Consider the following 72,089-nt stretch of genomic DNA (forward strand, 5'->3'; position numbering starts at 1 on the left):
ATAATGGAAGGTTTTTGTGATGTATTAAACTTGTGGGGTTTTTTTTATTGATAAATGAGTAGAGTTAGATTACTGTTATGGTAATACCTGTTTTCATCTGTAAATAGTTAAGTTTGTACACAAGGCACTACTTCTGATTTATTGCAGCATTCTGTCCTAGTTTTTCTTTATTAAAACATTCCATTTTGCTTAGATTTTATGTGCCTTAGTTCTAAGTTAGATTTGCAGATGCGTAGAGATATTTATGTATTGCACATTACACCTAATCATGCTATTCAGCATTAATGCCATATTATATTATATTATGTAAATAATAAAAAGCAGTGTACGGAGGGAAAAATAAAAAGGAATGAACCCATACAAAAAAAATTCTCTCAAAAAAAATTTTTTAAAACATATAAAAGAAAGAAAAGATGAGAGACAGAAAACGAAGAAAATGAAAAAACTGGACACAGTAAAAACATACTTGTGTTCCAGTTCTTGGGAGAAAGAAAAAAGTGGTCCCTGGGGCTCACTTGACAGCCAGCCTAGCATGCTTTGAGCGGTGAGAGAACATGTCTAAAGTAGTATACACTTCATTCTAGACTGTTCTCTGACCTCCACATGCATACACATCTGTAAACACCTGAGCACACATATGTACATGTCTACTCCCCTCCCCACCCCACACACACAGAGAGGAAGAGAGAACATTCTATTTTCTCTCATCTAAGAAAATGAGGGGTAAAGAGTACTCCAAATGAAGTCTGGCTGCTGCTCCTTTCTGTGTGCACACCTTGTGTCCGTCAGTGTTTATATAGCTTAGCCCTCAAGTTCCAGGCATCTTGAGAGTAGCAGGTTTTGTTTTCTGCTTCATTATCACAGTCTCGACATGTAGAAGGTGGGTATTGGTACCGTGAGAATAGAGGTTCTCTGCAGACAGTTACTGATGAAACCCTCTAATTATGCCTTTAAAATATCTATGCGAAGTTAAGTGCTATCTTCACTAAGGATGAGGACTGCAAGACTGCAGTGGCTTGTTCAAATACTTAATGATAGCAAATGGTCTAGCAGACTTAAGATACAGCTCTCTCTAGTTCCAACATCTGTGCTGTTCTTGTACGTAAGCATCCTAGCTATATACAAAAGAGACGGGTTTTCTCCAAAACTTAGCATCTCACAAATACTTTAAAATAAGCCATCATCTTGTAACTTGTTTTGAAGTAGCTAAAAAGAGATAATAGAAATAATGATAAGAACAATAGAATAGATAAACATAAAAGAAAGGTCATATATCCCCAAGCACATGCAAGCACACATGCCCACACATATTTTCAGAAGCTTACTCTGCATGAAAGATTTATGTGAACAGATAACTTGGTTAATATTCAACAGTTTCAAGTTTTTCCCAGTCCTCTACCTGCAAATGATTGCTTTGATTTGGGTCACTGAACTGTTTCCCAGGACCAATATTTGGAGAAGAATTCTTCAATCACCAGAAGAGTCAAGCAACAGAGATTAGAATCAAGAGAGATGAGAGTAAAGCAGACAAGCTAGCACTAGTGGAATCAATTTTAGGAGAGACAGGAGGGCTTTACAAGTTCAAAATCAGCTGCTACAATTGTGAGGGGGTGGATAGAAGACCAAAGCACTCTTCAAGTTGCTGTGGATGTTGACCCTTTGAGAGTGAAGTGTCAGAAACACTACTTGAAAACTTTTTGTGGCACTGAGGATACCGGGTGCTAGCTGTGCAAGAGCTGAGCTTGAATCTTAATCACCAACATAAAAAAAAACCAAGACATGGCTGCAAGCCCCTGTAACTTTAGTACTGGGATGGGGGAAGATGGTAGAGACAGAAAGATTCTGAGATCATGGAACAGCCATCCTAGCTGAAGTGGCAGCGTCTTATTCAGTGAGAGACTATCTAGAGGTAATAAGACAGAAAGTAGTTGAAGATACTGCATACACTACTCAGATCCCTACTCACATACAGACACACTAACACACACACACACACACACACACACACACACACACACACCTGAATTATTTCTAATTCACCTCTGAGGTTCTGGATAGAATTCTTTGATAATATACTGAACCTGGACCATACAGAGCATAGTTTGGAGAATTACATAGGAAAACTCCATAGGAAGAGTGTCATAGAGGATAATGCAAACACTGTACTAAAAAGAAACATTGGAGTTCACTTTGTGTGGTCCAGAGAAAGATTTACAAAAGACTTTCTTTCAGTCACCAATGAGCGCATTTATTAAGCATTCGATAGGCAAAGAGGAAAGAACAAATGACAAGAGAGATAAGAAAGCATCATCACAGTGGGCTCTTACCACACTCAGCAGAGACTATGGAGCAGTCTGATTGAAAGAGCAAACCAAAGCAATCCCATCACACTGGTGCCTACAACACTCAACACAGATCAACAGGGAACCTTACTGCCTTGGGCATCTGGCCCGCCAATGGAGATTCCCTTTGCAGGAATGTTTGTACCCTGCTACAATTAACTGAAATGACTACTGGAAATAATTTGGCTTCTAGATCTTCGTGAAAGCACAATGTTTTCACTTTTTAACTATTCTTCTGTTCTCCTTTCTCCTTGCCAGGAGATTGGTCAGACACAGGACAGACAGTATTGGAGGACATTTGATATAAACACACATGAGTCTGACACAGGGAGACTCATCACACATGGCAATTTACCAACACAATGTACATTGTGCGGGTAAGAAGAAACAGAACATGAGTAAGGCGAGCATATCCTGAAAACAGGAAATGCTTAATAATCTCTGTAGTTACTAATTATTATCAGAGTCGCGGGGTACTTGGGGGTGTATTTTGGCTTGTGTGGCAATCGGGATAGCTCATGTCCTTAGATCACTCACATCTCTGGTGTGAAAAACTGGGACAAGGTGCAGATTATAGGAAGGAGCCTGATGGTTATGAGCTTGAAAACTAGTGTTGTAAGTTGCTCATACTATCCAAAACCATCCCAGGCTTGTTGAAATCCCTGGGAAAATTTCAACAAGACTTTATAGAAATTACAGGAAAGGCTTTGTGTCAAATCCATGTGGTATCACAAAGGAATCTAACTAGACAACCATAAGCAAAATGAACAAATCCAGGGACATTAAACTACAGAACTTCAAAGTACATTGCAAAATGAATTAATCAAAACAACATTGCCATGACATTAAAAATAAATGCATGGAAAGAGGAACATAAAGAAAACTGAGAGAGAATTCACTGGAGTTCAACAAAGACACCAAGAACACACAGGAGTCTGTTCGATAAATAGTACTGGGGAAAATGAGATATCCACCCCACACGAGTCTGGTTGGGCTCCCACCACGTGCAAAATCAGCTCAAGATCGATCACAGATGGAAACATAAGGGCTGAACTATGAAACTACTCAGAAGAAAGGGGGTTCTCTGTAACACTGATCTGAGAAATGATTTCTAAAAGAAACTCAAAGCACAGGTAGCAAAAGCAAAACTATTTACAAATCGAATTACTTCACACAGAAAAGCTCTACGCAGCAAAGAAAGTTACCAGAATGAAAAGACAATGTCTGGAATGAGACTATTTGAAGATGATGTACCAGGGTTACTATCCAGCATATGTAAGGAACTCAAACAGCTCAACTGAAAAGCAATTACTTTTTTACAGCGAGCTGTAAAAGGAACTGGACAGTTTGTTTTTTTTTTTTTCAAGAGGAGACATACAAAGACTTTCACATATATGATGAATGCTCGAGCCCAGTGATAATCAGGGAAACACAGACTAAAACAGAGACTTCACTGCACCCCTGTTGGAATGGCTAATATCCGAAGAATGGGTGGTAGCAAGGTCATAAAGAATAAAAAACCCTTGTAGATAAGAATACAAATTAATAGCACTGTCATGGAACACAGTATAGAGGCTGCCCCCAGAAAACTAAACATAAAATTTGATGTGATCCAGTAATTCAGGCACAGAATGTACATCTGAACGATATGAAATCAGAGCATCAAAAAAAAAAAAAGCAAAAAACTATTACTACCTCTGTATGTGCTGAAGTTTTATTAACAAGAATCAAGATTTAGTGCTCATGTATGAGTGAGCAAATATTTTACATGTGATGTATTTTATATATAGTGGAATAGTATTCCCACCCCTTACAAAATGTCTGTGGCATTTTTAGTAAATGGGCTTTATAGTAAGTAAAGTGAGTCAGACACAAAAAGACAAGTCCACATCATCACATTCAATTATGAAATTTAAAGAATTGAACTCTTGAATAAAGAGAGGTTATCAGAAGCTGGGGAGAGGCATAGAGCTTAACTTTCTTAGTATATTTTAAGAAGAAGAAATATGGAGGAAATGTGATAGCATTTTTAAAAACAATAATAATTCATAACTTTGTTTTTTGGTTTCTTTCAGATGAGTTGATTTCTAAAAAATAATCTGGATAATAAGACACTATTAAATGAGCTATCTAGACAATACTCTCATTCCAAGGACAGGGGAATCACTGTGGAAGAGGGAGCAGAAATATTGCAAGAGTCAGAGGTAGTAGGTGACCGTAATAAAACACTGTGATCCAGACACAACAAGATGGCTGCACACATAAATTTATATCTACTGGGACAATATGCATGCACAAGACCTGCACAAGATCAAGCCTGACAAAACCCCAGCAAAGAGGAGAGACACAACCAGAAAGCTATTGACTATGATGATTGCTGAGAAAGGTAGAATCTAATTTTTTAAGGAATGTGGCCCCTGAAAAGCTGCTTGTGTTGTGCACATATAGGCAGCACTATGTAGATTCAGTAGGTTTAGAGAAAGACCATATAAAATGTCCATAACTCAATGTACAGACAGAAGAAACAGAGAAGGTGAGATTCACGTAGTCCTGGGGGCTAAAAAAGAAAGTTTTCAAGTCTAATTTTAGCTTAGACCATAAAGCAAGTTCAAGATTAACAGGCCTATGCAGTGAGACTCTTCAGGAAGAAGTTGAAGATAGAACAACAGAAGAATGGGAGGTAAGGAAAGAGGGAGGGAAAGATGGGAGGAAAAAGAAGAGGGAGGGCATCCCACAAAAGCATCCAACAACCCCCAATGTAAAGGAAATCTATAGAATGTCCGAAGAAGAATTCAAAATAATGGTCCTAAAGAAACTCAATGATGTATAAAAGAATTTAGACATAAAATCCAATGAAATGTATGTAGTGGGAGAGACCCAAATGAGAAATTTTAAAGAATACACAGGAGTCATGTGAAAAATGCAGACACTGGGGCTAAATACCTCAAAACCTAAATAAATACTGTAATTGAGAGCTCCAGTAAGCTAAGTATAACAAGAAAAAAATTTCAGAACTTGAACAAAGATCTTTTGACATAATCCAGTAAGAGAAGTAAAGTAAAATAATAAAAAGAAAAAAGACAGTCTTCATGCCTCCTGGAACACCATTAAATAAACAAAGATTTGCAAGTTAGGAATTCAAGAAGAGATGAGGAAAGTCATTGAAAAGCTATACGACAAAGTAATAGCTGAATCTCGACTCTTAAAGGAGATATGGGCTTATATATTCATAAAACCCGAAGGACCCACAGACTCAACCACATTGTCAAATGCCAGACTTTTTTTAAAAAAAGAATTGTTAAAACAGCAAGACGAAAGCATCAGATTCCATGAAAGGAAATCTCCACTAGACAGCAGAAGATGCATTTGCAGACATCGCACAGCAAGAGGAGGCAAAAGTGATCTAAAATCTTGAAAGAAAAATTACTGTCAGCTAAGGCTGAAGCAAAAGAGAAATCAAAATTTTCCCAAATCAGCAAGAACTGAAGAAACACATCACCTGAAGAGAGGTCTTACAATAAATATTTAAAGAGGTTCATATTTAATTTAAAAAAATGACATCTACCCTAATGAAAACACACAAAAAGGTAAAACAGACCTATACGTGAAAAAAAAAAAATAGGAAGGCTTACCACTCCGAAACACTACCAAACGAGGAAGACAAAGACACAAAGGAAGGAATACATTGAAAAGCATGTGCTTGTTAAAGAATGACAGTAGTTAGGTTCTTATCTACCAATAATAATACTGAGTGTAAATGGACTAAATTCTTTAGTCAAACGTACAGATACTCTAATGAATTTTTTAATAACATTATTTAGAACCTTGGCACATTTACCAAAGTGCCATCAAAAGTTACTAGAGTCAAGAGACCAAAGCAATGAGAAAGAAGCAGAAATACAGAAACACTCTTGAAAGATTCTGGCAAGGACTTTAGAATAGTTTCGAAAAGGCATAGAAAAAAAGGGAAGAAAATAGATGAAAAGATAATGTCACAAAGGTGGATTCTAAAGGTAACACCGAAAATGTCTTTACGCCTTTTGGCAGTTTGTGTCTTTTAAGAGATATCTGTTCAAATTATGTTGAGTTTTTTTGTTGTTTGCTTTTGGTTTTGTTATTGAACTGACATATTTTACTGTTAAGTTTGGTAGTTCCTAATGCATCCTGCATGTCATTACTTCCTTATCAGATGAAAACTTTTCCCAGCCTTCATTGTCTCTTTTGTGATGATACATGAGCATCCAAATTCGAACCAATCCCATCTGTCTGTTTTTGCACCTACTGCCCTTGCTTTTTGGGTCTTTCCCAATTCTTTCCTCACCCATGACAATCCCTGGACCTATTAACCCTGTGCTGCAATGGGGTGACTTTATTTCAGATCTTACATTTAGAATTTGGACCCATTTTGAGTTCTTTTCTGTATGTGGTGACTACTAGGGTCTAGTTTCAGGTGCCTGCAGACGTAGGACAGCACTTTTGAAAGAAGCTTCCCTTCTGTAATGCGTGCTCTTGGTGGCTTTCTCAAAACTCCACTGGCTAACACTCGGGCTGCTTCACTCTTAATTACCACACAGGGAAGCCCCAGAAGCACCACACAACACCAACTCTCGCCATTGCTCTTGATTGCCAACTGTCTCTAGATGGCAAGACCCTATTGCCGAAGACACTTTGGTGACAGAACATTGAGAAATCAAGCTAGAACTGGCCTAAGATTTTCTTTTCTACTAGCTAGACATCATAGCAGCAGAAAGAGCTTTAAGGGTTCTTTTGAAGAAACAACATTGATGATCTTACTCGGTGGGGACCCCTGAATGCTGCCAAACTCAACTACAGGCAAGATGTGCAATAATGGCCATGATGGTTATGAGGCAACCAACCATTTCCTTTGCTTTTGAGGCCGGTTCCATAGTAGACAACTCATATCTGATGCTAAAAACCTGGTCGAATGTTCATGGCTGGTGGAGTGTGGGGGTTGGGCAGGTGGCCATGGGTCCTAGATTCTAAGGTCTGGAGGGAGCTTATTACGATTGTTCAGATAAAATGACAGGTTGCCAGTGTGCTTTCTAAGTACTTATAACTGTACTGACAGCTTAGTGCTGCTCTCAGCCTTATCCAGCTTTTTTGTATGCACTGGGCAGCAGTTAGCATAGCAATTCACAATGGCAAATGTGCCAAGAACAAATGACCATTGAGTGCTCAGCACTAAGTGGGACAGCTGTACCAACACCGGCTACCAGGGCTCAGGGACAGTCAAAGAAGAGGAGATGGAAACAGTGTAAGAACCAGAAGATGGCAAAGAACGTTGATGAAATTCTGTCCTCTAGATGTGGCATGGCCATCGAGCTCAGGAGCTCACTGCACTTCTGCTGACCTGCATGACATCAAACCAAGACCAGCAGCATTCCAGCAGGCACACTAACCGGACCCGGTGGTTTTCCAAAGACAAACAAACAAACAAGATGGTGGCATGAAGATGAGAAAAGGATGTTTGGGGGAGGGGGGCAGAACCCAAAGTGAATAGGAGGGAAGGGGAGGCGAGGGTGGGACGGAGACACATGGTGGAGACACATGGTACACATGTATGTGAGTGTCAAAGTGTAAACCCAGTTTTAAAGAACTGAAAATAAATGGATTTGTTGCTGGGTTGTGTATTCTGGTCCATCAGGGTTCGTGTTGATGTTTATGGCAGCACCCTGCTGCTGTTGTGACGTCAGGCTCGAAGATGCTGTTGAAATCATGGTAAATGGGATGCTCCCTGCTCTGCTCTTCCTGCTCAGTATCAGTTCCGTTATTTGGGCCCCTCTGTAGTTCCCTATGAATCTCAGAATTCTTTTTCTTTGCAAACTACTACCAAAAAAAAAAAAATTGGAAAGGAAAGAAATCTGTCAAACTCATTCTTATCCTACTACTGAAACTGACGTCATAACTTTAACAACAACAACAAAAGAAAAGTAAAGATTAGTTTTCCTCACATACATAGATGAGAAACTTAACAACGTACAAGAAGCTGGTCATGGTGGCTCATAACTTTAATCTCAGTACTTGGGAGGCAGAGGCAGGTGGATCTCAGTGAGGTCAAGGCCAGCCTGGTCTACATAGCAAGTTCCAGAATGGCGGGGGGGGGGGGGGGCTGTGTAGAGATACTCTGTCTCAAAAAAAAAAAATCTAAGTAAATAAATACCAAAAAGCAGTTATAACCCAACAACACATCAAAAATTTACACAACCTTATCAAGTGAGATTTATTTTAAGTATTCAAGAATGGTTCAACATATTGTTACATAGGTCAAAAGAGATGTTAATATCATAGTTAAGCCAAAATTCAAACACAGGCAATCTGGCCCTAGAGCCTAGTGTTTAAATACTGCAATATGCTTTGTCTGACTCTGAGAATCAGGAGAAGTTGATGAAATTCCCCAAGTCAAACATATCCCAAGAGATAACTAGACAGCATCTCCACAGCACAGCCTGTGATCCTTTCAGTAAACCTGACCCTGCTCCTGTATGTCCAGTTGTCACCGGACCCATAGGTCCTATCTAATCAGAGTCGGCACATCTGAACGCTGGACTCCCAGGAAGCTGTAGGAGAGCTAGATTTGTCTCACAGACAGACAACTGCAGCCGAAAGTCTGGAGAAGCCGTCAGTCATCTTTATCAATTAGAGTTCAGGTTTCCCTTACCCAGGATTCTGTCTGTTTGTCCTAGGATTACACAGTAGCCAGTTTCTTAAACCATCTTACAGAGAATCAGACAGGTTCCATCCATCTGCCAGGACAATCCCTTTCCCTCACTCTCCACTCTCCCCATTGGACTTTCCAGTTCTTTTGTAGACTCTTAACTGCCAGCAAATGCTTCCAGTGATAGCCCAGGACAAACTAGTCACTATCTCAACATTCTGTGCCTCTTCTACATTGGGAAAAACTATACTCTCAAAGATCGAGCCACAGGCTTTCAGCTTCTGGCCTCTGAAGTCTTGTTCCTATCATGTCCTTTAGAGACCATAAGTCTCTCTTGTCATCTAATGATAGTGTTAACTAGTGCTATCCAGTTTGCAATCAGAATAGATCATCTAAAGTAGAATTCAATAAATTTTAACTAATGAGTTTCAGCTCTGAAGATAAAAAGCCGAGTGTCTGGGATACTAGTGCAGCTTTCAGATCCACCAACTCTGATCAGACAGAACCCAGGAGCCAGGTGATACTGGACACATAAAAGCAGGTCACAGTGGGTCCAGTCTAAGTCAGGCATTGCTGAGGTCATAAGGCCTGAAGTCCCATTTCTTACATTGATGCTTTGGGGACCCAAGAGTCTCAAGGAAAGGCAATGTTTTTCAATAATTTTGAACTTCAGGTTATTAGGTATGCTTTTTTTAAAAAAAAACGCCTTTATTCTATGTGGTTGAGTGTTTTCTGGGTGTCTTACATATATACATATAAATACACATAAACATACACATACATATACAGCATATGTGCCTGGTGCCTGTGGAGATCAGAAGAGGGTTCCAGGTCCCTGGAACTGGAGTTGTCGATGATTATGAACCTCCATGTGGGTGGTGCCTGGACTCAACCCAGGTCCTCTGTGTAAACAACAAGTGCTCTAACCACTGAGAAATCTCTCCATCCCCTATTTGTGTTTTTGACAAAACTCTACATTCAATTTTCAGATCTGAAAGAGCAGCCTCCCCTGGACAGGTTATGCACATGCAGGGATCCGGTGTTGGCTGTATTTGCCTACATTCTTCTCCTGCCTCTCCAACGCGACACTGCCACCAGAGGTGACTCGGTGGTCACTTAAGCTTCATAATGCATTTCAGGACAATTTTTTAAAAAGCCATTTCTAGGCTGTTTGGCAGAATCATACACACTTAAATAAAAATTGGGCTAAATTCAAGTGTATCTTCACAAGTTCTAGCACTTTTTTTTTTTTACTTGAAGCAACTTCTTGCTCTAGTCCAACCTGTCAATTTTCAAACTGGTAAGCTACAATCAGAGAATTTGACGAACTTCCTAACATCAGTAGCAGACCCAGAACTAGAACCCAGGTCTGCCCTGTCTCTCCACAGTTACCTGCCACTGATCCTAGTTTGGCTGGTTCCCCCAACACAGTACTCACTCCAGCTAAGAACTCCCTGATTGTCCATGAGAACACAAAGCTAGAATGATTACAACTCAGAGAGGTCTGTGTGGGATGTGCTGAAAACCTGCTTTCCAGCCTGGTCCTTGGAGACCCTTCTTTGTAAAGAAAGACCGCCCATCAATGGAGGCAGGGTGGTAGAGGAACACTGGCTGTCAGGTGACCTCTGACACTGACCCATCGGATGAGGTTGGAGCAGACACTTGACCTTTTTCTTGGGGTGTGGCACCCTGTGGCAGCTTCCAGCTGTTCGTGTCACCGGGCTGTCATTAGTACCTAATTGGAATTAGCTGAATACATGACATGCTTTTTTTATTCCTCTTGTACCATGAAGCTATGTTGTTCAGTTCCTCCTGCTTTCCCTGCAGGAGAAATCTCAGTGGAGAGAGTCCAGAGTCCTGTAAATGTCGGCTCAGGTGAGATGTGTCCTCAGACCCAACTTGAGAGATCACCTGTTCTTGCAGCTCCGGCAGGGATCACTGCTTCTATCTAGTGCGAATGCACTGTTTGTTTTCCTTCTTCTCTTTCTGTTTGCTGTTGGAAAAGTCCATTAGTGTTGAATGACATGGCTAAACCATAAAGGGGAGAACAGTTGATGTGCTAATAATTCTTAGGTAAATACCATTTGTTATTGTCACCTCTAAGCTGTCCAGAGAGGTGGCACCATTCCTGGTCCTGGACTGACTCCTCTTTGGCTCTTTCATTAACCTGGCAAGGCAGGTTTCAAAAGGACTGGTGAGCAAGAGGAAGGAAGGGTATGATACAGAAATAGGGTCACTGAAAGAGGTTCAGAGAGCAAGTGAGAGAAGGGCCAGACACGTGTGTGACGGCTCACTTAGGTGACAGCTCATAGGCAAGCACGGCAGAGCAGAGGCAAGACCGGAGCTGATGGAGCCTTTCCCAGGCTGTGTCTTTGAAGCTTCTTTCTCAAAGACACTGGAACTCTGCAGTTGTCATGCCCCAGTGGTGTTCATTCATAACCTCTAGCTCCATATCCGCTCTTTTCAATCATTAGCATGGGTGACCTTTCTGACTTGCCGTGTGGCAGAGGAGAGAAGCTGGCTATGACACAGGGAGGTTTGATGACGTCAGCATCAATGTGGAGCATCCTTGTGATGCTCTGTGTCAAGGATGGAAGAAATATGACATGACCAAGAAGAGTCACATTCACCTAGACTGAGTTATGGTTGGCAAAGAGAAGGGAATGTGGACTTCCCTCCTAGCTAACAGCAAAGATCAGAGTCCTATCAGAATTAGGCCCTTCACTTACATGGTCAGCAGACACTCATGGTGTCTTAGAGATACCCGAGTTCTGGGAAGGTGTTGGTGTCAGGTCTCGTCTCTCTGATGACTTATGGCTTAGCACTTAAAGTAAACATTATAAATATAAAATGATGAACTAAAAATGAACTGAACAGGTTGTACTTAGGTATTTAGGAATACACATACACATTATGTCCTATTTCTCTTACAGATTCATGATGTACAGCAACACATTAAGAATTCTGAAGTGGTCTATAGTTTATAGCTCCAGAAAAACATGATTTAACATAGAAATTCTAACATATTTAATAAGACTTCTATGTGTATATAAATGTTTGTGTGTAGTGTGTGTGTAGTGTGTGTGTATGTGTGTGTGTGTGTGTGTGTGTGTAACATTAGCATCTTGAGAAACTAGAGAAACAGGGTGAGGGCTTGAACTTCAATAGCAAACAATGTCAGACTCACTACTTGCTTGTGACTTTAAGAAAGTGTGTGAGCCATTCTTGTCATTTAATTCAACAAAAGCTAATTGATTATATCACTAACTTTCCTGTGTGTGTAGATGTCTCTACATGTATATATATATATATATATATATATATATATATATATATATATATATATATATGTTACATATGTATATATGTTACATATGTATATATGTTACAACAATATGTACAACAAAAAGAAAGCCATAAATTTGAGAGAGCAAGGTAAATGCATGAGAGAGGTTGGAGGGAGAAAGGGATAGGAGAAAATGATATAATTATATTATAATTTCAAAAATAAAATTATGAAAAGAAAATGGAATGGCAGGTATTATATGTCCTGATAACATGAAACATGGAAAACCTACTAGAAGGGGATATAGGGTAGGCAGGGAACTGCAGCCAGAGTAGCTGAAAAGGGGACTGTGACGTGAGACCTCAAAGGAACAGGTTACATGCAGACTGACAGAAAGGGCATTGCTGATGGAGGGAACAGAGGGCAGTGAGCCCTGGCAACAGTGGGTAGACTGTGGCCTTCAGCACAGCATTGTCAGTACCTTAATGTGCACAGAGAGAACAGACTGTGTGCACCACAGGTGAGAGTTAGCTACTGAGGAGGGACAGAGCTAGACTAGGCTACAAGAGGGTGTTTCTAAAATGAAGAAAGACAGTAGGTTTTCTGAAATTTTTTAGTTCATGGTGGACACAGCAGCCATTCTCATTTGGGGACCTTTTATTCCTCTTCCTCTAACTACCTTCCTGGTCAATGCCAACATTTAAAGCCAGAAAGCCACAACTCAAGCTATTCATATTAATAACTTTAGGCTACTTGTAGGGCTTGAAAATAATCAAATCCTCTCACTCTGTGTCTTACTGGTAACATCAAATTTGTTTATTTTTGAAGACGCTGTCATCATTCCAGCAAATGAAAAGACGGCATTTAATTCTCTCTCTCTCTCTCTCTCTCTCTCTCTCTCTCTCTCTCTCTCTCTCTCTCTCTCTCTGTCTGTCTCTCTCTTTCTCTCTCCCTCTCTTTCAATCTGACCTCTGGTTTTTAAGGTTACAGGTTAAGGTTCTTGTTTCATGACAGTTACTTTGGCTCACCTTCCATCTCAGATTCCAGTGTGTTCAAAAGACTCATCCCCAATGATGGCTGTGTGTACATCCTGTCTGTCCAGTGCAGGAGTCACCAGCCATCTGTAGCCACCCAACATAGAAAGGTAGACAATATAAGACACTAGATGTTCAGTGTATTAAATTTTACCAAATGAAAATAGTTTTGGATAGGTAGTTCCAGAGATTTAAATGTTCCTGTTGATTACTGAAAAGGTACTGAAATGCATTTACACAAATAAGCAATACGGTCAATGAGAAATTTCTTCTGAGAGAGAAGAAAAAGAAGGAGGAAGAGGAGGAGGAGGAGGAGGAGGAGAAGAAAAAGGAGGAGGAGGAGCAAAAGAAGGGGAAGAAAAAGAAGAGGAGGAGGAGAAGGAAAAGGAAGAGGAAGAAGAAGAAGAAGGAGGAGGAGGAGGAGGAGTAGGAGGAGAAGGAGGAGGAGGAGGAGGAGGAGGAGGAGAAAGAGGAGGAGGAGGAGGAGGAGGAGGAGGAGGAGGAGGAGAAGAAAAAGGAGGAGGAGGAGCAAAAGAAGGGGAAGAAAAAGAAGAGAAGGAGGAGAAGGAAAAGGAAGAGGAAGAAGAAGAAGGAGGAGGAGGAGGAGGATGAGGAGGAGGAGGAGGAGGAGAAGAAGAAATATGGTTCAACATTGGCTGAATTGGCATACAGAAACATGCCAGCATAGTAATTTGGCCAGATCATAAAAAGATCACCTCATCCATATTTCAGAAGTTTTTCCTAAAATTTATTATTTCATTAAGTTTTCAAAAGTGAATCATGTGGTCTTCTTTGATGAAAATGGTCCATCCCAATAGAGCCTGGAAAATGGCTGAACTTTCTGCTTCTCTTATAGATCCACAGTGCATATCAATATAATAAGAACTCCCAAGAAATCTTATAGTATTCAGTGCTGAAAACACAATTTAACTTAGAAATTTCAACATGCTTTAAAGAAGGGTCCTCTCTCTCTCTCTCTCTCTCTCTCTCTCTCTCTCTCTCTCTCTCTCACTCTCTCTCTCTCTGTGTGTGTGTGTGTGTGTGTGTGTGTGTGTAAACACAGCATCTGAAAAAACTAGAGAAGCAGGGCAAGAGCCTGCACTTCCATAGCCAGCAATGCCAGACTCATTACTAGCTTGTGACTTTGAGAAAGTCGGTTAACCTTTTCACTATTTTGTTCAGTAAAATGAATTAATGCATCACCAGTTTGCATTGTATACATAGCCCAAGCAATTAGGTATTATTTCCATTAGACCTGTGGGGTTAAATTACTGAGTGACAGACTGTGGGTCCAGGGAGAAAGGTGTCACCATCGAGCAGATCTCAGGTATTGAAAATATTTTATGTGCATTATATTAGAAGCCAGAATGAGAGAGGAAGCTATGCTACATCCCACGACTAATCATGTACACTTAGGGCCAAATGCTTTTCTACAGTCCATTCATTTGAGCTGTGAGTTGAAGCATGCTATCCTTTGAACCCCTCCCCGCCACACACACCTTAGGCAAAGCAAAGACTGGACCCATCAGATGTGTCTCCTGGCGCTCTGTGCTCTCGTCTGCCCTGCTCAGGCTTCTCTTTCATTGTGTCCAACGATTGTAAGTCTATTTCTGAAGAGTCTATTTGCTGTTCATCTGATATGACAGCAACATGCCTGTCTTGGGCCTTTGCATTTGTTGGCTGTTTGGCATACCACATTCTTCCAGTCATCCAAGGCTCCTTCTCCTATAACTCTTAGTCCTTTACCAAAATGTCTTCTCCTCTCTCCCTAAACGAGCAACACAACTCCACCCCCTCTCATCCTTTCCAATCTTTTTCTTTGCTCCATGAATCTGATGTGCTATCTTTGATTTTCCTTATCTATTTCCACCTGAAAGAACATAAGCTGCGTTAAAGCTGAGTGTCTTTGTCTGTTTCATGCTCTGTGTCCAGCACAAAAGACATGAATGTCAACAAGTGGCGACTGGAAAGATGGTTCAGCAGTAAAGAGTGCTTGGTGCTTTTGTAGAGAACGTGGGTTTGGTTCCCAGTACCTACGCTGGTACTCACAACCACCTGTAATTACAGTTTCGTGGGACATGACACCTCTTCTAGTTTCCAAGGACACCTGCACACACATAATCTACATACAAAAAAAACAGGCACACACACACACACACACACACACACACACACACACACAAAATAAATACGTCTTTAAAAAAGGAAAACCACTGAGTGGCAACCAGATGCTGGAGTTGTCCATGTTCTGTTGCTACATTTAGTTCATAGGATGGATTATCCAAAAGAAGGAAACACAGCTGCAGAGTGACCTCTGTGGTCTTTATTAGTGTTTTCTGGGACCCATCAAACAAACAAAATAGGACTCTTTCATTAAACAAAAATTGTTTGAATTTAACAGCTTAAGGGAGAGGGGTTATGATTTTTTTTTAAAAACAGTGGCAATAGGGTTGTTGCCCACTAATTATCAACCCAGAAGCCAGATGGCAAGAAGAATGACATTTATACAGATAGCTACAGAACAATTCCTCCCAATTCAGCTAAACTCTGAAATCTACATGTTTCAGAAGTTTGGGAGATACAGTTTCAGATGTTTGGTTTTCTTAATGGTCTCCCTTATTCTAGAAACTGAATCTTGAACCCCCAGCTGAGGACAACTCACCTGTGACTCTAAGTTTGCCATGCCGGTGTCTCCTTCTGTTAGTCAGCGTTCCTCCGCAGGTCCAGATCATGTGACTTTTACAGTTTATATTCTCACATATACTCCTCACATATCTGGTGTTCCACTATGCACAAGGTACCCAGTAGGTGCTTTAATAAACTACTGAAAAATAAAGTTTCCCCTTCTTACTGTTTTCCATTTTCTTATATTTTCATACATTAAAAAGACATACTTGAAAAATGAAAATCTGACATGCACGACTAACCTTATCAAAATATCCCTCAGCATTTTTCAAAAAGGAAAAAAAAATAACAAAAAATAAAACCAACCCCTCAATACTAAAAACTGAAAATGGGTTCCTGTTTAAATAGCAATTGACATCATATAAACACATTTATAATCTTCATTGATTCAATAGGTCAAGGGCTCATTACTGGCATCCTGTAACCAGGTTAAGTCTCACAGTTCTAGAAAGCAACAGAATTCTCATCCAGCAGACACTGGCGTGTGGAACCAAGCAGGCTGTTTGGTTTTCTTTTCGGCACAGGCAGAAGGCAAAGAAGAATGTCACAGTAAGATGCTGGCCTGAGAGCACATGTCCTGGGAGGTCAGGTTATTATAACTCTGTTCTGGAGAAGTGATTCACATCCCAGTTATGAATATGACTGATGGCTTCCCAGCCAGAGGAGTCTCCCAGAAGATAGTCATCCATTCATTGAGTAGTTATCCTGATGCATCCCAGGTATGAGGATAACAAAGGTGATCAGCCATGGTCCCTGCCCTTGGAGAGCTTACAGTCTAATCAGTTGGGAACTTGAAGAAAGGCTCAGTGGATGAAACTCATGGGCAGGGTCTGCCCTGTTTAGCATACTGAAGAAACTATGGACCTCTTCCTGGGATCCAGGGCCTTGCTTAATTTGGTCAAGTAATATAGGAGCCTCAGATAATCTTAGTCTTATGAAGTATTAATGGTCCATTACTTGACGTTAATTCCCATGGAAACCACTTAGGAAACATCACTTAGGAAAATGCAAGGAAACTATATTTAGTGATCTTGTGGCCGAATAATCACAGATGAAATTATTAACTAGGTAACTGTTCCCTAAAGAAAAAGTGACTTCTCTGTAGGAGTTTCGTGTTTCTTTCAAACTGTGGTGGGAAGCAGGCTGCTATACCCCAAACTGGCATAACTTGATTACCTAGAGTTCTCAAAGTCATGGATGGCACACAGAAAACACAGTGAATTCAAGCCAAGACAATAGATATGCAGAGAACTTAATACTCCAGCCTATTTACATGGAAACTTGGTGCCAAGAAACTGCCACTCTCAGCAAACAGCATAATCTATTTATCTGTAGAACTGTTTCCACTGGTCCTCTCCAGATTCACCTACTCTCTGACAAGAATAGCTCTGTGATGTGGTAGCTGTAGGAAGGGTCAAATCCAGTTACAAGAATAAAAGAAACTGAACCCAGGAAAAGATCTGACCATCCTAGACCAAAGCTAGGAAAACTAGGGAAGGAAAAGTAGAAAGAAAACTGACAGAGGCCCCTAGTAATCTCACGAACACACACACACACACACACACACACACACAGAGAGAGAGAGAGAGAGAGAGAGAGAGAGAGAGAGAGAGGCCCCTAGTAACCTCACGAACACACACACACACACACATACACACACACACACACATACACACACAGGCACTAGATTCTTCCCTTGACATTTCCTTATGCAGTAACTGCATTCTCAATGTAAAAATTTCATACATCACTGCATGTATTTGACTCTCATGTGGCACTTCATCTATCCCATCCCAGTGTCCCTACTATTTAAAAAAAAAAAATACATTGACTTCAAGGTCTTGCTTTTGTTCAACTCCAGGGACTAGAAGCTTCTAAGAATATCTCTCCTGACTCTGAATGACTGCCTTTATCCCAACTGATTGGATTGGTGGTTCTCTCCCAAGGGTACTTTTGTCCTCGAGACATCTGACAATATCTAGAAACACTTCGGATTGTTGCAGTCACAAAATGCTGATGGAGGTCATGGATATCACTACACATTTTACAAACCCAAGTACAACCCTCACCACAAAGAATGACCCAGCCTCAAATATCAGCTGTACCCATGGACAAACCTTGAACTACAGAGATACAAGAGCACTCATCAGTCATTTCCAGGCCACCATCTTCAATATTTGGACTGAACTCTAAATAGCTAGAAGTGACTACATGTGGTAACTGACTTTTCTAACTCACCATTCAAGGGGTTAAAGGGTTACATGAAAATTCTCCATGCGGACCAGCAGCTCCAGCTGCACATGTAGCAGAGGGTGGCCTTGTTGGGCATCAATGGGAGAAGAAGCCCTTGGTCCTGCCAAGGCATGATGCCCCAGTGTAGGGGAATGTCAGAGTGGGGAGGCGGGTAAGCGTGGGTGGGTGGGTGAACATCCTTATAGAAGCAGGGGAAGGGGTAATGGGATAGGGGATATGGAGGGGAATCTGAGAAAGGGGATAACATTTGAAATGTAAATAAAATATATCCAATAAAATCAGAAAAAAAAGAAATAAAGAAAATCATCCATGAATGAGAATAAACTCTTCTCCCTCTGTCCTTGTCAGAACACTCTGGGTTGTCAAAGTCCCCACTTACTACTCACTATCTCACAATTCAAGTCAAACTTCCCAGAGTCTTCTGGGTTGATCCCATCAATCTGAGACCCTGGACTTTGTTCTGCCTATCCAATCCCATTTCTCTTAAGGAGGTCACGTGGATGCCTATGTGCAGAGAACACATTGCCGGTTTTTTCTAAATCATTTTACATTTGAAAACATTTAATGCCCTCATTTCCTATCCCTTCCTCTTAGCAAGTAGCACAAGGCTATAGGCCCTGTTGTTCTCGGGGTAGAAAAGAACATCACAAAGATATACAGCTCCATATTTCACAGAAAACTGTGTACATTTCTTCCCCACATAGGACATACTTCAAAGTAACAAAATAATTTTTTTTTTATCCACCGTAGTGTTCCTTCTTCCCATCAGAAGTAGATTTTCTTTGTCCCTTCATGGTACATAAATATCACAGAAAAGTAGTCTTTGAAATATTTACGTCCAGCTCTTCACTAATCATAATCCGTTTGCTGTGTGTTTTGGTTTGTGTCCCAAGGGTTGACAGCCTCAGTTCTCATTTTCTCTCCATCCACGAGCGTTCTTCCCAAACTTATAGACCAGCCGTCGTCCGTCCACACGTTCCAGGATCTCTCGTTTGTAGTAATATCTGTAAGAAGAAAACGGATAAGGGGACCATTCAGCCTGGGCAGGGCAGGGAGCCCCAGCTCTTGGCCTTGCCATTGGAAGAACGTGAAGCTGCTTACCTCATGGCCCGGCTGAGCTTCTCGTACGTCATGCTGCTATTATTTTTCTTTTTTCCCCACAGCTGAGCCACAGCTTCTGACTTCAGGAACCTGAAGATACCTTCTGAACGGTCTTCCCATTTGATCAGCCCTGGGTTCTTGTCTGGGCTCAGGAGAATGTCTCGGATGAACTCCCATAAGTGAGTGCCTCTTGGGTCTGATGGAAAGCAAAGTACAATGGCTTAGCAATGGTGCAAAATCAGAACGGGGACTGGGGCGGGGGGGCGGGGGGCATGTGGAGTGACAGCCTCTGTCTTAAGATACAGAAACACTAAATAATACAGTCGGGGAGTGGGGAGTCTCAGTGGTTTAAACAATGTGACACAATTGACTATTAATAAAACCAGGACTAAAGAACCACTGTTAACTATGTGATGTAGGCCTGGTTGCTTCTAATTGTTGTTCACAAATGGCCTGGGCTTCATTTCAGACGGCAGCCTTCTGTCATTTACCCAGCGCCCCATTTGGTTAAGTTACTCCAGCCCCACAGCTGTGCTTCAGCCAAATGATATCACTCAAGTCTTAAGTCCAGAACATTGTGTAGAGAGGGTTATCACACAGGGGTCAGGGGAACCAACTTGAAAACCAGGCAGCTCCTGGAATCTGATCTTACTTATGGGAGATGCATGTCACTGCCCCTCCCCCATGCCACTTGAGGGACTATATGAGTTCACCTTTATGCCTTCAGCTAGAGAGTAGAGGAAAAAAGATATCCCAAGTCTCTGTTCTTTCTATTTTACAATCCTGATGCTTCTCTTGGCCTCTCTGTCCTATGTCACTGATAGTCCATATGTGTTTATAAGGCTTTACCCTGAGGAAAATCTAATTCCCAGAGAGCAGAGCTGAGTGTTCAAACAGTCGTGTCTCGGGACAAGAAAGAGTGCTGACCTCAGCCGCCCCTTTCCATCTCATTCCTTGTACCGCCCCGTTTTTTTCTTGGACAAAGAAAAACCTGTAACCCTCTTCCCACACAGTCTTATCCACTTAGCATCCTTACTTTAGAGAAAGCAAGATAAGGAAGAAATTTCCTGGAAGCCCCACTTTCAGAAACAGCCACATAAGGAGCCACTTTGCTAGAAAAGAAGTCCCATTTTGAGGTAAAGGGATGGAAACAGAAGCAACATGACCAGGGGACTTACTGTGCTTTTTGGTGTGGGACTTGACAGGGTGGTCTTGCTCCTTTTTCATATCAGGTAATTCTGCTAAGGAGAGAAGTAAGGACACCTTAGTTATGTATCTCCTACAAGTATCTCTCATCCACACACTTAGCCAATATTCACTGAATACCCACGGTGTGCCAGCACCATTGGGCTGTGTGGCGGTGCCAAAGAAGAGAATAAATGCTATGGAGAAAAATAATGCAGAGTAAGAAATGGGGATCGATATTATTATTGTTGTTGCTGTTGTTATTATTGTTATTATTATTATTATCATCGAGAGAATTCTGTGACTTGAGGAATGTGGAAGAGTTGACCGTGCAGAGAATGTGGGACAAGCTTTGCATAAATGAGGACAGTAGGTGCAAAGTGAGTGAGGTCACTGTGCACTAAGTCTTTACACAGGACAGAAAGAAGCCAGTGTGGATGTGAACAAGGGTTCACACAGAGCTGGGGTTAAGAGTGGAAGGGGCCAAGAGATGAAGTCTGACCACTGAGGCCTTACAGGAATTTTTGAAAGGAATTTTCTGCTTCTTTCTGAGAGAAACAAAAGCCATGGAAAGATTTAGGTCATCTAAAAGATGTTTTTATAACATAATACAAAAATGTAAACACCTATAACAAAGGATAACTTTGAAGCCAGAGGAGTGCCAGTTTTTGGCATGCAAAGTTACATTTTAATCACCTTGACAAAGGAGCCATTGAGTCTGAGCTCCTCACAGAAGGCCACAGCAGACTATGGAAACACAGATTAGTTTAACAAATGACTCTTGATGGTAATTCTTTCACTGTCTCCATGGAGGAAGAGACAGAGACAGCTCTCCGATGTAAAAAAAAAAAAAAAATTTGTCTTAAAAAAATCCAAAAGAACACTGCATGTCCACAGGTACATATGACAGGTTGAAAAAGTTAATCCCGGTGAAACCAAAGTTGAACAATGAAGGCTAGAGATCAAGAGGGGACGAGAGGGACAGCAGGAGACTAATGTCGCTCAACAAAATGTAGTTGCACTGGAACAACAAGGTGTATTGGTCTACCAGCCAGTGGATGAAAAAGTAATGCATGGTGATTTATTACACAGCTTACAAAGAACCAGAACCAAGAAGTCCCAAGGTTCCCAGCACTCAGATGATGAACATTTAAGAGGTAGAGATGCGAGCGAGTTGATATGTCTGACTCAGTTATACCAAACTGTCACATCATGGCCCGTAAATATATTGTTAATATGGATCAATTAAAGGAGGCAGAGCTGGAGAGATGACTCCGCAGTTAAAATCACTCATTGCTCTTTCAGAGGACTTGAAGTTGGTTCCCAGCACCCACAGGATGGTTCATAACTATCTGAACTTTTAGTTCTAAGAAACCTGATACTCCTGTCTACCATGAGCACGGGGAACACACAAACACACATGGCATGAGTGCGTGTGTGTGTGTGTGTGTGTGTGTGTGTGTGTGTGTGTGTGTTATGTCCAAGGGCACCTCAGGTGTTGTAAAGACCATTGTTGATCTTACTTCAAGCCCAATAATTAACAGCTCCAATTTTATTATAAAATAGTCCCTAAACACAAGTCAATCCTCTACAGAAAGAAAGCAGAACATGTCTCTTCCTTTGCTATTATAGCAAAACTTCCCAGCCTAGGGTTCTCTGGTGAAATCTTCAACAGCATTCTAGACACATTAACAATGTGAACAAAGGGACGGGGCTCCAGACTTGCATCTGAAAGAGAAAGTTACTACTCAAAAGAGTTTATGAACCACAAACCATCTATTTCTAGGTAAGTGATTAGGAGGACTGGAGATACGGCTCAGCATTAGAGCACTTGTACAAGGCTTGATTCCCAGCACTACAAAAGCTAAAATGATATGATAAAATAAAATAGTTAAGAAAACTACTCCTAAGAATTGAGCTCTTGCCATGTGCCAGGAACCATACTGAACATCGTTTATCTCATGCCATTCATACAATAACAATATGAAGTAAATATTAATATATAATTTATACAAAAACACTATGAGGTTAGTACTACTATAATACACAGTTTGCATCTATAAAAAATTTGAGAAAATGCCTGAAAGTAGAGCCAGGCTGAAAATATTAATGGTCAGATCCCAGAAGCTTTGTTCATAATTCTTTCCTAAAGGGAGGCGATTTGGTCGCAGAACACACTTCTCTAATGCCTTCTGAAGAGTTTGTCCACTCCCACAGTGTCTTCGTCAATAGAACACAAAACAATCACTCCTACGTCCTGGTGATGTACTTCCTGGTGTGTGGTGCTGATGGGAGCCCCTCCATCTATCAGATCCCTGACTGCCTCACACTTCCACATTCCCAAAGCTATGAGGGGACAGGAAGAGAGATTAAACAAAAGAGAAACTCCCCATTCTGAGTAAGAATTTCAATCCTGGCATGGATTCCAGCAGGTCCTGGCCCTATGTGGCTTTCTCTGAAATTCAGAAGGACCGATACAGGGAAATGGAAAGGACACCTCTTGGCCCCCTGCAGTTCACAGGGCAAGGTTGCAACACCCCACCAGGACATGATGACATTAAAACAGGTCTGGCACCCACCCCGGTTTCCCAGCGATACATCACCCTGACAGGGCCACGTTGTTCTGGAGACAAAGAATGGCATTTACCTAGCAGGCCACAAGCAAAGCTCCTTTTCCAGTGAGATCCAGGAGGGAACAGGGCCATGATTTCTGAGCCAGGGATGGCTTTGGAAAAACACACACTTCCTGGCACACTGGCCTCAGTCAGTGCACAGGAGCTCCCACCTGACAGAGAATCCACCACTTCGGGGTTATGGTATCTTTAAGAACTGGATGAAATCCTAAATGTTCTTCCTCAGAAAATGCAAGTGTGTTATACTAATGGAATCCGGTCAGTCATTTCAGGGATCCTTGGCTCACTCAGGAGGTTCACAGACCCTAGATTAAAGGACTAGGGAAATTCTACACACACACACACACACACACACACACAAAACACATGTTCCTGTAATCACATGGGAAAATAAGAAATCCTGGGCAAAAAGATGAATTTTTCTTCCAGATACTCCTCTTCTTTTGCCAATAGGCAAAGGAAGCCACAAAAACCCTACCAGCCATAGCTCTAAAGCCTTTTGATCTATGAGCTCATTTATTACAACTGCCTCTCTCCCACCCCCTTGTCCTCCCCACTGCCACCAAACAAAAGCTACCTTTGAAGTACCCATGTGGTCAAGTGATTCATTTTTATAAAATAATGGTTAGCTCTACTGAGGTTGTCCAGCCTGGCTTTCTCTTACTTCCCTCCCAGACACTTGGGTCAAGGTGTCTATGGGTCCAGGTGGAAACTGTCATACGCCCAGATTTGCAGTGTAAGTGGGAGACCATGCCTTCAGCCTAGCTACTTCACAAGAGAGCAGAGATTAGATGGATTTGCATATGAGTCACCTGTGAGCCATTTCTTTACGGGATATACAAATTTCAGTGTTCTAATAGACTGTGCCACCCTAGCTGGAGGCTCAACAAGTCAGTGATAAACACATCAAGCCTGAGTTGGCATGACAGGCTTCAGGACTGTTGAGCAGATCAGAATACTGGTGGCAGCCATTTTATGGAATGGGCAGATAAAAAAAAAAATCAAAACAAAGTTAGCTTCCCCACCTGCTCTATCAAGAAGACCATCAGTTGACACGAAGCCTTGCCTCTGCTCAGCTTAAACTTGCATGAAAACCCAGCAAGATGTTTAACTGCACCCTATTTTATAGGAGCTTAAAATGGCAAGACAGATGGTAAAGGTATCTGGGGGCATTCTGGCCCCATCCAGTAGAGATCAAACTATTCTGGAAGGAAGTGACTCATCCGTGTGTGGTTGCAATGAATATCCTACCAGACCTAAAGCTCCAAAGAATCCACCACCTACAGAGCTGTTTTATTTTTTAAGGAAACTAACTCTGATAAAGGGCTTGGTTTGTCTGTCTCATTTTCTAACCTGTTACTAAGGCGGGTGCTTTTGGGGAAGGGGTGAGCAGGAAATGGGGAAGCAGATCATAAATTTTATTTTAAGGACCATCTAAAACCATAATAGATGGATCCAGAAGACAGCAGCTCCCTGCTCTTACTGTATGCAGGAGTACACTGCTGTCTTGAGTGTCTGCTGTTCTGAGATTCTAGGAGATGTAAGGCACAGACAGGGGAAGGCAGACCTAGATGTACGGTGATGAGGCTGTGACTTCCTAGAAGTCTGGGGAACTTAAAACCCTGGAGGCTCTCCGAGCAGTTGGTTCAACTTTAGCATTAGTGGACATCTTTTGCCACATGTTATAAACCCAACAGGAAAGACAGGGAAGGTGACAACTACCACCGGAAGCTGGAGTGGAAACTAGAGGGTGACTTGGGTGCTTTCCTCAGCCCTGAAGTTGCTAGTCGTCTCTAGGCAGGTGGCAACCATTGCCAAAGAAATTATCCAGACGCACGGCTCTTCCACAGTGGCAAATATGGCCTTCCTACCTGTTTTACACAAAATATTTCAAGGGACACACACTAGGGGCTACTTGGGGGTTGGGAGGGCCTTAACCATAATTCCAGATGTGCCACCAGTTCTCAAATTCCAGGAGCCTGGCCTGTACAAAACTTCACACTGAAAGCTCTGATGAGTTCAGTTCATACAACCACACACTGAACTAAAGCAAAGGAAGGCAGGGAGTTACTAAGCCCACACTTTCTTTCACACCGATACTGATAATTTCCAGTTCTGATACCACCTCCAAGGTCAGTGCCTACAGAACACTTCTCTTACAAATGATGTCTCAGCTTCACAGACCCAAAAATGGTCTAGAAATACCCAGGGCAAGGAAACAACACAAAACCCTTTGTTCAGCTAATTCTTATAGCACACATATAAATGCACCATTGTCTGAAAGCCCTCTCCCAGACCCAACGTCCCAGTGTGCCAACCTTGCTGTAACCTTTGACAAAGCATCATGGATAACCCCTAGTCATATCCAGTCGTGACCAATACACCCAATGCAAATATGGTTGACACCGGGCATAATTCTCTGATTACAGAGTACTGATGAGCCATCAAGATTAGGCTTTAAGTGGGAGGGGCCTGCAAGTGCAGGGTGCTGTTCAAACTTCCAAATCACTGGATCTGTAGATCACACCCATAGGTCCACAGGTGTTCTGAGTTCTCTAAAGCCAGATGTAGTTCAAAATCTATGTTTGGGATGCAACTGAAAATTAAATCTAGCCTTCTCCCGGACTTAAATACAAATAAATTTACCAGGTTTATCTCTGAAGCGAATTTATTTTCAAAATAGAGGAGCCATGAGGAGCCGTCATTGTCTCAAGAGACAAGGGAAGCAGTGGTACAGAACACCTCTGAGGAATGTGAGCTGATAATCTTTGTTGTGTGGCTAGCTGGGGAGAACAGCTGCTCACACAGCTCACCCCCTAGCTCTTTAATGAGATAGACTCCAGTGAAGCAGAACTGTGGGGTGGTTAACTTTTATTGATAATTAGTAAGCACAAACTGAAGGAAAGTCCAGCCCACATCTGGACAACTTACCAACTGGAAGGTGATTGGAGGTTGTCATGGAGATCTGGGCCCGACAGAAAGTTTTACTGTCCAACAGATCTGCAGGAAACAGAAAGAGAATGGGGCATTGAGAGACCCTCCTGAAGACACAGCACTGAGGCAGAGTGACAAAGGCCCTTCAGAGTCAGGGAGGTAGTTACCTACTGTGCTACCATAGCTGGGATCATAGAGATAGTTTTCTTCTTTCCACGTGTTCATGATGGAAGGATCTACAAGGGATCGAGAATGGGGAATGTCAACAATTGTTATTTCTGGGTGGAAGAATTCTCATCCTAGATGGCTGTTCATCTAACAGGTATGGGAAAGGAAGGGTAGCCAAGAAGAGTAAGAAAGACTCGGCTTCAACTATCTGCTGCTTTGTATAATGTCAGTCCTCCTTTTTTTTTCTCTCAGCATCATGAGACTACCTTTGTCATGGTCCTAACCATGTGATCTGCACTCAATACATTTCAGGCTGTAGGATCCTATCCTAGAATAAGTCTCTTTTTTTTTCTAGAAATTTCTCCTGCCTGGCTGTCCTCACTTGACATCCTATCACATCATCACCGGGGTAATTGTAGTCTGGAGTGGAAGGAAAGCTTTGTTGAGATGAATAAATGTAGAATAACGAGTTAATGAGCATTCTTCTTTATTATGGAACAGACATGTTCTTTCAGAAAAGGAAAAACAACCTGTCCAGTTTTCTCACAACACCTTCACTGCTGGGATTCAGAAAAGTAGTTTTCCTTAAGTTGAGTGACGGCCACTGCCACCTAGACTTTCTCCGAGTAGCTTAAGGAGTGACATAGAATTTCCACAATTCAGGAGAAGGGAAATTTTACCAATCACACAAATAGCTCTTATGAGTGGACCTTTGCTTCCTCTCTAGGGGAAGCTGAAATCACCCCCTCACTCCCTGCTCCTTTTCTTATACGCCATTTGTCAAAAATTAGTCCAAGTGAGACACACTCTTCAGCTTTCGGATCAAAAGGAAACTCCCTTCCACCTACCCCAAGTAAGTCCAACTCCCACACGATCATCAGATCCAGGCCTGCTTCCAACATAAGCATTCTCCTTTTAGGCTGGCCAAAAGCTTGATGCGCCCACCTTCTTGGCATTAAGTTCTTTGCCCCCACTCTGGGCTGCTTCGGTTTTCCTGATACCCTGGTTCCACATGTGGATGGAAAGCTACTGGCTGAGCTCTGTCTTGTTTTTAATACCATACGTGGTATAAAACCTGACCCACTGGCTAAGTCCTCCTGTTTATGACACGGGGATTTAGATGGTATTTGAACTCACAGATATGTATTAGGACACTCCAAGCCTGATGTTTTGTGGTTACACCCTCTGTCCTTGTTGGATCACCTTATACATCTGTTGTTGTCTCTAAAAACAACCTTCAAAGAGGTTTGGGGGTGGTGACCTCTCTGAGTCTACTCTCCCCATTTTCTAGGATGGGACCTTCTCCACCCTGGAGCTCAACTGTTCCAAACTAGCAACACAAGAATGTCTGGATGGTCAAGAAGGATTATCAGCTTTCTTGGGGCCTCTCCAATATCACCCTGGCCCTTGTAGTGGGGCTCTATGGAAGGCCAAGGTCATTCTCTAAGCCAAATCATAATCTGTCTCCAGAATTTGGGCAGGTCTACAAAACAGATAGCATCCAAGTTGAAGGACAGCCTAGGAATGCCTAATTAACATGTTTAGCAGCTTTTTTTTTTCCTTTAACAATGGTAGAACAAGGCCCTTATAAAAGACTAAATAACTACATGGGCTAATTTGGGTGCCAAATGACTCAAAATTCACCCCTAGATCAAATTTTGTCCTTGGCAACTGGCACACAACCCTTGGGAGACTTGAGGCAAAGTTTGTCAGCCCACATGATATATAATCTATCTGATGTAGTCATGGGGAGTAACCCAGGAGAAGTGCTACCTGCATGTTATTTATTGTTCTGTTTTTTGTTTTGTTTTGTTTTGTTTGTTTGTTGTGCCCATGAAGTTTGGGACACGGGGGAGAAGAACCAAAACTGAATGTAGACATTATAAAACTATAGACTTTGCTCAGAGCCCAGGACAGCATCTTTCAAGTAGACATAGCTTCAAGATGGAGATTGGCCTCTATAGCCACTTCTAAATGTCCCTGTGGAAACTCACTAGGGCCCAGGCACGATGCTGCGTACAACATCAAGACAGTAGCTCCCTCCTTGTGAAGTAGGAGAACAAAGACTCGTCTTCTCTTCCTCTGCTTTTCTGACTCCAGCCTCACTCTTTTTAGGAAGGAAGCCCACCTTAGCTGTGTTTACCCTGCTACTGGCCTTGGATCTCTATGGTGCTATGACTGGCAGACAGACACTAGGTGCTACTAGCAGCAAGAAAGCTCACCACACACACACTAAACAAAATTGGTGGCCACTGGTCCCCAGGGAAAGGAAGAGGCTTACAGCAGACTAGCCTACTGTAGGCAGGGAAGTGACCTCCATGGATTCTTCTACCATGAGCTCTTGTTCTCCCTCCCCCTGACTCTCCCTAGGGCTCTGCCTGGCTGACCTGGCTCCCTCAGCCTCTCAGCACTCACCAGTTTGTTCAGTCTTGACAATGACATTGTGTGTGGACTGGAAAAGGTCACTGCTGCATTGGCCTGTAGAGGACAGATGGAAAAGTCAGACAGAATTAAAACTTGACACTTCAGTAAGAACAGAGCTGGATCCTTTGAAGAGCTTCTGCTATCTTGCTGCCTTTCTTGTTTGTCTGTGGGTGTTTCCCTGGTGAGCCTCGGCACACCAAAGCCTGGAATCATCTCTCACCAGAAAACCAGTAGCCCAGGGAACCTGCACAGATGGGATCTTCTGGTGGGAGAACGAATGAATGTCATAAGCCAGAAGGCCATCTTCTCCAATACTAGGAGTTGTAAGGCATTTGCTAGTCCAGTGTCAGTATCCTCTGCAGAATCAGGGGATTGAAGTGGGTAGAGTCCCTGATTATCTCTATGGTACTTTCTCACACTAAGACATCCTATGAAATGGAAGTGAAGATGTACAGAAAGGCATTTTAACTTCTCTAGCACTTAAGTCTTTGATCTTAAACTCAGTCAACCTCACCTTTATTTTCATCTATAAAATGTATAGATTTCATTGGGAAAAAGTACCACAGATGTTCCTTTACCTGTGCCTTCAGCACTCACACACATGGTTCCTGTCACATAACCTGATCTTTGTTTGCAACTTCTCTTGACTATGATGTATAAAGGCACACATGTAAACAGGTTTATAGTGATTTTCTTCCCCACAGGGATTACCTATAGTTCATATTTCTGACCTTCAGTTCTTCCATCTTTAAAAATGGGTACAGCATTTTTCCATAAGAATCAATTTCCAGTATAACCATATTCAAAACCAATGTAAACAAATAGAATATGTATAGAAGTTCAAACAAGAAGCCCAGACTGAAAACTCCTACCATTTTTACACTCACAGGTAAGAATAGCAAGACCAAATAAGGAATACCAGGCCAAAGATGACCACCACACCTCCCAGGCCTCCCTGCCTCAGGTTTCAGTCAGAACAAAGCTTTCCAGGAGTGGACATAATTAGGTACTTCTAATTCTTCAAGTATATGTATGCAGGCTGCAAAGATTTCTGGGGATTATTTAAATAATACAGCCTTGTTTTGTTTGATTCTAAAAAAAAAAAAAAAAAAAAAAAAGCAAAAATGAGTAACCACCACGATGAGGTGAGTGAAGAGAATGCCAGGTGCCAGATGAGGTCGTCTTAGATGGCATGATGGCTGCCAGTGTGACTGCCACACTCCCTGCTGACGGCAGACTGCCCACGCGGCTCTGGGGCTCACATTTACTGAGTCCTAGTTACTTGTCAAACACAAACTTTGCTGAGACATAAACATACTTCCAATGGGTCCTCTCTCTCTCTCTCTCTCTCTCTCTCTCTCTCTCTCTCTGTGTGTGTGTGTGTGTGTGTGTGTGTGTGTGTGTGTGTGTGTATGCGCACGCGCACTCTTACCATGGACAATTTGCAAGGTGGTCTCTAAGTGAGGGTGAGACTTGAGGAGAAAAACTTGAGGTTTTAGGAACTATTCCAGAAATCACTGCATTAACAGCACGTGTGTATTCAACCCATTCATTCTGTTCTCAGAAATATTTTTATTATGTATCTATTTTTAAATATCAATTTTTTATTATTTTGTATTGTATGTGTCATGTGTGAGTCTCTGTGTGTAGGTATGTGCATGTGAGCCCGTATGCAGTGTGGTTCATCATACATGTTGGATCTCCTGAGATTGAAGTTACAGGAGCTTGTGAGACTCCTAATGTGGGTATGGGAAACCAACTCTGCAAGAGCAATGCGTGCTCTTACCTGCTGAGCCACCTCTCTAGCCCCTGCTCTATGCCTTTAAAGGAAAGGGGGACATGTGGGGTGAGCCTTCTCCCTTCCAGAGACACAGATCTGGTTCCACATGCCATCTTAAGTTCACTGGACTCCCATTTTAAGAACCTGGGTCTGGGTTGGGTGTGCTAGTTCATTCCTGTAATCCTAGAACCTGGAAAGCTAATTAAAGAGGATTTTGAGTTCGGGGGCAGTCTGAGTGACAGAGAATTCAAGGCCAGCTATATAACCACAGAGTCCAACTGGATCTCAAGATAATGGGACAAAAAATTTATAATTGTAATTTTATAACAAGTCAATTTTTTTAAAAAATTATTTTGTTTTTATTATTGATGATTTTTAACAAACAAATAAATGGCTGAAAATGAAGTTATTAGACTGTCAAAAATGTAAAGGAGGAGTGGAGAGATGGCTCAGAAGCTAAAGGCCATTGTTGCTCTTTTAGAGGATCCAGATCCAGTACCCACTATCCACATGGTGGCTCACAACTATCTATAACTCCAGTTCTAGGAGATCCAACACCCTCTTCTGATCTCTTCATGAGCACTAGGAACACATATGGGACAGACACAAAAACACAGGTAAAACACTTGAATGCCTCAAGTAAAATTTTACATATATTATATATAACTAAATATATAAAAATAATTAATATATAATGTGTAATGTTGGAAAATTTTGCCTTACTGTGGCAGGAATTCTGTGGATAACTCAGCTAATTCTGTCTCTCTGGAAATAAAGGCAGCCACAAGAAGAGTTTCATAAATGTGTCTAAGGGATTAGACAAATACCCTGCCCTAGGCTTTGCACCTCTCCTCTCTCTGCCACTTGCCTTTCCTGGGAAGCAGTAATTTCCTGAAAAGGATCCCAGACAGCTGTGGAGCCCCTGCTACTCACCATTCCACTTCAGATGCTGTAGGTTGTTGTAGAGCAGCTGCCCAGCTGAGCCCGCTGCCCTCGTGAACTCCTGCAGACTCATGTTACACAGGTGCTCCCCGCTGATGTCGAACTCCTGAAAAGGGATGCAGCTGGCATCCAGCTGGTTGGTGTCCAGAAGGTGCTGTAGCCATTCCCACACCTGGTATTTGGTCCAGTACTGAGGGTGGATTTCATGCCACTGGCCTCCAAAAAAACCGCTGGAAACTGCAAAATAGGGCAAGATCTAGTGAGTGGCCTCTGCTTGTTCCTGAGTGGCCTCAGACACAAAAGCACAAAAAGAATGGCTGTGGGTAATGTAATGGGGACCATAACTATAGCCCCTAGCCTGTGAGCAAGACCTTGGGAGCTAAATATAGAATGTGTTCTGGATAGCAGGCTCCTAGCATGTGGAGGGTTTTGTCCGGTAGTGGCAGGGCATTTTCATATTCTTCCTTGCGTGACATCCATCTTTAAATACTAGATAATACACAATACCTGAAGTACTCTGAACACACTCTCTACCCTACCCTCAAAAGAAGTGCCCATGTGAAAGAGTTGGTTGTAGGTCATCTACTTCCTAGATGTCTGTACTCATGCAAATACTTGGCCAGAACACCTCATAATCACCAAAAACATCCCTTATATAATGCCATATTTGCATACAACCTACACATTTCCCACCATATTTTTAAAATCTCTAGAGTAACTACAATCCTCACAACAATGTAAAGGCTCTATAAATAGTTAATTTTGGATTGTGTGGAAGATAAGGACAAGAAAAGATTTTGCATTTGCTCAGTTCAGATGCAGCGTGTGTATGTGTGTGTGTGTGTGTGTGTGTGTGTGTGTGCGCGCGTGTATTTGTGTATATGCAAGTGCATTCATGTAGAGGCCAGAAGTCACTCTCTGGTCTTTAGTGTCGCTCTCCATCTGATTTTTTTGAGACAAGGTTTCCTCACGGCACCAGGAGCTCACTGATTTGGTTAGACTGGCTGACCACAGAGATCCAGCGATCCATCTATCTGCCCTCCAGTGCTGGAGTTACAGGTGTGATCTTCCACATCTGCCTGGCTCTTACATAGGTGCTGGGGACTCGGAATTCGGATTCTTCTGCTTGCCCAGCAAGCACCTTAGCCGTGGGTGATCTCTCCGGCCCCCAGAGGCATTAGGATTTAGATGAGTCTGTGGGTGTGGAAACCTGGGATGCAGAGGGCTGAGGATAGTTCCTTCTCCTACTCTCTTTTTCCTCTTACACACGCGCACACACACACACACAGAGGGGGAGGGACACAGAGGTACAGAGACAAAAGCTGAGATCCATCAAATACAATGGTCTTAAATTAAGCTTCCTTTTGTCTGATGGCTTTGTTCTTCCCTGGAGTGACACAGATCCACTTGCTGACCCTGTGATGTCTCCTCATCCCTGGCTGATGACTATAGCTGGTCCAACACCTGCTGCCACTCAGTTTCCTCCAGACGCCTCCCACCAGTCCCTGAAATAACATATACAGCACTGCTAAGCCAGGCACCGAAGCACTTTGCTAACTGCTTGTGAAGTCACCTGTGTCCTCTTTGTTTTGTTTCTGTGCTGTCTGTCTGCAGGCCCCGCTCTGTCCTTCCCTTTACTGCTGCTGGGCTCCTGGCTCTCTTTTGAACTCAGAGCTACCAGCATTTCCCTGCCTGTCTTTGAGAACTGAACCTCCAGGAATGGAGCTTGTGATTTCTCTCAACAGCACCTGTCATGTCTTGCTTATCTTTATAGATCTCTGAGCCCTGGCTTGTTCTCCTTCGCAAACTCTGTGTTCAAGGTCATGGACTCCAATCTTACTCATCTCATATCCATAAAACCTCCACTGGAGCCACGGTGGAAGCTCACCACACAATCAACGTGACTCCCTTTCAGCTGAAGAGCAAATCTCTCAGAAACATGGATATATGCATTGTGAGATAATTTGGATGAAGAGGTAAAGCGCATTCTAGTGGGTGAACTGCTGAACATGATAAATGTCAGTGTCCTGTGTGCATGGCTACCTCGTGCTTTCATAAGAGAACTGTAAGGAACGGATCCAAATTCACTCTCCTGTGAGTGTTCACAGCTACTCCAAATTCCAGAAGCCACCCAGTGGTCAGGAGACAGCATTCTGTGAGGAAAATGTATTTACAAGGAAAAATATCCCTACCTGTCCCTTCAAAATCATGCTGGCTAAGTACTTAAAACTTCAGCACAACTACAACCACCAGGGACTCTGCTTAAATGCATATTTCTGCATTCTTGGCAAGCTTTGCCATGCTGCTGTTGCTCTTGTTGCTGCTGCCAGACTGTAGAGTGACAAGAAGATGCAGGACTCCCATAATGCCTGGGGGCTGACCCTTTATCCCAGCCAGAGGACTTATAGGAAGCAGTGGAGATCCCAGGATGCCTTGCTTTCCTCCCCCTTCAGAATCCAGCCTTTGCTTCCAGACAAAGCAACAAGAGCAAGAAATCAAGATCAGTCAGGATATCAAGGTGATGGCTATTGATTATGGCCATTGATAACTGTTGCTCCCAGGATGAACCCCATGGCTTCCATCTGACAGCCAAGCAAATGCATCCCCACAGCTTCCTCTGCAGGGGACTGCAACAGGACAATGGGAGGAAGGACTGGGAAAAGACAGGCTAAAACCTGAGGCATATAGAAATTCTCCCGCAAAATACAAAGTTTAGAGCGGACGTCTCCAAGTCCTCGCTATTATTTTTATTATTGTTGCATCTCACAGGTGACATTGTTTAAAGATGAGAACTGGTGTTTTTGTTGCTGATGGCGCCTCTATTCCTAAAATAACCCCGGTCTTCTTTGGGGACCTCCAGAGATTAAAAAAATTAAAAGTGACATCTGAAGTGTACTCCCTGCTAAATCTACTGCTCCGGTTTTCTCCAAAGCAAACAAGACAATGCCTGAGACATGCCAAGACTTCCTGTTCTCCTTAGATTTCCTTTTTCTCTAGTTTCCCACAGCAAGTTCAAGGTCTGCCACAGAATCTGTAACTGTCCAGAAAGGACAGCAGTTTGAGGGGACAAGTAATCTAAAACTGGGAGGGCACCTGTTTATGCTGCCTGTCATGTTTGGATGAGATTCCAGGTTACAAGAGGAAGGCCACATGGACAGGCCACTCAGCAGAGAATGTCACTCTGCCAGTGTCCTAGATCTTGCTTCTCAAACTCTTCCCTCTGACAGGACACATCTGCATGTCAAGGCAAATGTGAGCAGTGGAGAGATTAGCAGCAGGTGGGGGTGCACTGAGTCCCAGCAGCCTGGCTGTACCAGATGCCTTCACACCTTCATAGAGAAGCACAGGGCCTCTGATTCAGCTTTCACTGTGAGACAAAAGCTAGATCACCAAACAGCCTTGTCACCAGATCCTCCTACTTTGAGTCTGTATGTTCCAGAGTAAAGTACTAAAAGACACACCTGGGGCCCTGACCAATCTCTCTCTCCTCTCTCCTCTCTCCTCTCTCCTCTCTCCTCTCTCCTCTCTCCTCTCTCCTCTCTCCTCTCTCCTCTCTCTCTCCCTCCCTCCCTCCCTCCCTCTTTCTCTCTCTCTCCTCTCTCCTTTCTCCTCTCTCCTCTCTCCTCTCTCTCCCTCCCCCCCTCTCTCTCCCTCTGTGTGTGTGTGTGTGTGTGTGTGTGTATGTATGTATGTATGTATGTGTGAATAAAGGTATTAACCTTTAGTGCCAACTCAGATCTTTACATTTTAGAAGGAGGTGGTGGTCTATCTCAAATAAGCTCCGACATAAAGCCATGGAGGCCCACGGAGCCCTTCAGCATTAAAAGTTGCCTCCTGTGAAAAAGTATAGATCAGCGGTAGGTTCTACGATTAAGCAAGGCACTGGGTTCAATTGTCGGGGGGTGGGGGGGGGAGAGAGAGAGAGAGAGAGAGAGAGAGAGAGAGAGTGCTTCCAAACATCATGTTGGAAATGAAGGAAGAACAGGCGAGGACAGGCCTTACCATTGCATGTGGGGTAGCTCTCCGTCCAGGCTGACGGCTGGTGAAGGAGGTTGTTGGCTGGGTTGAGATTCATTACACCACTTCCTTCCAGAATCATGATCTGCAAGGGATCAAACAGTCACTTAATCTGTGCCTCTTAGACAAATGTCACCGGAGAGGGCAGAACATGGAGTTCATTTGGGAAAGAAAGAAAGGCCAAAAGAAAGAAAGGGAAAAAGGAACGTGGCCTTCCACCCATTGCCACAGCCCTTTCAGCAAAAGCAAAACTCATGGCAATTAAAATTTTCCAGGTTCAATTTTCATATGCATGAGGCAAGTTTTTACAGCCACCCATTCATAAATGAATAATCTCTGATCAGAAACGAAGCCGGGAGGAAAATACAATGCCTGCTCGCAGGGCAAGCCTGGCCAGCATCCAAGTGCTTCACAAAAGTGAAAATACCAGAGAGGTTTTATTTAAAGTGGAATTTCAATCAGTGAAATCTCAAACCTAGCCCCCTATGTGACAACGTTGTGAGTCTCCACACAAGTGGCCACCACACTTAGGGACAAGGAACGTTTCCTCGGGGCCACGTTCTCCTTGGGGTCAGCTGGTCTTCTCAGAACTTCCACCCTATCTAAGTGGAACTCCTTAAGCTTTTTGGCTCTGGGCTAAGATTAGTAATCCTTTGATTTCTGTGACAGACACTTCATCTTTTCAGTACAGAAAACTACGGTTTTTGTGCTTGGCTAAAAAGGTATAGCTAGCATCTCTTCTGACAGAGACCTGGAAGATCCAACAGGCTTTGAAATCATCGTGAAGACAAATTCCTTGACTTCTCAGCCTTGGAACCCAGAACAGTTTTCATGGAGAACCTGTCCAGAATGTTAGAACAATGTAAACATTTTACATCTCAGGAAAAATCCATACCATGTATGATGTACCTACTCCCAAACTGGACACCCTCCATGTTACAAGTTAGACCCCAGGAGTGTGTGCACCCATGGGGGTGGGAGGAGGTTTATTCTGAAGCCTCGTGACTCTATTCACAGTCTTTCCTTCTCACACTTTATCTTAGCCAAAAGGCCAAGAAGCATTGCCCCTCATTCTTTATAAAACAATGCAGTATGGATCATGGTTGGGTTTTGTTGTTGTTGGTTTTGTTTGTTTGTGATTTCTTTGTCCTGTTTGGAGGAAATTTTACCTTGGGTGTTACCCATATCAACAGAATGGTCCTTCCCCTGAAATTATCACACACACACACACACACACACACACACACATACACACACATACACACACACACACCTAACAAAGCTTCAGCTCCTCTAGTTGGTACTGTGTAGAAACTTATCAAGAAAAGATATATAACCTTGAGAAAGCATATAATACACCCATATATTCATTCATTCAGCAAAGGATGCTCAGTCTGAAGAGGAGCTGAGTACTACCTATAGGTCCTGAGAACAGAGCAGCACTTAGGGGTTGAACTGGGCCAGACACCACTTGTAATTGCTGACCTCATGGTCACTGATGCTTGGTGAACACCGGTGGGGCATGAGTGGAAAGTAAAGAAAGCAAATCAGAGTAGAAACAACACAGGCAATTGAGTTAGAGAAGCTTAGGAGGAAACACAGGAGAGCTGAAGTCTGGCACCTACAGGAAAGCTTTAAAGCCAGGAGAGCTGGAATTCCTCCAACCTGTCACATTTGCTAGCTTGAGTGAGTGTTAACTCACACAGGTTACTCAACATCTCTTAGCCCTCTTTACCTCGGTTCCCGTAGGTAAAGCTATAGATGCTCACATCTGTCCTGGACACTGGTTAGAGATCAAACACCATTCTACACTTGTGGCACTTGGCACAAGGCCAGACACAGTTAAGAGAAACCACAGTGAGGAAAATGGTTGCCTCTGTGGATAACCTGGATTCAAACCAACCCTGAGCCTACATTTCTCAATCTAAAAAGGTAAAACTGATTCTTAAGTCTTTTTCCAGAAACTTTTTTCATTCTCACCTTAGAGAGGGAAAACCAATCTGATCAAACCTTCCTTTCGCACAGGAAGGGAGGCATGTTCTCATCTGGCTTTTGAGAGCAATCCCCCTGTACTAACTCACCCTTCCGGGCCTTTAAGGCAGAAGAAAGCCTGTGAGACTCAGAAGGCAGCTGGGGAGGGACAGGGCCCAGCCCTGGCTTTTGTTTGCTCAAGGCTGGGTTTCTTCCTTGGCAGCATTTGCTCACCCACAAGCAGCGGAAAGGTTACTTTTTAACCCTGAAAGGGTTGCAGCTCAGAGCCCAGCCCTGCTGGAGAGAGCAATCCTGCAGCCTCAGAAAACCTGCAAAGACAGGCCTCCTACCATCAATTCCTAGGACTCCTCCACAGTGCTGATTCTAAGTGGCTGGTGGGGACAAGACCTGCTGGATCCAGTAGGTGCCTCCCTCTTACTAATTCAGAGATTGTTTCTCTGCTTCCTAAGAGGAGGCAGGTGGTCCAGGAGCTGGAGACACTTGTTGAGGAGGGAACAGAAACTCTAGCTCCTCTGTTCACCACACATGATGCTAATCTCTGTATTCATATGGCTCAAAACTTCCTGAGCCTCACTTGCCCCAGCTGTACAATGGGCATATCACCAAACACAAACCCCGAGAAGAATTGCCTGACACTGTATGTGTCAAGGTCTTGGACGGTCGTAACAAGACCTGGGACTGAAGAGGTGGCTCGTCGGGCGAGAACACTTGTTGCTCTTGTAGAAGACCCAGATTTAGTTACCAGTACCCACATCATGGATCACAATACCCCTAACTCCAGTTCCAGGGGATCTGGTGTCCTTTTCTCATCTCCTCAGGCACCAGGCACACACATGGTGCATATACCATACATGTAGACAGAACACTCTCACACATAGACACATGGCAAGCAAATCTAGAAAGAGTTGAACAGGAAGCAGCAGGAAAACATTTTGAAAATAGAATTTGGTAAGTGTCCCGGGACACTTCTCAGGATCTAATTAGGCTCCTTTCCCCGGGGCACATGTCATTTCTTAACACACTCACCTGGAAACTTTCATAACTATTCCCAACTCACAGAGAAGCCTTTGGATTAAGGGGTCTCATTGCTCCCACTCTGTACCCCTTCCAAAGCCCTCCCCCCTCCTAGCATCCCCTTTCCAGGGGAAAGCAGGCAAGCATAGTGAGGGGCCCTTTTTACAAGGCCCCTTAAATAGTTACAACTCATAAAAAAGTTTATGTGGCTTAACCCTTAGTGAGTCAGAGTTCACTGGACCTCCCCCAGGCTTGTGAAGAGAGACAGCCCTAGACCCCAGCAGCAGACACAAGGAGCCACGGGAGGCACTCTGCGTGGACTAGACAAACCAAGTGCCTTTGGGCACATCTACTCCCTCTCAGACCCAGCTTTTCAAGTGTAAAATATAGACATTTGTCCTCCAACAGCCTCTCAGGACGGTTGAGAAGATCAAATGAGATAATGGATAATAAATGTGCCTTGAGAACTATAAAAAAGCCAGATTATGACCAACGTACCCACACCCCCGTGTGCTAATATAGACTTTCCATGAGGTGGACTGATTGGTTTATGGAATATAAAAAGCTACCCTTTTAATTAAAAGGAGCGAATATTGTTTAGGGTTTGTTTTCAGCTCCCTACTTTGCCTTTGACATAGCTTTCCAAAAAAAAAAAAAAAAAAAAAAAAAAAAGGAACATTAAGTGTGTAAAGTCAAGTCTAAGATCTGCAGGACCCCAGTTAGGTTTCAGACCCCACCTTGCTCTGTGACTTTGAATCTACCCCTCATTCTGAACCCAGGCAATGTTGAAGGTGGCAGGGCAGGGTACCCTGACTCACTAAGCATAAAGAAGAGCTCTTCTACAGAACTAATATGGTGGCTTTACACGTGTCCAAATCCAGTGTGTGGAGTGCACACAACCCAATTTAAAAGTAGCCTTATTTTTCTTTTCTTTAACTAGCAAACGTCTCACCTGCGCTGGGACTCAATCTACACCTGAGAGGCCGAGAGAGGCTCCCTGTGCCATGTGCACAAGGTGACCTGGAAACAGGACTTACTGCTCTCCATCCTCAGCTTGAGGGATGGATATTTTTGGTTCTGTCGGTGGGAAGGCAAAGGCACAAAGGACAAGACCCTCCTCATGTCAGAAAGAGGCCAATGGCAGCTTCTCAGCATTCCCACAACCAAAATTTGGGGCTGAATGATTCTTTCTTGAAATTTCTAATTATGGCCTAGTATATGTGCATATTTTGGAGGGTGCAGTCCAGCAATTCAGACATATATAAAATATATAATTAGTATTTCCTCCTTCCCAACATTAGTCATTTGCTTGCGTTTGGAATGTTTCTGCCCCAGTTGCTTTGAAATATATAATGAATGATTGTAGACTGTGGCTACACTACTGTCCTGAAAAACACTGGAGCTAATTTTTCCTCTAATTGCATTTTGTGACCTGCTAACCTTTTCTTCTTTACCCCCTTCCTTGCTACTTTCCTAGCCTCTGACACCACCATTCTCTCTTCTTCTATGAGATCATTATTTAACCTGCCACCAAGGAGTGGAAGCAAACATGCAGTGTTTGTCTTTCTATGTCAGGTTTATCCCTCACAGTGACGTCCTCCAGTTCCATCCCCACTGCCACAAATAACAAGAGTCCTGTCATTTCATGGCTGAACACCAGTCTATTGCATATATGGGCCACATTTTCTTTACCCAGTCATCTGTGAAAGAGCCGTTCCTTGGCCCACTGTGAATCCTGTTAGAAGAAACAGGAATGCAGATAGAGCTGGGACATTCTTTGGTGTGGAAGTCATCACACATGGGTAGGGTTTGCAGGAGCACCCATTGTTTCTACCCACTAGATTCTGTATGCTGGAAGCTTTTTCTTCTATGTGTCCCCTGGAGCAAAGTCACCCATGGTTGAGAATTGTAGTTCAGACTAAGGCCTGTGGAGGCAACAGCTGGGGCAAACAACATAAAACTCTGAGAGGCTAACCACAGGGGCTTCTGGGCTTATATGATGCCCTGGGACCATGCTTTCTCTAACTCTTCATCAAAGGGTCCCTCTGTCTTCCAGAGGATAGCCATCCCAGCCAGCACACACAGACCCGACCACTTGGGAAAAACACATACAGAAGGAATGGAAAATTTGAGAGTCTTACATTTTGCTGCTGGTAGTGAGGGTGGAGGTTTCACATAGGAGAAGGCAAGGTCAGGCCACAAGATGGAGTCCCTCTGGCTCTGAGCTTGAAGGACATGTTCAAGAGAATCAGAAGATTCCCACTCAACTCAAGTTACTGTATCTCCAAAATGGTCATCAAATGCCAAGGATCATGACATGGGTCTTGAAGGCTGAGATTTCAGTGGCTGTGTTCATTATGGGGAAGTAGGACCTTTACAGCTTCAGGCTCCCCATATGACAAAAAGTGGAGGTTGCAAAAGTAAACAAGAACGTTTGGAAAGTACTCAAGCATCCTACCGTGTGGCCACTGTCTGATATTAATTAGCTCTTAGGATGAATCTCTTCCTAAGCTGAAATTGCCTGACATTCTTGGGATAGAACCAGACTCCTCAGAAACAAGGGTGCATGAGTCTGGGAGCCATTGGCTATGGAGTCGGGTGACCGTATGTTAAGTCCTGGCTTTGCCAGACGGCTCACAGGATAAATTCATACACGTTATTTAACTTCTCTAAGCTTCTGTTTCCTCATTTATGATATGAAGATATTCTTTAGAATTTTTGAGGTTAAAAAGGTGGGAACAGCTACCACGTGCTTAGAAAAGTTTTGGATACATAATACATACTTCGGAAACATTAGGTGGTTTTTATATAATATTAATAATACTCATGATTCTCATCCGCTTTGAACCTCCAAGGAGAAAACTGAGCACCGAATTCATTGCAAACAAAGCCTTGGACCTCTGTCATCTGCACAGTTCTCTAGAACATCTGCTAGTCCAGCCAAGCCTTGAGATTGTTCTCCAGGGTCCTGTTCTGTCCCAGCTGGTGCTGCTGAGTGGATGAGGTATATTGATAACAGCAGCTGAGCGGCCAACAGCTGGACTATTCACAGAAGTCATGTCATCTGCCTTTGGACACAGTTCTTGCCCGAGGGACTGAAAAACATTACCCCATCCCACCAGATCCCTCACCTCGAACCAACTAAGGCTGCCAAGCCCAGTGCAAGGGCACACATTCCCAAGCTCTATGTGACCACAGGTTTTGCATGCCCACAGCCCTTGGCTATGGTACTGGAACAAGCATAGGTAGGGAGAGCCACAGGGCTCTAACAAAACATGGCCGCCAGCTTCTCTGTCCTGTGTGATCCCTAAATACAGAATACTCAATGGCTGCAGAGACCAGGCTCTGAAATCTGGAGTATAGGCACAGAAAAACAAAGGAAGGAGACACCCCTTCGGGATTCTGACAGGGTAGTGAGGCCTGTATCTCACAGGAAGTTCTGCCAGCCTCGGAATTCTTATCAATTCTTATTCTGTTCCGCTGGCCTCTTTTCTAGGACATGCAGAGAATCTCCCAGAAATGACAAACAAGGCCAACATGGACTTGCTCAGCTAGAAGCAGGTCTTCCTTTTGCTCAGATACCCAATAAGGACCAAATGCTATAAAAAAAAATCATTTTTGTTATATTCTAGTAACTAAAACTTTGAGAATATTTCAAATGTACCAGCGATTATGTGCTAAAGTCTTGAGCCATTATCTAAGTGGATTGGATGCTGGTTACCACAACTCCTGGAGGCATTACCTCATCTAACAGGAGGCTCGGAGGAGTCAGGCAACTTGTTCAAGGTCATGGAGCTTAGCAAGATTTGAACTAGACAGAAATTCAAACTCAGTCTAACAACAATGTTTAGGAGAGTCTAGAGCCTTCCTCAAGTCCTCTGTACCCACAGTCTCATTTCCTGTACCCACTGAACTGCCTTATATCTTTATTAAGCATATACACAAGCACACATGTGTGTACAAGAAGTAGATCCATACATACACATGCATACCTACCGATATGATGTGACTGCCCCTCTTGATAACTCACAGAGTTATTTTCAATTTAGTATTTGAGAAATAAGTTGGCCCAAAATCATGGCTACTTAATCTGACTTAGATCCCAGCTTGAAGGGTAGATTGTTTACCCCTTTCACGAGGTGGGAAGCATATTGAGATGGGCCTGCACTATGGAGCAGATTTATCAGGGTTAGCAGTTGTATTCCCTGTCCTCTGTCTAAGGGAACTGAGAGTGAAAGCCACACTGTACCTTCTTCACAGCTCCCTTCTTCTAAACCCAACCACACTCCTCACACTGCCTCAGAACTGGCTGCCATGGGACACATTTACTTCACCAGACAAGAGAGCAATTAAGCCTTTTAAATAATTACTTGTTCTGTGACAACAGCGGCCACCAAACAATTCTCCATCGTTAATCAAAGCTGCCAGCAGGTGAACACACAGCCTTTGCCCTAAAGATGCTGCAAGAGCTTCCTACTAACTTCCTGTTTCAATTTGACTGTTCTTTTCAAAGGGCTTCCCCCAAGCAGTAGAGAAAAAAAAAATCATGTTCATGTGAAATCTAGCTAAATAGAACACAGGCCATGATTTGTGTTTTTACAAATTAAGCAAAATGGGAATCAAGTATCTGATCCTCTCAGAGTTACATCATAGCCAACTTCTTATCTTCCTCATGTATTTTGAGGTAGAGATTTCTCGAGTTCAGGGGCAGTACCCAGTATTCCTGGAACACTGAGCATTTTCATGACCAATGATACAATATGGGGAAAGAGAGGATGGCTCAGTGGCAGTCACACCTTACTGACAGTAGGCCATTGGGAAATAAGTCACATCCTGCTGACCTCTATCAGCCTTGGTGCCAGCCCCAGACGAGATGGTACATATTGACAGTGGCTGGCACCAAAACTGATCAAAACACAAGATTGTCTGAAATAACCCAAGGGGCCTCTGTCAGTTTCACTCAGATATGACAAGTCAGGACGAGATTGAACCCTTAGAGGCTGCAGTAGAAGTAATTGTTCTTTCCCCACATCAAAATGTGCGAATGCTTCTGTTTCAACCCTTCTGTTCTATGGGCCTCGGTTCCTCTAAGGATCAGCTGCTGATGCCTAAAGATCTATGGACACCATTACAGTTACCATGGATACCAATGTAGTTAGTATAAAATATAAAATAAAGTTCTGTGCTCGTGTGAGATTGGAATTTTAAGGACACGTCATGATAGACACGGGTTAGCAAACCTAAGGGGCCATCTCTGAGAAAGGTTTGGCAAGTTTTCAACTCTGTTCTCTTACCTGGCTTGGGTGTTGCCTTGATGCCTCCCCCTGGGACAAATAAAGGTTCTACCGTCTCTCTCCAGTGGCAACTGAAGCAAGTCACATCCTGGTGGGTCATTTCTAAGAATTCTTCACTACCTAAGAACTTCACAAACCGGTCTCCTTGCTACGGCAGCCTCTGAATGTTAAAAGCCCAATGACTGTATGACTATCAGGTAAAGAAAGTACAGGAAAGACACAGGCCTGTTCTTCCTGCAGCCTGGGGTGAACTGTAGGAGATGTGGAGGCTGGAACATCCCAGATGACTCCTATGACCACCACCTTCCAAAATAACTTGAGAAACTGGGGCTAACTGACTCTCCTGTGGAGCATGCTCCCCACCCAAGGAAGAACTGAACCGTAAACTGCATGCGTTCCCTACCCAGACCTCTGAACCAGGATCCGCATTTCTAAGCCCCCTCGGCTAGAGCCCTTGAGCACCCTCCCAGCTAAAAATGTCTGCTCTGTAGACTCTGTCACCTGCTCTCACTTCCATCTCTCACCACCAGGTGACTAACCCCTAGAGACATCAGTCTTGAAGGAAATGTCCAGAAACATAAAAACAGCCCACGTAAGGTCAGAGACCAAAGATTCCGTCCGGAGGATTCAAGGTTCATTCTGTTTGTAGAGAGCCCGTTGCTATGCTGTCTGCCAGGATACAAATCACAGCACAACCACTGATCTTCACGCTCCCCAAAACTGCCACATTTATAGGTGCAGAGTTCCTTGTAAGTGTGCGTCCCTAAAGACTAAACAGATACTCTGACCTCAGAACCCGGCATTTCTAGATGACTCTTAAGATGGTTGTTTTGTTGTTGTTTTACTTCAAAAGGCTCTTATGACTTGCTGCTGTGATCCCTGACCTGACCTGGCCCCACCTCCACTTTTAAAAGATTATTTAACCACCTATGTGTTAAGCCTTACACCCTTCAAAATTGATGAATCAGCCTTCAGGGGAAGGAAACTTCTCTGAGAAATGCTTGTTCAATGATATTTACTGGTCTCTTCCAATGAACATATAGACTAGATGTACCTCATTCTTCTTGGCGCTGGGCAATTAGAAACAATGAACCAAACACAGATGTCACCCTGCACGAATAGACTTTTCGGTCAAGACACACTTTCAAAACAATAGCAGAACTTTCCAAAGGCCCCTGAGCCCATTCATCTCCTTGGTAATGGAATAGGAGCAGAAGCAGCCAGGCAACTGTCTGGTATTGGGGAGGGGGGGGGGAAGTAGCTATGGAAAGAATTTCAACACATTTAAAAAGCAAGTCAGATCCTCACCTCTCCTGTGACCCCAAACCCTTTGCCCTCTGAGAAAACTCTCACTTCGACATGGAGTTGGCAGACAGGATAACACCTCTGAGTTTCACAAAGAAGCCTCAGCCAAAACCAATCTCCACTTGGGGCAGAATAAAGCAATTGGTTGTCAGCATGGCTGGAAGTCTCTTGCCCAGACAATGGCGTGTTTATGTGTCAGAGGGTTAGGAGTGGGTTGTGTTAACATAAAACCCACCGTACACAGAGCTGTTAATTCAGTTGCTGGCAGGGGCTTCTGTTATCTTCTGAATACCTCCCAGAGGGGATAAGCCCTTCCTCTCCATTTGAGTTGGCAGCAGCAATATTTTTTTTGCACCTGTTGCTCTACTCCGATAACAATGCAGTTAAGCATTGATTTGTTGGAAAATAAACAGAAAAAAAAGCAAAGAAAGGCATCTGCTCAGACAGCCTGAGCTGGTTTGACTTGGCCTTCATGCCAATTTGTTTTTCCTATAAAACCAGAGAAAACCCTGTCCTTTCAGTTATGATGCTATCCTCCCACTCCCATGAAGAGAAGGAGGCATCGAATAGGCCAGTGGGAGCTGGCAAAGCCCAGGAGCCAGAAGACTTTGTACTTTTCCATTGGCTGGTTTGCAAGGGCACTGAGGGGTGTCCAAGGTTTGCAGAGTGATATGGCCAGCCTCCAGCCAGCCAGGTTCAGATCAGGAATGAGATGAACAAGGGTGAAGAAGGGACTCCAGGGAGGTGATTCAACCCCAAACCACAGTCTTCAAATGATTGACTTCTGAAATGCAGGGTGTTCAGTGAGGAGATATGGTCTATGGCTTACCAGCTAGAGTGGATACTTAGCCCACACATCCCCAGTCTCAGTCCAGCCTCTCCCACAGATGCGCACCAGCTAGCCAGGATGAAAAGCCCTAGTCCCTAGACCATGGCATTCCTATCTCAGAAATGTGGTTGGCCATCCTTATACCAAAACCAGGCTGTAAAAACTCCCTCATGCCCTGCATCAGGCTCTGAAGTCCCAAGACCCAGGTAGAAAAAAATACCTGAGAAGTTCAAGATGCAGTTTCTTCTGCAATTCAAACAATACGATATTCTCATTTTTCATTAGTCAAAAACCCATGATGAGTTAAGTCTTAAAAGGCCACATATCATTCAACAGAGAGGACATCAATTAGCCAGTGGCATCATCTCCCAGTCTTCAACACATAGTCAGAGGAAATGACTTCACATTTCATCTCATGCATAGTCATAGGCCATATCCATCACTCTCTACAAAACACCTTCTCCCCAGCCTTCTCTGAACCACAGGCCCATTACCACCAGGAATTTAAAGGGTTCGAGAACAATGGGAAGGGGCTGTGGAACAGGCAGGGTTTGTGCCTTCTTTTCTGAGTGTTAAGGACAGGGTGATCCAGCAGGGTGGGACATGGCTGGCTGAGCACTCCCAAGCATTCTTGTCATGAGCAGGGCAGGGAGTGGAGTTCCTCACATCAAATCAGGCAGCAGAAGAAGAAAAGGTTTAACAGCACCCTTAGCTGACTGAAAAAATAAATAAGACCAACTGCACAAGAATGTGGGAAGGGTGGAGGGAGGGAAGGGGTGGGACTGGAGGCAGGGAGGGGTTGGGATGGATTAGGACAATGGATTTGACCAATTCGAGAATCAGGTTTCCTCCCCGGAAAATACCAAAATGTCAAGTTCACAGCCACCAATCTGAAGTCTCACAAACTGTATAATTACAAAGCAACAATAAAAGCGAAGATAGAGAAGGAGTTCATATGTATCAAGTATTTGTGTAGTCTGGATGAAGCCAAACCCTACATTATCTCCTGGAATCCTCATGAGAACTTCAAACATAACATACTAAAATCTCCACTTTACAAATAAAAAGGCAGAGTGGAATTCAAAGTCTTACCTGCCGATTTAGTACATAGACAGGGTGTCCTGTAAGTGTATTAAGAAATGAGTAAGAAAGCAGCGTATATCTTTATAGATTTGGGGATGGATTGTTCTATCACTAAAAAAGGAGACATCTGTCTCCTAAGACCTCATACTTTTCATTTAAAAGTTTGTCAAGATGGGTCGTCGACTTTCCCCCTAAATATGATAAAGAGACACACTGGTCATTCTGTGCTCTAGAAGGAAAGGTGTCCTTGAGCAAATAGGAGTCTAGATCTGACTACACACTGACTCATGGTTCCCTAAATATATTCATGAAAACTTAAGTTAGAGTGAAGGAGACGCTGACTATATTCCCCAGTGATATATACGTGTTGGGCTTGTAAGAGACCCTTAACTCAATCCCCAACAACAAAACAAACAAAAACCCTTCAGTCTGGCTTCCTGTTGAGCCTCAGGTTGACTCAGGGGTTGAAGTGGCTGCTGGAAGCCACCTCGGACTTATTGGCCTTAATAAAAAAGAGCCATAATAATAGCAGGAAACACTGAAGAAAATTAAAGAGAATTTATAGCTCCTTTGGAGCGCACCAGAAGTCTGAAGGAAGACCTGCTAGGAATACCCCAGAACTGAAAGAAACTGGGTGTGTCATTTGGGAACCGAATTTCTACCAAGAGAAATCCAGCAAAGCATTCCCTGTCTTCCACCACATGAAGTCTACACACTCAATCTGGAAATCCCAGAGTATCTGGCAAGGGTCTCTCTTCATCTTTACAAATTCAGAAACAAATTGCTCCTGGATGTCCTTGCAAATTTGAAGGTGACTTCTTTGGAGAAATGTAGCTTTCTCCTGTCCAGACAACTATTAATGATGGAGATAGGAAATCCAAGCTCCTTCACAGAATCATTTTCAATGAATCCAGCCCCACGGCACACTGGGTCTCGTTTCCCCTCCAGAACCTGACTCTGCTTCTCGTAACTCAGTGGTCCACATGTGGAAGAGGCTCTCTGGAAATTCAGGAATAAGAAGCCACCATGATGGCGAGCACTTCAATCCCACAAAGGCTTTCTCAGGAATTCGGTTGCACAATACTAATACTAACTTGGCCCCTCCCCTGTTGTTTCAGAGGGAAAACCGTTCAGTGTAAATTCAAAACAAGAATTCACCAACTCTGCAACTCTGTCTCCCTTCTTCTGACCCAAGCCTCAGGCTTACACTGGAGTTACTTTGGTGAGGAAGATGAGCGTGTACCAAGGACCTCCAGAGCAACTTTCCACACTACCAGCCCCCAGGAATTGTCACTATTTCAAAAGCCTCACCACGATGAAAGGCACCATAAGCTACACAATGCAGGCCTCAGTGCAAATGGCAAAGCAGAGCTCCTTGTTGAAGTCATGTTAAGTATGTTAAGCTAGGTGTGATACCACATGTTCCTACTGCTAGCACTTGAGACACAGACACAAGCTTAAGGAGTGTGAGGCAGCCTCGTCTACATAGTGAGTTCCAGGCCAGTCCTAGTTATGTAGTGGGGAGAGGGAGTGGGATGGAAAAGAGGAGAGACCAAGGGGGAGGGGGAGGGAGGAGAGACTAGAAATATATGAATATGCAGGACATTAAACCAAATAGTCTTCTTAAGCACAGACTCTATGTAACACAAGCCATACCTACATAGCCATATAAGTCACCTCTAATGCTGGCTGCCTCCAAGACAGTAGCCCTAACATCATCTTTACCTCATCAAGACTATCATCACTGAGGGTGGAATGCTCTTTTTTGGATGCCCCATGATCTTGTCTTTCTGGATCGTTTAGAGGATAAAAGAAATACAACATTGAACATACTTGAAACCCTGTCCTACAGTAGACACTCAGCAAACAGCAGTTATTAATATTAGTGTTATCATTTTTCTCCTCTCTATGTCCTACACCCAAATATATCCACAATGCCAAGGCCATCTACAAGCAGAAAAAACACCTTTCCCTGTTGTGGTGAAGACTATGGACTCAGTGGTCATTTCCTGTGCAAGAGAATGCTGTACCTAGGTTGTCACCCCAATTCCTTCTCCATGGATCTTTTGTGCACTCTGTTAAGATGTATGAACCTCACTTTCAATTATGCTACATGTATAGTATTATAATGTGTGCTTGACTAACACACTGAATTAGAATATCTGTCCCTCATCTAATTACCTCTGTAGAGGAAGATGTTGATACTTTGATACTTCTGTAGTAAGTACAACATGATATAAAAATATTAATGATTTTTCTTGGAAATAATTACTGTTCCAGCTAATAGTAATGGGAAGCTTTGCCTATATTCGTATTATGAGAATATGTTAAATCATAATTTAAAGTTATTGAAAATAATGTCATTTTTCCCTAGGTCCTCTGAATTCTTTCCTTTGGACACCAGGTTAGATCTCTGGATGTTTTACTAACAGCAGAGGATTATTTGTTCAACTAGGTCTTTAGGAAAGATTTACACCTGTCTACAACATCTCAACAAGGCAGACCCACAAGATCCCAGTAAAATAAGTAGCTACCCACACATGCACTCTCTCTCTCTCTCTCTCTCTCTCTCTCTCTCTCTCTCTCTCTCTCTCTCTCTCTCTCTCAACAAAGCCTCCAGATGCCCAAGGTCAATGTTTTCTACAGCAGTGCTCAGTAGAAACTCTCTCAAACTCTCACAAACCCTACTCGTGAGCACCATTTCACACAGCTGGATTATGTGGTGAACAACCACACTTGATCTTAGCCAGAAGGCTGAGAAACAATCTGGTAAACAACCAGAAGAAAGACATTTCTTCCAGGGCCTTCTACATGAAAGGCATCCATGCATAGGAGAGAAATGCCAAAGCCCATACTGTGTGTTGTGGCTTGAAGGTAGCTCAGTAAACGGCTCAATTTGGAGATCTCCTATTACTGTGGACTATCCCATTTCCTAATGCCCACTATCTGCAGTAAACGTTAAATATCCAGTTTTTCTTCTCCAAGGTCAGAGTTCAAAATCATTACAGGACAAAAAAAAAAAAAAAAAAAAACCAAACAGAATTTAACACTCCTGCTCCAGTGCCCAGATTGAATGCTTTTATCTAGGCCCCAGCCTATAAATCGTTACTACAAATTATTCATGAGCATTGTCTGGATGACTTCACATTCTTTGCTTAACTTACTAGCCCTACACAGTAGATGTTATTACCCCATTTTCCAGATGAAAAGTCTTGGATGTTAACATTTACAGAATTCACCCAAAGGCACTCAACCATCCAGTGGTAGATTTAAAGCCAGGAATTCAGACACTACAGCCAGTGTTCATCTTTCTACATCCCTGCGAACCCGTGGCTCCAGCTATGAGAACTCAATGCTGCCCCCCTTCAGACACAAGTAGTCTTTATTCACAAAATCCCACAAGCCTCTGGCCAGTAGAGGGAAGATGGTAGAACTGCAACTAGCTGCTCTTTAACTTCTTAAAAAGAACAAAGTTTGAGCTTAAGAGATGGCTCAGTGGTTAAGAGCACTGACTGCTCTTCCAGAGGTCCTGAGTTCAATTCCCAGCAACCACATGGTGGCTCACAACCATCTGTAATGAGATCTGATGCCCTCTTCTGGTGTGTCTGAAGACAGTGACAGTCTATTCATACATAAACTAACTAAATGAATAAATAAATAAATAAATAAATAAATAAATAAATAAAATCTTTTTTTAAAGAAAGTTAGGCATAGGCTGAATTTCAGGCTAAATCTACAGTCTACACAAAGCCAAAACAAGTCTGGTCAGCAGACACCTGGAAGACAGAATTAATATTAGTTCTCTCCCCCCCCCCGCCCTCAAAATCTGCTCATCCCTTACTCCAGGCTGTAGCACCAGCCCTACTGAGGGAAAGCTGGCTAAAGGCTCCCCAGAGCGATCCCAGGGCGAACTGCACAGTGGCCACGTTCAGCCCTCTGTTGTCAAACACAAGAAAAACCCCTCTCTTGTTCAGAGAGCACCTCGGGGTTAAGCTGGTACCAGGTGGGGGGAGGGTTAATAGTAGCTGAACTTTCTCAGATCCATTCCTGGCCTAAGGTCCTAGCCCCAGAGTCCACTGACCATGACAGTAAGAACGGGAAGCAGCGGATACACCGCTTCCACTTCACCACAGGTACATCAAAGGAAGCATCTAGACAAGGTTGTCTAAGTTTTCATAGTAAAATAGTGGGGTTAATGGGATACTTGGTTCCTTTAACAGGAACACAATTATCTGCTTGGCTCTTTGCCACTTTTTATTTTAGACTTGTTTCATCAGACGCTATGTTTTGGGTACACCTATATACATCACAACTTGAACAAATAGTCAAAACCCTTCACCGGTGACTAAAATGCTAAGTAAATGAGAGATGAGGAGAGGAAATACAACCGAAGCCAGTGACCAGGTGACAAGGAGCCTAGCCCCAGAAGGCAAGCCAAAGACAGACTGTGGTTAGGTGCTAGTGAAACCATTTTCAAAGGAGCATTTAACAGGATGTCTCTTTTAAAACCAAGTCAATTAATACCCAAGGATCCTCTTTAAGTGGGACATCGTGTTTGACCCGGTTATAAGCTCTGTCTGCTACAGATTCAAAGCCAAGCCATCTGGGAACAGTATGGGCTTCACATTGGCCCAAGAAGCCCTGTCACCCACATGATTACCATCAAGTCTTCCTCTAGAACAGGGTCCATATCTTTCTCATCTGGTCAGCCACCCATGAGCAAACCAATGTAGCTCAGGCAAAGTGAATGCCAGTGTGTGGAAGGTTTACCTTGGGCTGATCCAGAGGTACCTATGGTGCCTCTTCAAATGATAGTCACGAATCACCTGTTCCCCATGGATCACAAGCTACCCAGTTCTGATATCCCACGAGCTCTGGGCCCGTGGGTTAGGAGGCCATAGCATGTGCAATGAGCTGCTGAGACCGCCCCCCTTTAAGGTGCCAGGTGCCAGCTTCATATATCACCAGTCTCAGTCAAAGTTCTGAAAACCCTAAAAGAGACCTTCAGGGGTCCCCAGCAATCTTCCTAACTCAGGGCATCTGCCACCCCCCTCTCTCTCTTGTCACAGACTCTAATCCCTCCAACCCTTTACATAGTTGGTCCCCAAATCTTAGGCCACCACAGCTGGCAGAATCTGTAAGTTCAAACATCTTTAAAATAATCGGAATGTATAAAAGAGGAAACTAAAACCCAGAGAGGTACAATGTTTGGTCTGGGCCACACAGCCTTCTCAGGTTTCCTCACGGCCACAGTGAGCGTTGTCCCACCAACTACCTTCCCTGTACTGTATACTCTGATTACTCCAAAGACGGAGCCAGCCTAAGAAATAATCTTTGCTCCTGTCTGAAAAGTAAGAAAGTTTTTAATCAACTTTAAAGTTTTTAAGAGACTGATAGAATTGTCTAGTGTAGACCATCTTGGCTTCTTCACCATGGTGCCATTTGGCTGGAAAATATGTCCCATCCTAAGATATGCTATCATGAACAGCCATTCTCCCCATGATGTGGCTGATTTCCTGAATATCTTAATACCCGGCCCTTTAAAATTCTGACCAGCATTTTTTTAATCACAAATTTTAATAATAGTAAAATGATTGTTCCTTAGAACAAGTTGTATCACTTAAAATCATCTTATGAACAGTTAAGTATGAAAATAAAAAATAAAATAAATTATCTAGCCTCTCCCCTCAACTGTAGGGAGCCAATTTAAGAAAAGTTGAGCAGTGTGGCAATCCCCTGCCTCACTGCTCCAAGAGAGACCTTACTACAGATTTATCTTACCCAAGCTGAAAGCCACTGCTCTGTGCTCAGTTAAATAGTAACCGAAGTAGGGTCAGAATGTATGGTCTTGAAACACCAAGCCAATGCTTCCCAACTGGGGCCCCACCCACAACAGAAAAGTCTGTTGCTTCAGTTCCATGGAGAGACAGCTGAACTGGAGAAATGGCTCAAAACACCATCGAAATGGTGGCACTGAAGTGCAGGTTCCTTCACTCAGGAGATCTGCGTGGTGTCTGGCTGTTTTGGTGTTACAGGACCCAACCCACCTCACCTCCCAAAAATCTTCAAAGGCCATATCTGTTGTAAAAGACCCAGGGATGCCTGTGTCCAAAGGGAGAGAAGACTGAGTGAGCTCTCATGCAAGTTTCAACAACCGTGTGTGACAATACACTATGAAACAACATTCTTATATGTTAAAAATGAAAGGAAGCCCAATGGACACAGCCCAGTTCTCAAATCCCCAAAGATTGGAGAATATCAAAAGGAAATAAAACCTAGTAAGAGTCCAGAAAGCCAAATCCCACTTCCTTAGAGCAGAACATGGCCCCAAAGTGCTCACTTTCTGACCTACTAATAACACCAACCAGCTAACAGAACACCAGTGAGAACATAGCTGAAGTCTCAGTTCTGTTTTTGACTCAAGCCTTTGAAAGTATTGAAAGAGGATTGAGATAACACCAGCCAATGAGTGGAAGACCCTTAGGGTACCCACAAACATGGAGTTGTGTGAGTAGAGCCTGTCTCTAGAGGTCTAGAAAGGCCCAAGGCACACACATGAGAAATCTCAGTATAATAATAAAATAAAAAAAATCAGAAAGATTGTGTGGTTTATAGGTAATATAATTTTTAGCACAACAACAACAAATGTTATTGACTCTGGAACCTTTTGCATAAACGAGACCTGGGTCAAATATACTTTCATATCCATGACGACAGGAAGAGGTCCTGAATAAGGGTATTATGAGTGGTCATAGAACTTCCAACACAGCTTCTTCAAAACTGCTCTCTTAACATCTCTGCCCAGTGATATACAAACATGGGAGGTGATACTCATATTTGCTAGCATTTAAATGTGATTATAAACATCTAAATAACTCTGGTCTCTCCCATCACAGCTCTTAAATGCCACTAGCCCGTGATGTAGCAGAAACTAGTCCCACATGGCTTCATATTCTAATAGCATTCTTAACTGTAAAATTCTCTTTATCTCTTCTGTAAAGAGAAAAAAACACATCTTTATCTCTTCTTCAAGAAATTGACTCATCCTTGAATCTCAAGGAAAGCAGCACCCAACCAACCATGATTCCTAACTTCCCCTTATTAATTGAAAGATACTGTCTTGATACCTCTTCACACTAGTTGATACATCTCATAGAACCAGTTGGTGTTTCTGTCGGAGACCTCAGACTCCAAACTCCCCATTCTCCCTGAGATCAATGTGGGAAAACAATGGAGATACCTGAGGACTCGAACTCAGAGAATCTTACACTTCATCTAAAACACGTATCACCACACAGCAGCTTTCAGTGAGTCTCAAAGAAGACAAAAAGTCAACGAGACATTGCCATTTCATTGCTCTCGTGAACCCACAAGGTTCATTTCCCCACTGCTCTCGGCTCGATCTACACTGGCACCAACACTTGTTCATGGCGTACAAACAAAATCAAAAGAGTCCCTACATTGAAGCATTTGTTGCTGGTGAGTCATGTCTGCCTGTCTGGTCATAGTATTCCATTGTGGAAAAACAAAGGGTTGGTCTGTCCTTTTGTGACACAGTGAAATCTTCTACCTAAGCTGAGTTTTCTTTCTGCATAGGATCATTTTTAAGGATACCATCTGCCTAACCTTGGCCACCTGATTCCTGTCACCACTGTGAATATAGATTCTTTTACCTATCTACACCCATTTCCTCAAACTAAAATACACTAAAGGTGAATTGGCTCATGAGTCAGAAGAAATATCAGCAAAGACACCTCTAGACTGTGAGGCCATACGCTTTGAGCCCTACCAGCCCTTAGCCAGCCAGCTCGTCACTGAGCGACATCAGAGTCACCTGTCTCCGCTTGCTTTTTGTTCCAGAGAAATCTAACTCAAGGATATGGCTTTGTCACACTGCATGGGCAAAGAGAAACCTTTTAGACTCTTACTGATTGGAAGTAAGACAATGTTGGGAATTCACAAACAACACACCAAGTAGCCCAGCTGTTCTCACCCAAATAAACTCCAACAAGACCCAGTGAGCGAGCTCAGGTAACACAAACTTTGCTTCCTGCCAGCTGCCCCCGGGAAGCTCTGGTTTATTTTCACCTGTCTCCTTCAAGACAAGTTTGTCTTGCCACACGGCAGTTTGAATTCCAAGTTCAAAAGAAGTTTAAACGCAAGGACTTACCTCATTTACCTAAAGATTCTGGGTGGGAAGTCCTATGGCTCTGGCGATGAAGAAGAAGGCAGGAAGCTATCACACCAGCTCCTACCGGGATGGGGAGCCACGGCCTTATCACTTCTGAGCTCTCATCAGAGTGGAGATAAATGCATATGACAATAATTTAAAATCATTTTGTAGGATGTTAAGCAATAAGCCACCAACCGGGAATTCCCTAAGTCACTTCCCCCTCTTCTGATTGGCTGCCCGGCCCTTTAAAAAAATAAAATAAAGGATTACAAACATTGGCTCATTTGCATTTGGCCAACTCACACGTTAGTGTTCAAACAAAACAGGTCTAACCAGGTTATGCCTGTGTCTCAAGAACAGAGACAACCTGTTAATGGATGAGGAATTGATTTGGTGGTGACTGTACTTTTCAGCTTAGAGGCAGTTTCAGGTATAAAGGACCTCGTTCCCCAAAGATGCTGTGAGGAAGGGGCGGGGGACATAAAAGTCCCTGTTAAGCAAATGAAGGAAGAGGGCTGGAGGTGCTCTTAAATATCTGCCTCATTTTCTAACCTGTATTTAGTCCTCTGCTATGTCATCATGATCTTTGCCCTGGCTGTGCAGGAACCCGGCGTGGAAAGAGCTTCTAGCCCATTCTATCTCTGGGCATCATGACCAACTCTTTGTAGTGACTCTTGACAATTTCAGAGGCTTTCCCAGCCCCAGGTAAGCACCTTGGAGGAGGGGCTGGTCCTGGAAGGGAGGGGCCACTATGAAATGTCTTTGGGCTACAGTCCTCCTCAGCAAGACAAGGGCTGGTTGACCAGCTCATCAGAACCTTTGACACTTACAGGATTCATCTTACTGTTTATCAACCCTCCCTGTAGGATCCAGAAAATAGAAAAACAAAATGCCAACCAACAGTCTGAGCAAGATGTGCACTGCCAAGGGGGATCTACAGATTTCACAGACCCCCACCTCCTGCACTAAGGGTGCATAGGGAGTTTCCTATTCTTGCTTCACTGGGTCCCACATGTTTCTCTACCGGCACAGGTGAGCGACTACCCTGGCCAGGAAAAATACAATCCCCTAACCATTAACTTTCCCTTTTGGATCTTCCTGGACAACAGTCTTCTATGAGCAAAGCAGGCAGGCAGGTTTGTTGAAGTCAGTGAGCCTCCTCTCCCTTTGTTGGAAGACAGGAGGGAGTTTGGCAAAGAGATGAAGATTTTGTGATCACAACTCAGAAGTTTGTGAAAGGAACAGAACCCAAATGCTTGTGCTTCTAACTGAGACAGGAACCAGCCAGCTGCAGTATTCTCTTGGATTTGTTGCCTGGTTTAAGGAACATGAATTCAGAGAAGTTTCAGATGCAAAAGATAATGGTGGGGCAGGGGTGGGTTTGGAGGGGTCTTAGATACAAGTAAGTCTTTAAAGGAGGTATTGGCATCCTTAATGTGGCAGAGTTTAGGGTGGCTCTATAAAGCTGCTCAGCTTCTCTAACCTCTAGTAAATAAACCCACCTCCCCTCCAGTTCTACCTTATTTACCTGCCAAAGACTCTGTTAACATGCAAATGTATGCTCCCTGGCCTTATAAAAACAGTAAATGTCATCATGGCCCATTATCACATTAGCCCCAATTAGTTTATCAGCTCCAGATCTGAGAGAGAGGCCCCAGGGAACAGCCAGCTGGAGTTTTGCTGGAGAGATGAATCCAGCTGCGCTAACTCCACCCACCATAGGCTGTTTGCAGGGGGAGGAGGACATAGAAGGAAGGCCCCGGGAAACAGCCTAGCCTTCTTCACACTTTTGGCTGACCTTCACCTGAAACTGCAGAGACCAGTAAGGGCTACGGGTGTATAGTCCTGAGGCACAAACAGCAAATACAAATACCTAAAATGTGTGGTTCCCTAGCACAGGCCCAGATGCTTTTAGTTATAGGTCTTTTAATATCAAGATGAGGCAGTCTAGCTCTGCGCCAGTCCCTTTGCACTAATAAGCTAAATGGACACTTCTGAAAAGGGACAATCAAGAGCACTGGTGGAGATAGGATGTCGCCTTATAGCCAGCACCACTGTAGACATGTATATATACATACCCCCATAGATGTACATATTGTATTATGTGTAATAATACATATATATTAATATATGCTACCTAACAAAGTGTCTGATAATTAGTGGGTCCGCATTAAGTATTGATTGTTTGACTTGGCACTAAACTTACCATCCTAGAAGAAAAAACAAGAACCGAAACAGTACCTCGGGGGAGGGGGGGAGGGAGATGAATTGATTCTTAGGCATTCAGTGTGGAGAAACTCTTCCAGATGAACTCATTCACCTGATAGTCAACTTCAACAAGACAGTGCTGGTAGATAGAGAGATAGATGGTAGATAGATATATAGATATAGATATAGATATAGATAGATAGATAGATAGATAGATAGATAGATAGATAGATCGATAGATAGATAGATAGGGATGGAGTAAACCTAAATTAAAAATGTTAATAGTAACTATGGAAACATCAAACAGAGCAGATACTTAACACAGACACATCTTCAGTACCTGAAGAAGAATCAGGCATAGTGTCATTATCACAGATTTCTATCATCCATTCTATGTTTCTAAGATTCTCTGGGACACAGATAAGAAGAAAATAGAACCAGAAACTATAGTTAAGTCTCTCAAAACACAAATACTCTGAATAGAAACCTGCCTCATCTTCCCTACAGGTCAAGGCTCTGACAAGCCTCAAACTTGGACAAAGATGTGGTGCCTCTGAGTCAAGTCCTGAGGGGACATGTCTCAGTAAAGTGCCTACTGTACAAGCATAAGAACTTTAGTTTGGACCCCCTGCACCCAGGTAAAACACCAAGCATGGCAGCAGGTACCTAATCCTAGCACTAGGGATGGCAGAAGGTTCCCTGCAGCTTTCTGATCAGCTATTCCTGCTCAATTAGTGAGAATCCCCATCTCAAAACCTAAGGCAGAGTGACTGAAGACAATGCCAACCTCTGGGCTCTATATACTCGTGCACTCAAGTGTATATACACATGCATAACACACACACACACACACACACACACACACACACACAAACGCACACGCATGCATGCGTGCATGTGGCAAGTAGAACAGACAGGACTATTTGCAGTGCCCTGGAATTCCTGAGTTAGTTGGTTTGTCTACTAAAAGATCACAAAAGTAAAGAAGTAAAAGAACCTAGCTGCTAATCCAAGACCAAAACAAAAAGTCTGTCTGAGATCAGCAAGCCTTAAGGTGTCCAAGGCTCAGACAAATGTCTGATGTCATTACAAGACCAATGGCAGTTATGTCCTTGTTTGGCACAAAGGCAGATGCTTGCTTGCTTTATACTTCAGTCCCTAACTAGAAGCCTGTTTTCATCTTTAAAAGCCAATTGTGTTTGTGTATATTTCTGTCTCTTTCTCTCCTGGTGATATGGAATGGGACAAGTATATAATAAGAGACAAATAAAAGTTTAACACAAGCTGAACAGGAACAAGAAATCTCTCTCTCTCTCTCTCTCTCTCTCTCTCTCTCTCTCTCTCTCTCTCTCTCTCTCTCTCAAACTCACTGGGGACAGAAAGTCAGTCATTTATTAGCCTGGTTATAGCCAAATAAGGAACTAGGCTTCATACATATGATATATGCAAAGTCTCTAGAAACACAAATACTCTGAATAGAAACCTACTTAATCTTCCCTACAGGTCCAACAGTAAGACAGGGTTTTCATCCCCTACCATCCTCCATAAATTCTGAGCATTAGTGACTAGATCCAGGTATTTTCCTAGACTCTGTGATGATCTCACAGGCCCTGAAAGTGGCATATCTGTTTCTTTGAGAGGTTATAGGTTGACCATTGTGCACAAAGGTTGACCTCACATGTGCACGAAACTCTGTGGCTATTGCCCTCATATCTGTGTACCCACGGGCTGCTGAGCAAACCCTCCAAACTGTAGGGTGGGGGTGGGGAACCCAGGGATACTAAAAAGAGCTCAGTGTGGCAAGAGATAGATGGAGAGACATAGACAGACAGACAAGCTCTCTCCATCATTTGAACATGTCTCTAACCCTACCCAGGCACCAAAGAAAACAACAGAATTACCCTAAATTCCTACTCAAAGCCTTCTGTTCCAGCCTAGCACATTTGCCCCTGCCTTACCTTTCCTGCAGCACATTGTCTTGGTATTTCCTGTGGATTTATCTTCCTCATAACCAGCCTTACACACTGTCCCAATGCCACTGTAGGGACAGGCACTCTGGTTCTTGAATCAAACTACTTCCAACCTCTCAGGTCCAATTTTCAGTCTCAGAAAACGCCAAAAGACCAAGCAAAAGTTGACCTCTGCCAGACAAATTTTTTGTAACCAGATTTTCTTTTCTTTGTAGGGAAAAGCTTTTCATCATTAAAGCAGGCTTTCCCACCTTCTGTGCTTGTCTTTATAACAAAAAAAAATTAAAATTGTATAAAGGTATACAGCATGATGCTTTCATATGTGTATGCCTCGTGGAATGGATAAATCAAACTAATTAACATATGCATCACCACAACATCTTAGCCTTTTTTGAACAGTGAAAACAGTTGTAATCTCTTCTCAGCAGTTTTCAAACACACAATATGTTTTTAACTCCCGTTGCCCTGTTGTACAATTATCCGTTGCTTTCATAGATTATGTTTTCCCATAAGATTGTCCTTCCCAGTATCAGGGAGCCCTAAATATGAAATCAATGAAAGGATGACCACAGTGTGTGGCTGAACTCCAGCCCAGCCAGGGCTACAGCGTAAGAGCTTGTCCAGAAGAAATAAAAGCAAGTGAACGAATAGAAAAGCAAACTAAAACTAGACACCAGCATGAAAGAATCTAAGATGGGGTGACAGACCTGGATCTTAAGGGCCAGTCTTCAGCCCCTGTGATTCAATATCAAATGCTGGAAAAGCTTAATGTTCAGAATAGAAATTGAGGGGGAAACCCACTGCAAAAGTCGGGAGTTTGTGTTGTCCAGGAAGTTATGAGGGCCTTTTGACGCAAAGGTCACACTGCCGCTCACCAGTCTTGGTGGCACTGGATAGACTAAATGCCACGTGAGAAGACATCTGAAAGCAAGATTGAGGAACAGAGCATAAGGGGCTGTGACAGTGATAGCAGCAAAGACCGAGGACAGCAAGGACCCCGAGCTGGGAGAAAAGGTCACCATCCAGTGGCCATCACTCCTCGAAAGCAGCTTAGGGTGTCTCAGAGTGACCACCCAGAGAGCCATTCCTAAAGGCCTCTACCAAATAACACTAGACTGTCCATGCTCTTGGACCAAATGCATCTGGAAACTCCTAAAAGTGATATCAGAAAGTAGACAGGCATATCTACAGGAACTATGCAAAAAAACTCATTTGTATAAATAAGTTATCCATTCAGACTATTCAAAACATTTGCACCTGTGTGCTAGTAGGAGGCAGGAAAGAAGCCTCTGGAATTATTTCTGAATAATCTCATATTTGGGGGAAATCCAGATGAAATCTCCCTGCTGATGTTGGGACATGTCTCTGATTTTTTTTTTATCCTCTCTTCTCTCCCCAACCCAACTCTTAGTAATCACATGCTAGTTTAGGGTTTGAGATTAGTCAGTCTCCCAGTCTGCACAGACGATGTGCCAAACGGTCCTATTTTGACAGCTAACTTCTTTCATGACATTGATCCAGGGAGGTTTGATACAAGTCATGATTTGGAGGCTAACTGCTCTGAAATTCTGAAAACATCTATGAGTGTGTGCATATGTGTGTGTGTGTGTGTGTGTGTGTGTGTGTGTGTGTGTGTGTATAATATAGGTAGATATACAGTAATACCGAAATAAGGAACTTGGCTCCAAACAGAACCAAATCTGCATAGTCAGTGCATGTGAAAACTTCTGTTGGGAGCACAGCCCTATCAAGAGGGACCAGCCACAGTCTACACAAAGGCCCTAAGCTCTGGTATTCTAAAAAGAGTGGCCTAAGATAGGCAGGGGAGCTGGCTCACTCAGTAATGTGCCTGCCCACAAGCATGAGTACCTTGGTTCGGAGCCCCACTTAAAAATCAGGCACAGTGCTATGTCCCTTTAACATCATTCCTGGGGATGAGGAGACAGGAAGATCCCGGAAGCCCACTGCCCAACATAGCTAGTTGTTACATGCAGGTTCAGTGGAAGATTCTGTCTGTAAGTGTAGAATCATAGAAAAAGACACTTGAAATTGACCTCTAACCTCCACATGCACATGGACACATGCATGGTTTAAAGTGAATAAGAAGAAAGAGAATGCTATAAAAGTCAAGAGGAAGGAGCCACTCCAATAAGAAGATACAGACAGGGAAACCTCACTCACCATGGACTCCTCTTCATCTACACGGAAAGCCAATGTTGATGGACTTTTCCCATCAACACCAAAAAAAAAAAAAAAAAAAAAAAAAAAAAAAATCAAAAGCTTCTTTATGACCCTTAGCCCCATTGGCCTATAGCTCTTCAGAAGTTTCTAGAACCACGAGGGTAGAAACCTCAGGGAATCCAATCTTATATCTCAAGGTTGTGTGGTCATGGTGAGGGAATGGTACCCCTGGCAAACACCTCACTTTTGCTATCCATTTGTTTCTTCCAGCTTAACAGGTAAACTTAGGGACTGAGAGTCGAGTGGGGAAACATGCTGCCTGCTAGGAGCACAAAGCTTTGTGAACCTGAGCCTTTGCTGGGGGTAGCATTCCTTTTAGAATCAAGTAAGATGAACCTAGAAAGTCACAAAAATCATCTGTAACTACCAGACATCCAGAGTTCTGCAGGTCACTGTGCCTTCCATTGACCGTATCTTCCTTCTTCCTCTGGGCTTCCACCATGCACAGGGCACAGGAGAGAATGACTGGGAAAACTGGTGACCCAGAGAGAGGGGAGACTGGGGGCTTACAATCAACCCCAATGACCGGCAATGTCGACTTGGTAAATGTCTTACCATCTTAGTCACCATTGTACCTGAGTCTCTCTCTCTCTCTCTCTCCCTCCCTCCCTCCCTCCCTCCCTCCCTCCCTCCCTCCCTCCCTCCCTCTCTCTCTCTCTCTCTCTCTCCCTTTCCCTCTTCCTCTCCCTCCCTCCCTTCCCTCCTCTCCCTTCCCCCCTGCCCCCCTGCACACACAAACACATGCACACTCAGCACATATACCCCATTCTGTGACCTTCCCAAAACAGCATCCAGTTCATGCTCTTTGTCAAAATCATGGCCAGTTCTCTATCCCGGATTCATATTCCTCAGAGGAAAACATGCCCACCTGGGGTGACGTGCAAAACAATTTCACGTACAGATCATCGTTTTTTTTTTTAAGCTATGTGACTTTGATGTGAAAAAAATGTACAAGTAAAAGTGAGTCAACTGAAAGTAAACTTGGGAGTTGTGTAACCCCAGTAGGAAGGATACAGCGAAGACAGTATCGAAGGAACAGAAGAGGCTGGAGTGCTGAGTGAGCTGGGTTAAAAATGGGCACTGTGCACTGCTAGCACCATGGCAGATAAATTCTGTGCTGCATCCTGTCAAGGGAGAGACTTACTCCTGTACTACATAGTCTCCAGCTCCTAGTTTGAAGTCTTTAAGCCTCCAAGCTCAGAGGACACATCCCAACACCAGGTACGTCTGTTCTGTATCAGCACCCTGCACCTCCCTGCTCCCCTTTGTTCCACTGTGACCCAGACAGGACAAAGATGAGCAAAACAGCCACTCCCCATCTTCCCATCCTGCCCTCCCCAATGCCATCTTCCCATCCCACCCTCCCCAACTGCCTTCATTCAGAATTTGAATTTCCTGAGATCCTTTGTCCTTGGAAACATGTAATATCCAACAGTTAACAAATTCTCCTGGGCCTTCTGCCTCATGCCTGTGATATACTGGGCAGTGGTACCTCAGTCATCGGTAGGCGGAGGGCGGGGAGGGGGCGGTCTATTGTGGCAGATACAAACTCTTTCTGATTCTGCCCCAAGGGGCTGCTTCCAATTACTGCTTTTCCCTTCCAGCCTACAAATCCAGCCCGAGTCTTCTTTGTGGTCCTATCTCAGAAAGGCCTAACATTACTCCACTCAAGTAGCAGGATATCCAAACTTATTTGTTGAATCAAATCCAATGGCACCAGCTCCAGGGTTGAGATTAATCATTGATTGTTAGCTAAAGATCCTACACTCTGCCCATCTTTTTTCTTCCTTCTTTCCTTCCTTCCTTTTCTTTCTTTCTTTCTTTTTGTTTCCCTCCACCCCACCACCCCATCCCACCTCTCCCACCCCCCCCAAGACAAGGTTTCTCTGTATAGCCCTGGCCGTTCCAATACTCACTTACAGAACTCACAGAGACGTTCCTGCCTCTGCCTCTTGAGTTGTTCATCTTTTAGAACCTATTTTCCCTTTATATCTGTTAGATTCCCCACCCTGTCCCTTTGGTATATAATATAGACTCTGTTGGGTTTGTTGACTTTCTGGGGTTCATACATTTCTTAAACAGCAGGCAAAGCTTGAGGTCAAGTTCAGGATCCCCCTTACAGCTGCTTTTTGCACATTGAGATCTCTGAGCTGCAGACTAAAGCTTCTCTAGGAGGTAGCTCCAATCCCTATGAAGAGCCAAGCCCATAGAAGCACCCAGTGGTCATGTGGTGAATACAGGGAAGAGGGAACCACTGAGAACCTCAGAACAGGTGAAGACCAGATTCATTGGGGGGGGTGCAAGGCTGAACTTCAGTCTTCACTCCGTACCCCTCTTTTCTTGCTCACCCCTACTCTCCTCCAGAAACCCTGCCAACCTCAGCAGGAAGACTACATTAGGGTAGCCAACTCATTCTAGATGCTGTCCCACTTTAACACTGGATGACCCATAGACCCCCACATTCCCAGTCAAACAAGCAAAGCTGGCCAACCTGGGTGCATGTCACACTGACATTTTTCAGCTTGATCATCTCTCACAGGTCTATATCCTTAGACTAGAGGCCATCTCTGAGCCTGTTTTCTCATCTGAAAATAGACTTGATAACACTCCTCACTCCCAACACTGCTGCAGGGAACAGGGAGGAAGCATGGTAGGGGCTCATACACCCTGATGCCTACTTGATCAACACCTGTGGGTGATAGACTGAGAGCCATGTGGGAAGATCTGCTGCTGACTCAAAGAACCCGTTTGCTGGTTGATGCTGGCTGAGCAACCATCTCTTTGGGTGTCCAACATGTGGCAGGAAGAGGTCACGTTTGCAGCATGTTTGCAGCACCAAACCCTCATTTTATCCAGCTGTATTGTGCTTAATACACACCACATACCAATCTATTAACATACGGCTTATTACCTAAAACTCAAAAAGGCTCTAGAAAGTACCACCATAATCCCACATTTTCAGAATGAGAACACTGAGGCTGAGAAAAAAATTGGGTGACTTTCCCAAGGTCACACTGCTGGGAAAGCCAGATGGGAGCCAGCTGAGGTTGACCTCAGGACCGCTCTCCTTAAACACCTCCTACTCACGCACAAGGAACTCTCCTAGCATCAGCCGGAGCAGACAGCTGCTCTTCTCTCCAAACAGGAGCAAATTGGCATCTGCCTCCACACTGGGCAACCTGATCAGTCTTCGAAGGCTTGAGAATTAGCAGACAAGCCTTTGCTTGCTGTGAGATGGCTTACCCTGAAGCCCTGCTGGCTTTCCCAGAACCCTGAGTTAATATTTACATAATCATATTACATCGTTCTCCATCTTCATCTCGAGGAGAAAACCCAGAACCCACTTGAGTGAATATTACCACTGTAGCAGGGACAGCTTGTTTGTCAGCCCACAACAAATGCACAAGCTAATTATAGAGGGAAAGGTTCTCCCCTTGGAAACAGACTAGGTTTGTATCTGACTCCACTGTGTACTAACTATATTGTTTTGGACAGTTTGAGACTCAATTTAATCATCTTTAAAATGAATATACCTGTAATGCTTTATGCAGTGGTTATAGTTTGTGTGTGTGTGTATGTGTGTATGTGTGTATGTGTGTTTATGTGTGTGTGTGTGTGTGTGTGTGTGTGTGTGTGTGTGTGTGTGTACAGGCACACATATACATGCTTCATATGTACAAGTCAGGGGACAACCTCTGGTGTCCATTCCCAAGAACCTCCCACCTATTTGTCCTGGGATGCCACCATCATAGGAAGGCAGAGCTGGCCCATGAGCTTTCCAGAGTCCTCCATTTTCTCCCTCTTCTATCCCTTCTCCCTCCTCTCCCCCCCCCACTCCTTCCTCATCCCCCTTCCTTTTCCCACCTCCCACTTTCCATCCTCCACCTCCTAGCACTAAAATTACAGACATGTGCCATCATACTCAGATATTTACAATGGACCCTAGGGATTCAGACTCAGGTTCTCACACTTCAAAGGCAAGTACCTTACTGACTGAGCTATCCCCAGCACACCGTGGCTACCTTTATTCTGACTTTATGCCTAAGGAAGCCCAGACTCAGAGAAGTGGGAAATTGGACCAGGGCTCTATGTGGTAGAGCAAGGTCTAGAACACAGACCATGTAACCTGAAAGCCTGCCTTGCCCATCCTTAGTGTGTTCTCTCTCATAGGCAAAGCTCTCAGTAAGGCTGCCCACATTTACCAGCCCAGCTTCCATCCTCTGCTACATAGTCCTCAAGTCCCTGCTTTTCAAGAGCTTTGGTGGAAGAAAGGGGGCTGTCCTTGGGAGCACCCTCCCCAAGGCACCATCTCTTCCTCCCTGACTCACTCTGCTCTTCCAGGTGACAGCAAGTGACTCACCAGTCTGTATGTGCACACTGGAACTTGAGAAGGACTCAGGAGCACATTGAGGCTGAGGAAGGAATATCTAACTGCAGAACAAAGCCAGGCAGCCACTTGTGGCCAAGATAATTACAAGCTGGAGCTGACAAGGGGAAGAAGACCAAGGGCTGTTTAGTTTAGTTTACAAGATCATAAATCACAGCCTCAAAGACTTCCAGGAGGTCCAGGGATTCCACCAGGGACTGTGGATCCAAATAAAGTTTGAAAACCAAATAACCAAAACCAAATATATCACTTGGGCTTTCTATCAGCCTGCAGGGTCTCCAGGGGACTCCTCCGGAGTCACACCTGCTAAGCCCATATCGCTTGCCCTTGATTGCCTAGTATTCTCCAAAATGGTGGGGAGAATGTGAGGTTAGAGGGTGGTAGACTTGTCAGATATGTACAAATCTACATTGTCAGTTCAGCAATGGGAGTCCTGATTTGTCCCACACTCCTGTGACAGGTTGAATATGGCTCATTTTTCCCCACATTCTCAAGTATCCACCATTGTGGCAGCAACTAGTAACTGCGGGTCACACCCCATATGCTCTAGGTGGCATTTTGGTCTACAGTAAGACAGGTCTCTTTGTATTCCAAACTGCTTATTTATGACAGTGAGACATTGACCAAGTGACCCAGTTGTCGACCTTCTCTTTCTGATCTCTTGGCAATCAGTCCTGCACAATTCCCATTGCTATCTCTCTTCCCAGAGTAGAACAAGCTTGACCCCCTGACCTTGTTTTCTAGGAGATCGATAGATGATGATAGATGTAGGTAGATGATAGATATAGATGATAGCTTTACAGTTATTATTCATACAATTAAATAATATTTGTATATAATAATATGTATGTGTGTGCATGACTGCATATATGTGTTTGTGTGTGCAGATGCTTACAGAGTCCAGAAGAGGGCATCTGATCCCCTGAAGCTGGAGTTACGGGCAGCTGTGAATGCCCTGACGTGTGCTGGATCCAAACTCTGGCTTTCTGTAAGATCTTCAAGCACTCTGAGCCATCTCTCCAGCCCTATAAAACTTTAAATATTTATTTGATTTTAAATGATGTATTGATATGTATGGCAATCAATGAATATATGAATGCAGGTGAGTCCAGAAGAGGGAATCTGATCTCCTTGAGCTAGCGCTACAGATGGATGTAAGCTACTTTATGTGGGAGATGGGAAAGAAACTCAGGACCTCTGCAAGAGCAGAATGTGCTTTTAACTGTTGGTCCACCTCTCGAATCCACTTTGAGAATTTGTTTAAATATTATAGAACTGTTCTGGTTAGCAGGTGCTTTGTTTTGTCACCGAGGACAGGGTCATCTGAGAAGAAAGAACTTGAGAAAAGACCTCCATCAAATTGACCTGTAGACAAGTATATGGGGTGCTTTTGTGATTAATGATTGATGTGGGAGGGCCTTTGCCCCTAGGCAAGTGGTCCTGGGTTGTAGGAGAAAGCAGGCTGAACAAGCCAGGAAGAGCAAGCCAGTAAGTCCACACCTCCATGACCTCTGCATCGGCACCTGCCTCCATGCCTTTGCCTTGAGTTTCTGCCCTTATGGCCCTCCTTGGTAAACTGTAAGCAAATAAGGTGAAAAGAAGCCCTCTCCTCCCCAAGTTGCTTTTGACCATTGTTTTACTATAAACTCTAACCAAATCAACTATTTTCCAACAGCTCTTGAAGGTTTTGGAGGCAGCAGAGTCCTTTCCTCCTCTCTCCATCTCTCCACGCCAAGAGTGCACTCTCCCAGTGTGCAGCTCAGGCCATGAGCTCTTTCCATGGAAATGCTATTTGGTTACCAGATACTTTGCATCTCGTAACACCAAAGGCCTGTGACGCCTGGTCATATGACCAGGGCATGATCCCAGCCACAGCTTGACAGTGACAGAGACATCCTCTTTTAATCTAAAGCCTAGATTTCCTCATGCTATCTATGTACCACCCTTCCAAACACAAACTTCCTCTAATCAAGGTCTTAAAGTATACAAAACTGTGTGCTTAAAACCCAGTGCCCCCAGTGTTCTACACTGCAGGTCAGGAACTGTGGAGAGTCTGTTTAATCCTCAAAGCAAGTCTTCTCTACACCTCAGGGCTTGGTTCCCTCCACTTTACCAGGAAAATGTTCTTCACATGATCTAACCTCCTGATGCCGTGAATAACTAGACACATAAGACAGAGTGCTGTGATATAATTGGCCAGTGTCCCACAGCCACTCAAGGAAGGAATTGTTGAAATCCCCAACAAAACTAGTAGCATACACAATCAGACGTGGTAGATATTATTGTACAATCTTCATGGGGGAAGTGGTAGTATCTACCACAGTTTTAGATATTCATGTCCCTTGACTCAGCAACTCTGGTTCTTAGAATATCTCCTGAAGGTCTATGTACAAAAGGCCACACAAATATGTGACATAAAAAAAATGAAAGTAAATTTGGTCTTCTTCAATAGGTGAGTCCTTAAATAAACCGTGGGCCATTTACAAAGCAATGAAGCAATATTGAAAAGGAAGATCTGGGCCTGGAAATGTAGATCACTGGTAGAGTGCTTGCCTGCCCTGTGTGGCAAGTCCTGAGTGCCATCTTTGTACAGAAGAAGGAAAGGGGAATCGGTGGTAATGGAGGAAGAGGAGGTGGTGGCTGGTTCTAAATGCCAAGGCAATAAAAGTTCATAGGAATTAGAAAAAAGAAGGTGCTTATAAAAGGCTAGTGATTACATTTAAAAATTATATATGTATATATGTATGTGTGAGTATATATTACATATACATACACACACAGATAGATATTTGCACACACACACATATTCCTTTTGGGTATGTCTGGAAGAGTACACATTAGCTACTTATTGTTCCTAGAGTAAGAATGGGGAAGGTTAAACTCTTCATTTTAATTTTGCCACAAATGAAAATTTGTTTATATATAGAGAGAGAACCAAAATGTCCCAATACAAGAGATCTGTCCACTCCCACCCCAACCATTTCTCTAGGAGAGCCCTCTGGGAAAGCAATATAAAATCTAAATGAATGTGTATTCAGAGCTCTGCAGTTTTGGGAACAATTTCACAAAGGAAACTGCACCACCTAAGTTCTACTACCCCGTGGATATGATGGAGACTGTTCCCATGGTAGTATCCCCTTGCTAGAGATCAGGAAACAGAGTATCAGAGAGAAAAGGGGTTTGGTCTCCATGGACATGGTGGGTACAGGCAGATCCGGAGGTGCAGACTTTCCATTTCCACCACCAGGTACCTTTTCCAACACTCTCAGCCAATATCTTCACTACTTCTTCTCTGACCAAAATCAGCACTTCTCTAGGATATGTGGAACACAGAATACCAAAGAGTAGATGAGAGGAGCAGGGAAATATCAGTGAGACAAAGACAAGCGAAGGACATGGTGCAGAAGGGAGAAACGATAGGGTTGAGAAGACACGGGGGCTTGACATCCAAACCTCTAATTAAACGTGAAAGCCATCAGCAAGCCAGGAAAGCAAGACCCCAACATATGCCTCCTGCCTTCTGTTGACTTGGCACTGGTTATTTAACACCATCCTTTTCTAAGCTCTATGTGAGCTGAGCCTAAACTCCAATATGGTGACAGCAAGACCACTCTTGACTTGGTGAGTCATAAATGCCTGCCTAGAGAGACCCTTAAGATAGATGTACGCAGAGCACCAGATAGGAATACAGGCAGCTCAGAATTCTTTGAATGTGAATCTTCTTGTTTAACACCCACCAGTGGCTTCCTTGCCTCTTGGAATGACAACTAGTCTCTATGGCATTATGCAGAGGACTTTGGCTTGTAGCCACATCTCCAGTCTTTCCGTCAAGTATTCCTCACCTTACATAGCACCTCCTTTTAGTGCCTGGATGCTGATGGGATAGACCCATTTTTCCCTACAATACTCTCATAGCATGAATTACTTCTACGATGAAATTCTGTGAAATTTCCCCCACATTCCAAGCAAGGAATGGTGCAGAAGACATTGGTCATGTGTCTTCTAGTCACAGAGATAGTATCAGACCTCACAGGTTACGTACCTAGCTCCGTAAAACTTCTGTGAATTAGAAGCTCCAAAATATCTACTTCAGACAGGGGTACATTGAGGTTCCCAAATACCTGCTAATTGAGTCGTAATTCATTCTCTGGAGCAACATGCATACCTCAAGGAGACACTTATGTTTACCAGTTTATTATAAGAGATATTTAAATGATGCGGGTAGACAGCCAGATGAAGAGCTGCATAGGGCAAGGTCTAGAAGGGTCTTCAGCACACAGGCTGTTCCCATGGAACCCGGGTATACCATCTTCAGCATATAGAAGCCTTCTTGTTCATCTTCCTGGAAATCCAGAGCCCAGATCTTGCTGGTTTTTTCTGGAAGCATCATTATCTCAGCATGATTGACCAAATCAAATTCTAGCCCCTGTCTCGAACTCAGAGGAGCAGATCAGGACTGAACTACGGCCTTCCTACAAAATGTACTAGTTTTCCTTTTCTTATCTACTGTACTTGAATGTTTACTTCTTTGCTTCTTTGCTTGCTTGCTTGTATGGAGAATTGTGTGTACATGACTCTGTGTATTGTGTAGGTAAGAGGACAACTTGCAGGACAGTTCTCTCCTTCCATTAGTTGGGTCACAGGGATCCATCTCAGATCACCAGGCTTAGCAGCAACCACATTTACTCAATGAGCCATCTGGCCAGCCCCTGTTTTTTTTATTGACAATGTTGTACTCTAAAGAAACCTAGTGGTGGCCATCCATTAGTCAATTCATTATCATAAGCTTCATTTCAGACATATCACTTTGGAGATTCTGGGACATGTAAGACTTGAATGCCAACAAACTGGTTGAAACCTAAATCAACATCTCAAAATATCTTACTCCCACAAGCAAGCATGCTATTCTCCCCTAAACTATTATAGTATACTCTGCGCATGCCCAGAATACTTTCATTCTTCTGGCTACTCACGCTTTAGATCACAGCCCAAACACAGCTTCCTTTGGGATCCTTTTCTGATTAACTATCTTACCACAAATCAGTACATACACACACACACACACACACACACACACACACATTACCACCACCACCCCCACCACCACACACCACACCATACACATACACACACACATACACACACACCATACACCACACACCACACACACCACACACACATAAATGACACACTCACACACCACACCACACACACACACACATACACACACACCACCACCACCACCACACACCACACCATACACATACACACATACACCCACACATACACACACACACCACATACACACACACCATACACCACACACCACACACACCCCCCCCACACACACATAAACTACACACTCACACCACACACACACACACACACACACACACACACACACACACACACACACACTGGCTTGCTGCATTCTCTTTCCTTGATTTTTCCTCTCTTAAGCTCTTACAGCATTTCATTACAATGGGTTGTTTGTCACTCCCTTGGGATGAACCAGCAGAGTGGCTTGTGTATCCTACAATCTGTAAATGTGTACTTAATGAACGATGCATCATATGGATGCCACTTTCTCAGTGGATGACACGTATCAAACTTCTGCAATGACAGCCTCACCAGCTTGTTGCATCTCACATATATCCTGCTACCTTCTTCTTCATGGCCAACATTTCACTGCCATATCCTAGAAAATCGTAAGCCTTGAATAACAGGCATGTTATGAAAGGCGGTGGCCATTGGGAGGTGAACTGGGTGATATTTTTAGCTAATTCTAACCACAACTCCTTAAGGGTAGAAACAGAACACCCTCAGGTTTACAAGGTGGTAATAGAACCAAAAGGCTAAGAGGAAGATCAAAAGGTCATTGAATCCATGCCTCTGCCTCCAGGCAAAACTGGCCCAGTCACAGACAAGTGGGAGTTACCTTGCATTATTAGTAAGAACAATATTATTAGTGATATTAGTAGCGGTATAATAATAGTTCTACTAAAATAAACACAGGGAAGATGGCATCAACCTCACAGGTCACCCTTTCCAGCACTCAGTAGGATGCAGCAGCTGCTCTCAAGAGGATCAATGGGAGCGTTCAGTGAGAGCGCTCCTCCTCAACAATGGGTTC

The 72,089-nt window shown here is 43.5% G+C and overlaps 1 protein-coding gene across 1 annotated transcript; it reads right to left on the bottom strand.

Moving 5' to 3' along the window:
* Nucleotides 1–19,155: 19,155 nt before the first annotated feature.
* On the bottom strand, nt 19,156–55,273 carry EHF (ETS homologous factor). Its single transcript, XM_080930826.1, has 9 exons — nt 55,148–55,273; nt 35,446–35,545; nt 31,435–31,680; nt 28,713–28,775; nt 26,297–26,365; nt 26,127–26,195; nt 20,556–20,618; nt 19,378–19,573; nt 19,156–19,280 (listed from the first exon to the last, which is right to left on the bottom strand). The coding sequence occupies exons 2-9, from the start codon at nt 35,540–35,542 to the stop codon at nt 19,181–19,183; spliced, it is 903 nt and encodes a 300-aa protein (XP_080786952.1). The 5' UTR covers nt 35,543–35,545; nt 55,148–55,273; the 3' UTR covers nt 19,156–19,180.
* Nucleotides 55,274–72,089: the final 16,816 nt, after the last annotated feature.

The sequence above is a fragment of the Micromys minutus genome, assembly GCF_963924665.1.
Source record: "Micromys minutus genome assembly, chromosome: 17".
NCBI lineage: Eukaryota > Metazoa > Chordata > Mammalia > Rodentia > Muridae > Micromys > Micromys minutus.

Coding starts and splice junctions, on each gene's coding strand:
- EHF (XM_080930826.1), bottom strand. CDS start 35,542: ATGATTCTGGAAGGAAGTGGTGTAATGAATCTCAACCCAGCCAACAAC. Junction 26,196..26,296: donor CAGCTATGGTAGCACAGTAG/GTAACTACCTCC, acceptor TGTTTCCTGCAG/ATCTGTTGGACAGTAAAACT. Junction 20,619..26,126: donor CTCCAATCACCTTCCAGTTG/GTAAGTTGTCCA, acceptor TTCTCTCCTTAG/CAGAATTACCTGATATGAAA.